This window comes from Cetorhinus maximus, chromosome 10, assembly GCF_964194155.1.
Source record: "Cetorhinus maximus chromosome 10, sCetMax3.hap1.1, whole genome shotgun sequence".
NCBI lineage: Eukaryota > Metazoa > Chordata > Chondrichthyes > Lamniformes > Cetorhinidae > Cetorhinus > Cetorhinus maximus.
The window spans coordinates 92,422,248-92,494,336 of NC_135888.1; positions in this window are offsets into that span (position 1 = coordinate 92,422,248).

Sequence of the window (72,089 nt, forward strand, 5' to 3'; positions counted from 1 at the left end):
TGACCTCTTGGAATATGACAAGACTCCACCCACAAATGCATCCATAAGGTCACGGGTGCCATCTTCACAAGGGCACACAAATAGTGCATTTCATCCGGGCCCAAGAAAGTCAGGATGCAAGATCGATTGGATTTGCCCAGATCTCGGGCAAGGGTGCGATCAACTGTACTCACATAGTGCTCAGATCTCCGTCGTAACAAGTGGTCAACTATGTCAACCGCAAGGGCTTCCATTCGCTAAATGTGCAGCTGGTGTGCGACCACCACAAGCATATCCTGCAGGTCTGTGCACGGTTTCCATGGAGTGTCCACGACTCCTACATTCTCAGTCGGTCACAGATCCCTGATATTTTCCAGGATCACAGAGGCTGCAGGAATGGCTTCTTGGAGACAAGGGCTACCAGCAGAGGATGTGGCTGATGGCACCCATGTGGCGGCATCAGAATGCAGCAGAGCGAAGGTATAATGAAGGTATAATGTGCTGCAACTCGCAACCTGGTAGAGCAAACCATTGGGATGCTGAAAACAAGGTACCGGTGCTTGGACCGGTCTGGTAGAACCCTCCAATACAGTCCGCAGAGGATGTCATGCATCATCGTCATTTGCTGTGCGCTGAAACGGGGAGAGGGGCTGGCTGAGAAGGAGATGGAGGAGCTGGAGGTCTCCCCTGATGAGGAGGACGTTGGCGGGAATGAGGGCGAGGGGGTCCTTGAAGACGATGAAGACGGCAATGAGGCCCTCGCTCTGGCCAGACGAGGCAGGTGCGCTCAGGAGGCCCTCAAAGCCATTAGATTTGTGGAGGATGGTGACGACATGCAGTGAGGTGACCCCATAGATCCTCACATTGCATCTGACAATGCTTGACTTCAGTCTGGCTTATGGAAATGCGAATACCCTCTGTGATAAGGCTCCTATCATGGAGGTGCAGTGCAGGCCCAAATAGTCACTTGATTGCAGGAAGATGACGTTGTCATGCAGTGAGGACACTCCATAGATCTTCACATAGCCTCTGAGAATGTCTGACTTCTGTCTGGCTGAGGGTAGCTCGCTTGCACTCCATGATCAGGGCCATATCATGGAGACACATCCATGAAACTTTAAATGCACCTGATCGTTTGTCCGCATTCAGCATCTGATCCCTTCAAGAGCACACCGTCACTGGTCACAGATACTGAAGAGATGGGGGCCAGCCCCACCTTAAAGGTGCTGAGAGCACAGAGAGAGAATGAGAGAACTCTGTGATGCCTGTCCACGACATTCTGGCAGCAATGACAACGACAAGGTGGATGCATCCGTAATGTGTCCAGGGCGTGTGAGGCCGGACTACCACTTTGTTCTGAAGGCTGCATAAAGCACAGGGAAGAGGCCCTGCACTGAGGCACCTACCTTTATCTTGTGCAGGAAGGTTTCATATCTGAGTGACATGAATACTATTCATCAGAACAAGGAACCATAGGCAGGGGGACATTTACAATAGTGAACATTATGTACAAGTGATTAACACTCACTACCAGGCTGTGCAACTACATCTTCTTGCACCCTCACCTTTGAGTCAGAAGGTTGTGGGTTCATGTCCCACTCCCGGAAAAAAAAAAGAACTGTGAAAGTACTCGAAAGAGTTACATCTTCTTGCACCCTCACCTTTGAGTCAGAAGGTTGTGGGTTCATGTCCCACTCCCGGAAAAAAAAAATCAAAGAACTGTGAATGTACTCGAAAGAGTTACATCTTCTTAACTTCCCTAACCATGCCGCTACTTCTTGGTGCTCTCCAGACATTCACAGTGGAGGTGGAGGTAGCCTGTTGACTGCTATATCCTGTCTGTGATGACTTTCGCGGGTGTCCACTGGAGGGCGGAGACCTGGAGGGCCCTGGCCTACTTTCAGGTTCTAGCTATATGGCACTGGCACTATCCTTGGCCTGTGGAGCTGGAGCTGCTGGCGTCACAGGAAGAGGGGGTTCGGATGGGCCAGACACTCTCAGTAGGTGGATAGCCCCGGAGTGTGCACCTGCTGATTCTCCTCCCTATGGGTGTCCAAGAGCCCCTGGCTGTCTCCTTGAGGAGAAGGGATAGCTGGAGTGAGATCGGGCTGCCCCGCATACCTTTCGTGTACACACTGTTGGGGGCCAACTATGACATCAGCGATGGAATTCAGCCTGTACAGCAGTGCAGGAGCGGCGTCCTGGACTAAGGTCTCTATAGTGGCCGCCATCCTACCAGTTTTGACCTCGGTACGTTGGCATGCCGGTGCTATATCGTCAGCCTGAGGCGGACGGACTCCTCTATCGTACCTTGCAACCTGAGGATTGCAGGGACATCCATTCCTGATGTTCCTGAGCTTGCCTTTGCAGCTCCAGTAACTGTGACCTGAATTGAGTCCAGAGGCTGGTCATCTGACTCGGACTCAGCGAATGTCTGGCCTCCAACAGTCCACCGAGTGCTGGGGACCTGGGAAGTCCCTGCCGCTGCCTGCTGTGGATCAGAAAGTGCGATGTGCTCACCAAATTGTGATCCTGAGGCTGCTATAAAGCTAGGTCCCACCCAGATGTGTGTTTCTGCGCTGGTGGAGTGTGGGTGAGCACTGTGATGGGTCTTCAATGAGGGTTTCAGCAGCTTCCTCTTCTGAGCTTCCCTTGGGGCTTGTTTGGAGGCCCTGGGTCATAGACTCTCTTGGCTGTTTGGCAGTTATGCCTGTGAAAACAGGGAGAGATAATAAGTGCATGGCAGTGGCCAGTGAAACAGGACACATCACTCGCAGCATGGTTGTCTGATGGATGTTGCACTGCTGGATCCTCATTTGGTAGATCACCGCCGACCTCACCATCAACACAGGACTAGTCCAGATCCTCATCAGCCAGCTGAATGGCTCTGTTTTCAAAGTCTGTGAGGACTTGGGTTTCAGGCATTCCTCCACCAGTCTTTGACATCTCCCTCTTGTTGTGTGCCAGCTTGTCCTGCATGAATACAGATGGAGAGAGTGTAAGCAGGGCACCTGCCAGGCCAGATGATAAGTATGTCTGGCATGTGTGGGTGGTGAGTGGTCCCATGGACTGGATAAGGACAATGAAGGTGTGTGTGATAAGAGTGAATGGTGATGTCCCTTCAGCTGGCAGTGAGAGATCCCGGTGGATGATGGGTTTGTGAGTGTGTGAGTTGAGAGCGATGAGAAGGGTGACTTTCCCTGGTGAAACGGAGGAGATTATTCATCCTCCTTCGGCATTGGGTGGCTGTCCTCTTTAGCAGGGCATTTGGAGCTGACCATCCCAGCCACCGCCTCCTGTGCTGGATTGGTGATGCTGCTGTGCCTCCTGCAGCCAGAGCGGGGGTAGAGGGCATCACGGCAGGTCTCCAGGGTGTCCAAAAGGCGCTTGAGGGATGCATCACTAAACCCATGGTGGGCGGGGGGGAGGGGGGCAGGTGTTGGTGGCAAGGTGGTGCAATCTTTTTGCCTTTCGGGGCAATCCTGTCTTCTGTGCAGCAGTCCTGGCTGGAAGCACTGAGATGTGTGTGCGTGGCTGCACTTTAATTGTGGCACCCGGCATGATGAAGTGGTGAGGTAATGACCTGGCGGGCGAATTGAAGGCCAGCCGCCATGGTTTCCCGGGAATGCATGATTAATATGGTGGGTTTGGGATGAAATAGCATGAGTAAAGCATCTTTTGCCTGACCTGCTACCACACTTAGTGCAAGCCTGGGATGATTCCGTCCCTGTTGTCGGATATAATGTTAAATGAGGTTTCAGAAGATGCCTCGCAATGAGAGGAGAGCCCTTCTGAAGTTAGAAAATCTGAAATTCTGCAATGCCCATCTAAATGAGCACTCCCTGCAGCCATAGGTTTCTGAACTGCAAAGCTGTGATTCTGCTGTCAGTTGCAGTTTAAAAACCCGACCTAACCAGCCTGCAAAATGGCTTTCACACCTGGCATGAATCTGACCTTTAAGGCGTTTTATTGCCTTCAGTCCGTATTATTGCAGTCTGAGTGCTTGCTAATTGCCTCAATAGGCATTTAAATTGGGAATTGAATAACGCGGCGGGTTTCCCGACCTAATACCAGCCTGTGCATGGTATTATGTGAAACCTGCGTGATGACTTCGGGAATGGCGCCCAATGTTGTAAGCCATATAATACGTTCCATGAAGCGGGAATGCTCTCATTCACAGAGCGTAAAATGCAGCCCCATGTCCTCCATTATACTTCTGATTTCCATGTCTGAAACATTTATGCAAATAATGAACAGCAATGGCACCGGCAATGATCCTGTGGAGAACACTTCCCACCTTCCGTCAGTCTGAGCAAATACCTTAACCCCTATCCTCTGGTTCATTGCCAGTTTGCTCTCCATTCCATGGCAATCTATGTTAACATATATGCTACAATCAATTTTCTGACAGAATGAATTTGCAAAGACTGAAGAAGGAAGCTTCGCCATATATAGTGCAAGTGCTTTCAGTGCCTCCCAGACAGGACTAATGTTTTTTAAAAGGTAAGTTATCATCTGTTATAAGCAACAAATAGCAGCTATTTTTACATTTGACTTTTTAAAAATTAACTTTTCGCAGAGATTTAGATTTTATCAAGTCATTGTACATTTCCAGTATACAATGTTTGCAGATGAAGTACAAGATTACAAAATATTTTGAGGGATGTTATTTCACAGAGACTTAGTAGAATGTGAAATATTTCACTATTCATAGCTATTGAGGCAGAACTGACATAACTTAAAAGGAAATTGAATAATTAGTTGAAAAGATAGAATAAAAAGGAAATGAGGGAAAAGACAGTGAAATGAGATTATGTTAGCGAGCTTCAACTGAAGAGCTCAAATAAAAATGATATAGCACATTTTGTTTCTTCATTTTAATTTCAGGTAAGTACATGTTACCAACTATGCCTACTTTTGATTTGCAGGCTGAATCCAGTAAAGAAAAGTGGCAAAAGAAGTAGAAACAACTGTAAGACAAGACAAAAGCTAATTCCACAGCACAAAGTAATTGTTTTATTGAGGTGTTTTTGGAAAGGTATGGGAGAAAGTAAATTTTCATCTAGAACTGTGGTGGAGTGGTTAGAACTACCACATTGCTTATCTGATGATGTCAGCACGAGGCAAAAGTCTCTTTAGATTCCAACTTCCCTTGCCACCCACCGTCCAGAGTTAGTTAGGGCCACATCCCATTGTTCCAATTTACCAAGGCAAAGTATTTTGTGCAGGGAACATAATGCTGATAAACTGCAGGTTGACATCAGATAGGCCATCATATGACTTCAAGAGGAGAAAAAAATCAGGAGCGATGTAAAAAAGGCCACTAACTTGTTGTCACTTTACACTATCGCACAAAGTCAAGATCTACCCCAAAAGTCTGCTTGGGGTAAAATGGGTGCTTTTGCCCTTTGTATAGTTTACATGGAGGTGCCACTCATATTCTTTATTTATTGCAAAGGCCCAGATCTTCCAGATTCCAGATCGTCCTATGACCCAAGATGTGTGTCAGGACCCTGCAAAAGTCCTGAAGCGCTGACCTCCATGGGGATTTCCCAGAATGTTTCAATCTGCTATGGGCAATTCCCCTGCTTCTGAGGCACTCTGCGAATATCTCCGGCTCTGAGTTAGAGTCGGAGACAGCGGACAGTTTCATGGGACTTATCTGTGTCACCCAGAAAATGTTAGAAAAGTTTTCATCAAACTTCCAGGTAACTACACAACTGAACATTCCCTCCATCCCCACCTCACCACCCGCACCACACACACCCGCCCCCCCACCCCCGACTGCTCCCAACCAGCCGACTACCACCCCAACCTGACCTGACTACTCCCCGAGCCACAAGCCACCCTACCAACCTACCACCTCACCAACCTACCACCTCACCAACCTACCACCTCACCCACCTGCGACATCACCCACCTGCCACCTTATCCTTGTGCCACCTCACCCACCTGCCACCTCACCCACCTGCCACCTTATCCTTGTGCCAGCTCACCCAACTGCCACTATAAGACATAGGAGCAGAAATTAGGCCATTCGGCCCATCGAGTCTGCTCCGCCATTCAATCATGGCTGATAAGTTTTTCAACCCCATTTTCCCGCCTTCGCCCCGTAACCTTTGATCCCCTTACCAATCAAGAACCTATCTATCTCGGTCTTAAATACACTAAATGACCTGGCCTCCACAGCCTTCTGTGGCAATGAATTCCATAGATTCACCACTCTCTGGCTAAAGAAGTTTCTTCCCCTACCATTTCATCCACCTGCCACCTCTATCATCCTCCAAAGTATCTCCTCTTTCTATAGCTACGTTGTGGAGGACACACCCTCCATTGTTTCTGGGCTGGTAAAAAGAGCCAAAATTTGCAAGTTCCTGAGGATATGTGTCATGGCTGCTGCCTGGATATCTGGCCCACACCTGCATGTCCTGCCATTTATGTTCACAGACCAGCTGCACATTAATTGAGTGGAACCCCTTTCTGCTTATGAATGCACAGGGCTGTCCCACAGGAGCCTTCATGGCCACATGCCACCAGCCGCCCTACCCAACTGTCACCTCACCCAATGCTACCTCACCCACCTACCAACTCACCCACCTGCCACCTCACCCAAGTGACACCTCACCCACCTACCACTGCACCCACATGCCACCTCACTTACCATCCTACACACCTGCCCACCAACATTTCACCCCCTGCCACCCGACCCACCTGCCACCTCACCCACCTGCCAACCAACCCACATGCCACCCTATTCACCTGCCACCCTACTCACCTTCCATTTCACCTAACTACCACCTCACCTAATGCTACCTCACCCACCCACCACCTCACCCACCTGTCACTCTACCCACTTGACACACTATCCACCGGCCACCCTACTCACCTACCATCTCACCCACATGCTACCTCACCTACCTGCCAATTCAGCCACCTAGCACCTCACCCACCTGCCACCGTACCAACCTATCACCTCACCCTCCTGCCACCCTACCTGCCTACCCCCCCTACCCACCTACCTGCTATCTCACTCAGCTGCTATCACATCCACCTACCACCGCATCCAGCTCCCACCCTACTCAACTACCACCTCACCTACATGCCACCCTACCCAGCTGTCACTCTATCCAGATACCATCTCATCCACCTGCCACGCTACCCACTTACCAATTTACCTCACCCATCTACCAATCTTACCTCCCTACCTATTCACTCATTCATCCACTCACCTGTTCATTCATTCACTAACATTAACCCATTCACCTATTCATACTGGACATTTAAAGTCACCATATGGCAGCTAGTGCTATAAAAAGGGAGCGTGTCCTGTCTTCCCCCTAATGCTAAGGCGTTACAATGGATTTCTCCGCTGGACACGGCGCTCTGCATTTCTGGAGAAGCCAGGCTCAGAAGATCCAGCAAGAAATGCGGAGTGGAGTCGAGACATGGAGAATTTCAAGCATATTCGAGCAAATGATGATTGCCGCTCCACGGAAGATCCGGGTCAATATGTTTTCATTTATTTTCCCCTTCTTCAAAAACACTGCGCCGTGCGTTATTCAGGCAGGCCAGGAAAATGCACTCCTGCTTCTAGTTCTGTTCTTACACCAGCAACTTGGAGAAATCTTGGTGTTTTGCACGTCTCTGACTTTGTCTTTCTTTTTCCAGCCACATGTCTGTCAACATTTCATCAAATGTTCCAATTAAAATTGGGAGCTATCATGTGAGAAATTTTGGGGATGAACTCGTGTACAAGTGCATGTTGCAAGGTGCTAATACTGCACCACAAATCTGTCAAAACAAACATAAATGCAATTGTCTTCAATAGAATATAATTGGAATAAATGAGTTGGTCTTTTTTTTAATCTGCTTACAAATTCTACAATAAAATTGCAATACACTCAAGCCAGAGCACATTAGTGATGATTAATGACTTAAGTGTTTGGATCCCCAAATACAGGTTACAGTTCTGAGCTTGAATAAAATTTAATTATCTTAAATAATCTTATAATTTTAATTAGGTTTTCTTTGACAGCTTTCAGAGATAATTTAAAGATATAATCAATCAAACTTACACAAATTTAGCTTTTACTTCTCACTACATCACTCAGTCTCAATTATGTTAGGCTTCTGAAGTTAGTTTGTAGGATCACATCAGAGTCTAGAATGTATGGAAGAAATAATACCTCATGATAAACTTTTCCTGTAATATCCTGTAGGATTTATTTCCAACATGATTACACTTCAAAAGTACTTCACTGTTTGTAAAGTGCCTTGTGTTAGCCTGAAATTGTGAAAAATGCTGTGAAAATACAATCACAGTATTTGTCAGATCAATAAGTAAAAGCAGTTGTTTGGTGAAAAATACACTAAACTCAGGGAGAAATTGGTTTTGGCTTATTATTAACCAGAAAACGTGCAGAGCACTTACTCCACATACTTGATCATGTAGGTGAAAGACACGAGTGATTTTCATGCTTGGGCCATATTTGGTTAAAATGGGTCAAACTCCCAGCACTACTCAAACTGCTCATTGACAGTTCACCTAATCGCGGACAGAAATTTTGGGCTTCCTGGTTGAGATTTTAAAACAATTTAGTCTCTTATCAGGGAGGTGATCTTTGACCACAAGAAACTTGAATTCTCTTTACAACAGTCAAAATAACATTTACAGCTGGTGCTGCAAAAGCCCTCAGATTCTCAGATGGCTCATTAGAGGTCCTGCAGGTGCAAGGTGTCATTGGAGGAGGGAGGTGATCTTTCATTTGTGGGGAACCCAAGTTCTCCAGAGAAGTGATGCAGTACCAGTAGCAAATGGTGACAGAAGAGGTCAATGCCAGGAGCAATGACACCACGACCTAGCTGAGATTTAGCATGAAGTTTAATGACCTGGCCAGAGTTGGTAAAATAGGACTCCTAACTCTCAGCTCTGTTTAGCTCTGCACCACCTGCCTTCCCTCCCCTTCGCTCTTCTCCATTCACACCAATTCACTTCACTCCATCTCCTATGGCTGCTGCACACTGTGCTGCTGCTAATGTTCTCACACCTCTGACGCATTTTACACACCTTCCACGTTTTTGACACATGCTCAAACCATCTCGCTCGGCAACCACTAACATACTCCTTTATGAAAAAGAATCTGGTGCCTAATACCCATGAGTAGTCATGCAAAAAAAATAGTATATGTTCATATCCAGTTCATTCTGGAGGAGAAGGTTTTCAATAGTGGGCATATCAATACTTTTTACCCTCTTTTCCTCTTCTCACTGCAATCTCACCTTGTTTCCTGCTCCAACTGCTAGATTTACTCCTTTCAAGGTGATTCTAAGCGTTGGCCTAAGCAGCAGGGTAAGATCACAGAAACAGAAAAAGACAAATCCGGAAACTATGTCAGGCTGTACCACAGAGCATCTCCAGCATGGTCCAGATAGTGGAACTTCTGATTCACTGAACTGTATGGCCAATGATTTGTACGATGAGAGCTCTGGTGTAGGCATGAAGAGATTGTGGGATAAATGGGAAGTGGAATGTGAATAGGATGATTAGATATGAGCATGCCTTCACCTCCGATCCTTCTTGTCCCATTGCTGGCCACGGCCTCAGTCATGGTATCTACAAAAATGTTAAGCACCTTTTCCTGCCTTGAGGTAAGGACACGCAGCCGTGGCTATCCCCTGTGGCTTAGGAGCCACTGCAGCCACTTGTGAACCATGTTGTCCTGAAAAATAGAGAAAATTGTGATAATGGGCATAATTTTGAGGTCAGTGGGTGGGTGCGGGACCGGGACTGGGAGTGGCTGGGAAATGGCCCGCCACCCATGATCATCCCCTGACCATGATATCATGCTGGCGGGCCAATTAAAGCCTGCCCAGCGGGAAATGCAGCTCTTTAATGGTCAGGAAGGTCCATGCAGGGGCGAGGGCCTGTCGGCGGCCGAGTCCAATGGCGACCCATCAGCCGGTTTAAAAATGGGCCAAGGCAGCCCCAGAAAGGCGGTGTTGTTCTGCGTTGTCTTGATGGAGTCGAGTGGGGCTAGTGATGCCAGGCTGGAGGGCAGGCCGGGTGAGCAATTGGCCCCCCTGCTTTCTGGATGAGTGCCTCGCAGTCCTGCTGGAGGAGGTGGCTGCCAGGTGGATCACCCTTGTCCCCAGAGATGGGAAGAGGAGGCCACCGCATGTCATGAAGCTATTAATGTATATAATATTATTGATAAATATTTTTCTTTTAAAATAGAGGTTTAGCCTGTGGGTGTATCTCAATAGGATTAAAACCAACTAGCCTGGGTGCTTTGACGTGTACTAGTTTTGAGATGTAAGAGAGGTAGAGTGTATTTGCAATTTTTTGAATAGAGCATTTAAGAAGTGGGGTGAAATCTAGCAACTAGCTAGCAGAGACCAAGCAATATATTTATGTTACTAATAAAATTGGGACTATGAAAGGGGTTTTATTGTTAGAAGAGGTGGGGTTCAAAGAGGCTAATGATACAATGAGAATTTACATTCAATGAGATGTGCTGGATATAACTGATGGCAGTTTTGTGTGTGCAGGGCAGAGGCAATGTAAGGTCAAAGCAGCTGTAAGCCTACAAATGTCTCCACAGGAACTAAAGCAAAAAGAACCTCATTATGAATTTGTAAGGTGAAAATGCTTTGCCTGGTGCCTGGTTAAGTCTATGAGCTGCTGTTGCCTTATTGCAGATTACTTTGGGAATTTGTTAAAAGTTATGATAGTAGTGATTTATAGCCATATGTATATATTTAACTTGTGTAAATTAATAAAATGTTTCATTTAGTTTAATACAAAACCTCTCAAGAACTGGTGGTCTGATGCCTGAACTTAGAGTTGCATCTCAAACGTACCACTTAAAAATATAGGTTATGACAGTTGTTTAAATCTTCACCCTGGGATTTTTAAATAACTCAGCTGTACCAACTGCTGGGTCATAACAATTGGGGGCTCATCCAAGATCCAAGACAAAAATATTTCTAATTCATTGATTGGTTTGGAATTGGTGAATTTTAAGGTTACAAGTACGAAAAACACTTTGAATTCAGGAGTTGGTGAGGTATTTTAGAAGTGGTGAGGCTTCAGGGTGGCTTTAGCAATTGCTAAGACTTGTTGGGGAAGAGAAGAGATAACGCTGATTGGGTTGAGAAAATAACCAAAAGGAAGTTAACAGAGTTGACAGATAAATTAAAATTGGGGTTACCTGAGGGTGCTAGGAAATCAGATATGGTTAAAGGTATGGCACAGCATCTACAGTTGGAAGTAAAACCTGACACTAGCGAGTCACAGCTGGAAGTAGTGAGCCTTCAGTTGCAAATGAAAAAGCTTGAATTAGAAGGAAATGACATAGAAATGGCTTTTAAAAGGGAATTAGAAATTGGGAAGATAGAGAAGTAGGAAAGATAAAGAGAGAGAGAAAGAGAATTTCAACTGAAAATGTTGGCAGTTAAAAAGGAGATGCCTGTAGGTGAGGAAAGATTTATCTCTGGAGTAGAACCCAGTGGTGAGATATTTAAATTCATACAAGCTCTTCCAAAGTTTGAGGGAAAAGATATTGAAACATTCTTTACTTCATTTGAGAAGCTAGCTAAACAGATGAAATGGTCACAGAAACATTGGATGTCATTATTAGAGTCTAAGTTGTTAGGTAGGGCACTTGAAGTATATGCTTCACCATCAGAAGAAATGTCAGTGAATTATGAAGTGGTGAACAAGGCTATTTTGAGTACATATGAGTTGGTTCCTGAAGCATACAGGCAGAAATTTAGACATATGAGAAAACAGCCTGGGCAAACTTATATTGAGTTTGAAAGAGTAAAACTAAGTAATTTTAACCGGTGGATACAGACGTTAAAAATGTAAACAATGTATGCGGTTCTTAGGGAAGTAATTCTTTTGGAAGAATTTAAAGATTCAATCTCTTTGGGAGTGAGAACTCATGTGGAGGAACAGAGGGTTGATTCTGTAAGACAAGCAGCAGAGAAAGGTGATGATTATGAGTTAGTTTATAGAACTAACCCTTTTTTTCGTCATCCTTTCAAATTGGAAAAGGATAAAAAGTGGGAAGGTGAAAGGAAGGCAGGCAGTCAAGGAAGAGAAGGATTAGCTGGAAGTTCCCAGGAAATTTTTTCTCAGAATGAAAAGGAAGGTGCTGAAGGTAGAAGTGACATTCGAAAATTGAAGTGTTTTCATTGTAATAAAGTGGGGCACACAAAGTCAGTGTGTTGGAAATTGCAGGAAAAATCTGTGGGAATTGTTGGGGTACAGAAAAGCTCTGTAAGTAAAAGTACTGTGGGTTCTGAGATTCAGGCACAGGAGAAACCAATGGTTTGTGTACAGGTGAAACAGGGACAATCAGTGAAAGGTAAGGAAATGGGAATGTGTTCACAATTTACCCAAGGGAGTTCTGAGGAGCAGGTTGCAGAAATATTTAAATACTTTGTATGTGAAGGGGAAGTCTTTCCCTGTGTACAGGATGGAGTAGGTAAAGATTAAAATTTTAAGAGACACAGAGGCTAGTTAATTCTTAATGTTGTGGGAAAATTATATTTGTTGTTCATAGGGAGTATTGCAGGCGCAGGTAATAACAAGTGGAGTTCATGGAGATGCTAAATCTATTCCGTTGTGGAAGGTAAATTTAAAGAGCAAACGGAAGGCAGATGAATTTATAGTTGGAGTGGTGGAAAAATTGCCCATTTCAGCGGTTCAATTTATTCTGGGTAATGGTATAGCTGGATCGCAAATGTGTGTGATGCCTATAGTAGTTTGGCAGCCTGCAGAAGTGTTTGCAACAGAAGTGTTACAGAAGGAACATCCTGGATTGTTTCCTGATTGTGTTGTGATGAGATCATCAGGAAGAACAAGACAAACGAGATAAACAGGCACTTCAAAGGCAAGAAGTAGGTGTCAGAATCCAATTAGCTGCCATTGCATTTGATAACATTGTTCAAGAGGAAGGAATACAGGACAATTCAGCTGAAATGTTTAACTCAAAGAGGTTAGTGGAATTACAAAAAAATTATTTGTAATTAAAACAGTTATATCAGAAAGCTTATTCAGAAAAAGAAGCAAAATGTATTCCAGTATGTTATTATCTTTGGGAAGGTATTTTGATGAGAAAGTGGAGGTCGGATCATGTCTCAGCAAATGAAAGCTGGAGAGAGGTGCATCAGATTGTTATCCTATTAGGGTATAGAAGTGAGATTATGAAGATTGCTCATGAAATTCCAATGGGGGAACATTTAGGGATTAGGAAAACACAGGAAAAGATACAGAGGGTTTTATTTTGGCCAGGATTGCATTGGGATGCAGTCAAATTCTGTAGAACCTGTCACACATGTCAAATAACAGGAAAACCACAAGCAGTGATTAAGCGAACGCCTTTAATCCTAAAACCAACATTTGAAGAACCTTTTAACACGGTCATGATTGGTTGTGTAGGACCCCTCCCTAAGACTAAAAGTGGAAATCAGTAATTATTGACAATAATGGATTTGTCTACCAGGTTCCCTGAATCGATGCCTTTAAGAAATATTACAATTAAGAAGATTGTGGGGGAGTTGATTAAATTGTTTTTACAAGATGTGGTTTATCTAAGGAAATACAATCAGATCAAAGGTCAAATTTCATGTCACAGCTGTTTAAAGAAGTAATGAGCAGTTTGGGGATAAAACGGTTTAACTCAACGGCTTATCATCCGGAGTCACAAGGAGCTTTTGAAAGGTGGCATCAAACTTAAAAACTATGATAAGAGGATTAGGATACAGGAATTCCATTTTTGTTTTTTGGTATTCGAGACGCTCCTAATGCATCGACTGGTTTTAGCCCTTTTGAACTAGTTTATGGTCATGAGGTAAGGGGACCACTGAAATTGATTCATGAGAAATTACTGGGTCAAAATTCAGAAAATACTTTCTTGGATTACGTATCAAATTTCAGGGAAAGATTGAACAAAGCACATGAGCTGGCTTGGGAACATTTAAAGATCTCACAGCAAGTGATGAAAGTGAAAGCAGATAAGTCGGCTAAAATTCAGTTTTATCTCTAGAGAGAAAGTGCTAATTTTGTTACCAGTTCTAGATGATTCATTAAATGCAAGATTTAGTGGGTCTTACAGGATTGAAAATAAATAAAGTGAAGTAAATTATTTAATAACTACTCCAGATAGAAGAAAGAAGCAGAGGGTATGTCACATAAATATGCTTAAAAAGTACGTTGACAGGGAAAGGGAACAAAAAAGGGTATTAGTGATGGTAGATGATGAGAAAGAGGTAGAATTGCAGGACTCTGAAATTAATCTTCCTCTAATCAAATTGGATAATGAGGGAGTGCTTGAAAATTTATGGGCCCCGCATGCCAAATAGAAGATTCTGGCCATAGAACTCACAAGTGTAAATTTAGGGCACCATCAGCATGAGAGGGACAGCTCATGGGTGAATTTTTGTTCATTTATGTTTCACTTATATGTCCACTGGTGTGAACATCAACACCAGTAATTGTAATGCCATAATGATTTCAATGTGATAACATTAAATTTGCTTTGATTCCGATGTCCTGAGTATGCTTCACATTTTTTCTTTTCAGTGCAGGGTATGCCATGGGCGTAAGTGGATGGATATTTTATTGCACAGGCATTGAGTGGACTTTGGGTGAAAATTAAAGGGTAATTTCAGACACCCAGGATGGAGGCGGCAGCCCTGGCATGTAGTTAAAGCTGATCTCAGGTAGCCTTGCAGAAGGAGCATTAGATCAAGACATCTCCGGTGTCCCTGCCTCCCTGGAGGTTACCAAGGTCTGCTCCATGCCCTCAGTGTTCTCCACACCGTGCTCCTCTTCTGACTGACTACTGGATTCATCATCTGTGACCTGTGCAGCTGCGTTAAGATCCTCTTTCTCCAGTGGGTCCCCCCTTGCCAGTACAGATTATGGAGAGTGTAGCATGCAATTATTATCAGTGACGCCCGCTCTGGGGGGTATTATAATGCACCCCCTGAATGGTCCAGGCATCAGAAGAGCATCTTGAGAAGACCAATGGTCCTCTCTATCACTGCCCTTGTGGAGGCATGACTTGTATCGTAAGGCTGCTCTGCCTCTGTTCTTGGGTGGCAGAGAGGCGTCATGAGCCACCTTTTCAATGGATAGCCCTTGTCACCCAGCAGCCATCTATCCAGTTGGGCTGGAGCACTGAAGAGCCTTGGTACCTGGGAGTGTCTCAGGGTATAAGCATCATGGGAGCTGCTAGGGTACCTTGCACAGACCTGCAGAATCTGTATCCTGTGATCACACACTATCTGCATGTTCATGGAGTGGAAGCCCTTCCTGTTGATGGAGGCACCCAGCTGACCTGCTGGCACCTTGATGGCCACATGTGTGCAGTCGATTGTGGGGGAACCCAGCAATCATTGCAAAGCCTCTAGCTCACTCAGCCTAGCTGGCCTCATTCATACGGTAAAGAATAAAGGTCAGTACTCACCTAAACAGAGCTTCTGTCACCAGCTGGACACAACTGTGGACAGCTGATTGGGAGACTCCACACAGACCCATGAGAGATCCCTGCAAAGAGCCGGAGGCATAGAAGTTGAGGGCCACTGTGACCTTCAGAGCCACTGGCATGGGGTTTCCATCCATACAGTCGGAGCTGATCTCATGCCCAATCATCTGACAAATGACTCCTGTGAGAGATGGAGCCTCCTCCGGCATTGCACCTCAGACATATTGAGGTAGTTGTATTGCCACCTGTAAACTCTGACAGCAGGATAGTGCATCTTCTGTGGCCCCTTACACCTTGGACTACCTGCTGGTCCTGCGCCCCTTGTGCCTGTGCCTGTCCTCCTGCAGGTCCCTCCCTTGGAAGCTGCATTGGGACACCTGGCCTCCTCTCTCTTCTTCCTCAGAGGAAATGCCACCAGCGGAGACCACAATCCCCATTACCGGGGTAACAGAAGGCTGTCTAATACCTGGAAGTGTCCACACAGTCTGAATCCTCCAGGGGCCTTGGAGACACCAAGGAGACCTGAAATGAAGCCTGGAAATGCTAAGAATGAAGCCTGAACAGAGATGAAACTGCCCTAGGACATAAAACCACCTCAAGTTTGCAAATGTTAGTAAATTGATCAAAAAGTCACCAGCAACAAACTATGTATCAAACTCCCCACTACACAATGTTGCTGACCCCTTTTATCCAACCCCGGATATGGTTTTCAAAATTGTTGTCTGGCCGCCTGCCTGTTTTGCCCTTGCGGCAAATGCAAAATTGCATGGGCAATGAAAAATCAACAGCAATTGGCTTTTTAATGGTTTTGAGTGGCCTCTTAATTAATGGTGGGTGTGGCTCCAGCACCTGCTCAAACCTGCCAACCAAGTTATCGCTTGAATGCGTGGTGCCATTGGGATGCTCACCCGACGTCATCGTGTGCTATTTTATGCTCGTGCATGTCAGACACGTGCCCACACTCCAAGCGAAAATTTCTGCCCAGTGAGTGTAGTGCAATGTGTTTAGGTGATGCATTTTTCATGGTTGAATAGCTGGAAGTTTAGCTTGCTATGAGTTGTGGGTGTGAGGCTTGCAGCAGTGCTAAGTTTTTGATGGTGAGGTGGAGCAATGAATGTTAGGTATAGGTCTTGATTGGTGGAGTGTAGGATTGGAATCCCCTCCACTGGGAAATTTTTGGAACATAATTTCAAACCCATGGACATGTTTTGACCTCATGATTGGAGCTATAATTACAAAAGATAAGCTGCAGTCAGCAATACAGGGTTGGACAGCAAGGGGTTAATTCAGACATTTAGTAAAAACACAGTGACTCATGAAATGGGCTTGGACATTGAGTGACAGCTGTCAGGGAACAATGGTACCAGGGAAATGCCATTACCTGTCATCAACTAATGCAATCAAGAAGTCTGATTACCCAATTCAATGGCACAAAGGACATATCATCAATACAATACACTTAAGGAATTATGCAACTAAGGTCTGCACCACAGACAATAGTACTGGAATCGGGTCATTCAAACCTTCATTAACTTTGGAGCCAGGTGCTGTTACTGTGCTGTTAATATGCCACCTCAAATAGCAGGAGAATTGCTCATACAGCGAGAAGTGATAATATTTGTCAGGATACATCTTCCATGGAAAATCCCATGTTGTTTCAACCAGCAGGAGCTGATGACATTTGTCTGGACTTTGCGTGTAATCAACTGAATGGACATTGGAACAACAGGAATAGTGTTTTGACATGTCTGAGTTAAATTATTATAAAAGGAGAGCAGGTCTGAGTATCTGGGCTACAGTTGGGAGGAGGGTCGTGCTGGTCACCTTGACTCAGGCATACATTCTACACCATCCGTGTTGGGGATTGTAAGTGTTTTCAGCCGTATTGTGGTGATATTGGGATGAAGGTTTTGGACTGCAGTTGGAAGAAGGGTCAAGTTTGGTCATCTTGACTCAGGAGCTTTGAGCTCACAATTTTTAATGTTATGTCATTCTTATGTCTTTCCTAGGTCAAAGCCACTTTTTGAATGAATTCCAATACCTATTCAAGCCAAACTGCTTCTTTAGGGGCCACAGGCTTGTTTTATATAGTGCAGGCTAGCTTGAATTACTGCTAGCCTCTCATGATGTTACGCCTTCTACTCAGTTTGCAGTTATTCAACAGCATGAGTGCTGACTGCATGTCACATAGAAATAAGCAAGCAGCATGATTGTTGCAAGCTGCCTGCATCAGAATGAGCAGTGTGGGTTTATTTTGTTTTGTAATCCCTGTTCACATTCTGTGCCCTTATCCAGCTTTTCACATAGGGTATATTACAAACACAGGAGAAAGGTATCATAACTATTGCCAGGTAACCTGGTGCAGCCCTGCACAATTTGTTGCCTGTTGTCACGCGGGACTAGAAATTCAGGGGGGAAAGAAGAAAGATTTGTGTTTATTTAGCACCTTTCATAACCTCAGGACATCCCAAAGCACCTTACAGCTAATGAAGTACTTTTGAAGTGAAGTCACTATTTTAAAGGTAGGGAATTGTCCTGTTCAAGTATATCCCTGGATCATCATGTGAAGCATGCAAGGCAATATTCATGCGGTTTATAATGTGTCATGAGAAGCCTGCTATTCTGTCAAAATACCTTTCTTCTTGCCTCGCTGTCTCCATGGAGAAGATGATGAATTGAATTCCCTTGGAGCACAGCACTTATGCTATAAACCTGATGCAGCAGTACACTACAAACTGGGATGCTCCTTATGACAATTGTTATAGCTGGTAATATCGTTGTTGCATAGAAATTGAAGGTCATCATCACCTTGGCCATCGTAGGAAGTGCTGTACATGCCTTGGTGTGGGCTAAAATTAGTGATGCAGCTCAGTGATAACTTCCTTCATGAAGCAGAGGTGCTTCATGTGCTTTTTTTAAATCAGTTTGAGGTAATAAATGAATTCCTAAATTAACACCTTCTCCCTCACCCTTGTCAGGAGCGATCCAGGCCTGTGCACTCTTAGTTGCTGGTGCTGCTGCTCCTCATCATTCATCCCCAAATAATAACGCTCAATACAAAGTACAAAAACACTCCTGCAGCTCCAAAAGGTCTCTCTGAAAAAGTGTAAACACCACCACTGCAGCAAAAACAGCCAAAAAAACAAATCCAAGTGCCCCCTAACAGCCTAAAACAATTAATAAGAGACTGATCTGATGAAGGTCATTGCCCTGAAATGTTGGGCGGAATCTTCTGCTCCTGCTGGTGGTGAGCTTGGAGGCAGGTAGGGCATGTAATTGGATGGGATGGGGGCGTGTCAGAACCCCGCTCCCTTCTCGCCTCCGTCAGAATTAAGCTTTGGGCAGGAATTAATTAATGACCACTTAAGGGCCTCTTCCCAGTGCTGCTGGTATTACCACAGCTGTAGGCAGGCCTATCACCATGTGACGTGCACAGCAGCTAAAACTGTGTGGCCAACTTGTCACCTCACGGTGGAGTGGGGGCTGGTTGGTGTCCCTTCACCAAAGGCACTCAATGCCTGATCGAGAAACTGAATATCAGGAAGCACCCATTGAGAGACAACTCCCTGCCCTTGCTGCCAACCCTCCTGCATCCCTTTCCCTGCTACCCCATTTTGTGAAAACCCCCACATTACTTACCTGTGGTCTGTGTCGCTTTGCAATCCTGGGACTCCGGTGCCTGCCCTTCTGGCAGCAGCCACAGCCTCCTCAGTGGCGCTGCTGAGCATAAGAGCTGCTGGCTTCTGATTGGTCAGCAGCTCTCAGTAGACAAGACTTCTGCCCCGAGGTCTTGATTCCCACCATTGGCCTTGCCACTTCCTGATTGGCTTGTAGTTTGGCGGGCCTTCCCGAAAAGAGGCAACACGCGTCTCTCACTGACTCTCCAGCTGGCAGGCAAGACCCCTGATGCTACAACAAGATTCCGTCCATTAACTTTGTTTTTCCCTCCACGGATGCTGGTAGTCCTGCTGAACATTTCCAGTATTTTCTATTTGCATTTACCAAGAGACTTATCTGAATGGGGGCGAGAATTCCTTTAGATAGTGTTTCTGCAGCTTTCTTCTTTACTGTTCCCATCTTTTAAAGACCTTTAGAATTAATGAATCAGATGCAGGCAAAGACCAATCTCCTAATTCAGTCAAAGGACTCTAATGTAAATATCTTATTTGATTGGATGCTCATTTTTATCAGCATTCCTGGACCAATCGGTTGACCCACAATGATTTGTATTGTACTTCCTCCAGTTTTTAAGGACATAAGAACAGAAGGAAAAGCTGTAGGAGAGACCATAAGGCCTGTCAAGCCTTCTCCACCATTTATTACGATTGTGACTGAGCTTCAACCAGAACTCCACTTTCCTGCCTGACCTTATATTTCTTAATTCCCTTACAGTCTAAAAATTTATCAATGATAACCTTGAATAAACTCAATGACTCAGCATCCACAGATCTTTGGGGAAGAGAATTGCAAAATTCACAACCCGCTGAGTGAAGAAATTTCTTCTGATCTCAGTTTTAAATGGCCTACCCTTTATCCTGACCGCATGCTGTCTAATTCTAAACTATCCAGCCTGAGGAAACAGCCTCTCAGCATCTACCCTGGCAGAATCATATGTTTTTCAATCAGATCACCGCACATACCTCTAAAAACACTAGAGAGTATAGGTCTATTCTAATCAATCCCTTTTCATAGGGCAACCCTCTCATCCCAGGATCCAATCTAGTGAACCTTTGTTGCACCCCCTCACAGCTTGATTTCCCACCTAATTTTGTTTCTTCAGCAAACATTAATAAATTATGTCTTGTCCCTCATCTAAGCCATTAATATAGATTGCTAAGAGGCCCAGCACTCATCCTTGCAGCACCATCCTTTCTTGAATACCGGTGTAATATTTACTACCTTCCAATTCACTGAGGCTGCTTCAGGATCTAGGGAAGTTTGGAAGGTTACAAACTGTGCATTCATTATCTCTGCAGCCACCTCTTTTAGAACTTTAAGGTGTAGGCCATCAGGTCGAGGAAATTGTTTAAGTCTCTTTAAATTCCTCACTCTCATTGGTTTCTGATTATTTCTACTCCTCCTGTGGAGACAGAGACATGTTTAATCTCAGCCATTTTCCATACCCATTATAATTTTTGCTCTCTCAGCTTCTAAAGGAATCATGTTTACATTTGCTACTCACTTCCTTTTTACATTGTTGTAGAAGTTCTTACAATCTGTTTTTTATATTCCTTGTGAGTTTATTCTCATATTCTATTTTCTCCCTCTTCCATTTTGGTAAGTTTTTTTAAAACTCTCCCAATCCTCAGGCTTATTAATTTTCTTGGCAATATTATAAGTCTTTCCTTTTAATTCACTTTAATGCTCCTTGGCAGCACTGTCAAAAACACCTTCCATCACCTTCCTTATGACCAAGAGTAGACTGATGGGGCATTAATTGGCAGGTTTGGATTTATCCTGCTTTTAGTAGACAGGGCTTGCCTGGGCAATTTTTTACAATGTTGGGTAGAAGCCAGTGTTGTAGCTATACTGGAACAGTTTGGCTAAGGGCATGGCTAGTTCCGGAGCACAAACTTTCAGCGCTACTGCTGGGACATTGTCAGGGCCTTTAGCTTTTGCAGTGCACAATGCATTCAGCCATTTTTTGATATAGCATAGAGTGAATCAAATTGGCTGGAGGCCGGTCTCTGTGATGTGAGGAGCTCAGGAGGGAGCAGAGATGGGTCCTCCACCTGGCACTTCTGGCTGAAGATGTTTACAAATGCTTCAGCCCAGTCTTTTGCACTGATGTGCTGGGCTCCCCCATCATTGAGGATGGGGATATTTGAGGAGCCTCCTCCTCCAGTGATTTGTTTAGTTGCCTATCACAATTCATGACTGGATGTGGCAGGGCTGCAGAGCTTTGATCTGATCCATTGGTTGTGGGATCACTTAGCTCTGTCTATCGCATGCTGCTTCCGCTGTTTAACATGCAAGTAGTCAGTGTTGTAGTTTTACCAGGTTGACAGCTTATTTTTAGGTGTGGATGTTGCTTCTTGCATGCTCATCTGCTTTCCTCATTGAACCAGGGTTGATTCCTTGGCGTGATGCTAATAGTAGAGTGAGGGCCACACAAAGCTACAGATTGTGGTTGAATACAAGCCTGCTGCTCCTGATGGCTGACAATGCCTCGTGGAAGCCCAGTTTTGAGTTGCTAGATCGTGCTGAATCTATTGCATTTAGCACTGTGCTCATGCTCCATAACACGATGGAGAGTAGGGTCAGTATGAAGACAGAACTTTGTCCCACAAGGCCAGTGTGGTGGTCACTCCTACCAATACTGTCATGGACTCCCGAATAGCACTGTGGCTGCACCTGCATCACATGACTGCAGCAGTTCAAGAAGGTGGCACCACCACCTTCTCAAGGCAAATTAGGCTTGGCAAACAAATGTTGGCCATGCCAGCAACACCTACATCCTATAAAAGAATTTAAAAAATAATACTATCCTTAACCTCTTCAGTTATCTATGGATGATTCACTATACCCATAGAGATTTTATTTCTCAGTGGAATGTATATTCTTTGAGAATTATGAATTTTTAAAAAAATGTTCCTTATTGCTCAGTTACTGATATATCTTTTAATCTATTTTCCCAATTTACAATAGCCAACTTGCCCTACATGGCTATGTAATTGGCTTTATTCAAATTTAATTATCTAGTTTTGATACTAAAATGAAGCCAATTATTTAAATTGAAGTACGTATTTTAAATAACTATTACAACAAGAAATAAAGTGGTTGCAAAAGTTTTGAAATAAATGGACTGAAACCTGTGGAGTCACTTCTAATTATAATTGAAATGATTTTTGGTTGCAAGTATTATCTTTAGATCCAAATTATTATTCTGTGTAAGTTAAACGACATAAGTATAATGCTATTTCCAAAACAGTGTTGCAAAATGAAGCAATTTTTAACTCTAAGTGCTGTACTAAAGGTGCCCCAGAGACAAATTAGAAAATAAATAGCACCAATGTGGCTTTAAAGTTAATTTTGAAACCAAAACTATACCTCCATTGCTCCAATCCTATTTGCACATCACAGTTTTCCAAAAGTTGTTTAAATTAATCTTTGAACATTGTAATTTGATCTGGAGTAGCTCCAAATGTGTTTTTTGCTTATTAGTGCCTAACACCATTTTCTAGGGCAGATAATTCAGTTATTATATTGAACACACACAAAAGTATTTTGTGGTAAAGTGAAGGTTTAATTCCCATCAACTTCTGGTGAGAATCAGTAGTCAACCATTAAATTAGCTAATTGAAACAACCACATAATTAGGTGAAATGGACAACTGATGCCTTATTCTGTGCTGTTGCACAAGTCAGTTCCTTAGACCAACATGTTATAAAATGTTTACACCTCATCTCAAAAGATACACAAGAGTACAACTATGTATAACCATGCCAGAACAAACGTTTAAGGCATGCATAGTGGTCAGATCTGAAGCTTTCTGAAGTGCCAGGCAAGCAAATGAATATCGGAATGATTAATGAGAAGGACAGTAAAATATGCAGGGAATGAAAATGATCACATATTTCGCATGATGCCCAACTGCAGGTTGAATCCGTTTGGGACACATGCAAGGGAGACAAAAGTCAATACATAAAGACTTCAAAAAATCAATACAACTACATGCTGGGAATACACAGCAGGGCAATATAAACTTTTAAGATTACAAGCTCAACTCTTACGTTGTTTGCTTATCTCAGCCAACCCAGCAGTGCCCAAACTCACAATTGAAGAATGGCCAAATGGAAGAAGTCCCAGAGGGCTTTCACTGCCTGAGAGAATTAACCTGCCCTCATGATAAGTGGAATAAGGGGAGAAAATCGCAAGAGAAAAATAATTAATGATTTCAGAAAAGATACACAGTACTACAGGTGAATTGGCATCTCAATGTAGGGTGGTCCGGTGTGCCTGGAGCTTAGAAAAACCCACTGAAATTAAAATCTGGATGCATAACCAAGATCATTAATATAAACATTCATGTGCTGGGAAAAAAACAAAATCACCGAAAATAATTTTAGATTAACAGGCCCCTTTACTCAAGTCAAAAAATCCACTAGTACTGCATTAAACAGCAACAATTGAAAAAAATGTAATTCCTTGTAAAGAAAAATATCTTGAAAAGCTTTCTTTTATGACAAACATTTCTCCACTTGTATCCGAGACAATTTTCTCTAATCTTCCTTGTTTTGTATGTAAAAGGGTGATAAACTTGAAAGTGACAAATGGATGTACTTTTGTCCCATGATGTTTAAGGAAGTTTGAACATTGATCAGACTTTAGTACCAGCTTCACAAAATTCATTGGCCAGGATTTCCCGTTCAGCGAGCGGGGGCGGGGCCCAATCGCCGACATGTAAAATGATGCGGGAAGACATCAGGCGGAACTCCTGACATCACCCAGCCCCATTTCAATTTTCAGGTCGGCGGGGGTTCAGCCGAATCAGCTGTGCACCCGCCAACCTGTCAATGGTCAACTGAGGCCATTGACAAAGTAATTATTGTAATTAATGGACCTGCCCTTCCAATCTTAAGGTTGGCGGGCAGGCCGGGAGCCCTGGCGGGCATTGGTAAAAGCATGAAACCTCATCCACGGGCGGGATGAGGTTTCATGTAGGTTTTTAAAAATGTAATTAAAATGTATTTCAAAGTTATGAACATGTTCCAACTCATGTGACAGTGTCACATGAGGTGACACGTCAGGGAATTTTTTTTCTCTATTTTTCAGGTTTTTTATTGTACAGCCGATCTCCCTGAGGCAGCACTTAGCCTCAGGGAGATGAGTGCGCTCGTTCATGCGCATGCGCAAAGAGCGCACTCTCGGCTCAGGGAATACCCCCTGCTCGCTCAGGGAGCGCATAGCGCTTCTTTGCGGATGTCACGCTGGGCGGACCTTATTTGGCCTGCCCACATAAAATGGCAGCGCGCTCCCGATTGGGGGCGCCGATCAGAGGTGCGCCTCCAAGCGCCCGCTCCTGAACTCCCCCTCCAACCCCCTAATGGGGGGAAAATTCTGCCCATTGAATTTTCAGGCCCCTCAAACAGAAGCTAAATCTCCAAGCTGTAAATGATCATCCCCACTGTTGAATCACATGAAATTATTATTCTGCTTCAGAAAACATCTGAATAACTGCCAGACTCTGATCTACCATGATCCTAGCCATGACAGTATATTTTTATTGAAAAATGATCAGTTATCTGAATTCAGAAGATACCCATAAATCATTTCAGTTGCATGCTCAGATTATAGATAGCATCAAATCCTTTGATTAAATAATTAGCTTTTTTTACTAACTTTATAATTTATTAGGATTTCTAGGCTGATCATAACTCACCTGTTACTTTGATTTGGAAGTTGTGTGGCCATTTCATTTGTGGAAATTAAATCATTTATACAGGGGTTCCTGTGAATTATCCTCTTTTTTAAAAAAAAGGACAATTTCTTTCTCCCCTCCCATTCATATGTAAGTTCAACACACATTGGATGAATTATTCCTGCAATTGGTGAGTTTGCAGTGTGGTGGATGACTGCCTGCCCATGTAACTTCACACTAAGCCAGAGGGTTTTCCTCTTGGATTCTTTGTTAACTATGCAAAGAGGGTTTGGTGTGATAATACTCATAGGTTTACTGCTGTAAGGAGGAAGGAAATTCTTTGTTTACTGGGGGATTTGTGAATGTAGAGTTTGAGATGGCTGGTATTTGTGCTGGATGCGGGGGTGTGGTTGTTGGTGGTTTTGGGGAAGCGGAGGGATGTCTCTGGTCAGTGGAATGATGAGGTTGGAAGAGATCTCTGTTCATTGGGGGGTGGCAGGAAATGTGTGTAATGTGCTCATCTGCTTTGATTCAGTTCTGGAGTGCCATCATTGAACATGTACTGTTATCATCAGCTCTGATTCCAGTGTGCGCATATCTTTGGCCCTTAACATTTATTGTGGGAGCAAGCCGGAACTGTTCCTATCATTTCTTTAGCCTCCTGCTATGTTGTTCATTCTTGTCTCTTTGATTGTCATCAAGTAGTGAGAGGCCTCACTAATTTCAGTGATGTGGGCTGGGAATGCAAAACTTCTACTCAGAGAGGATAGAAATTGCTAGCTTGCAATTGTTTTTGCCTCTTTGCCTCTTTTATTCTATTGCAATACAGCATTCCACAACTTTTTGATGCTTCATTGATAAAGCTGGCATACTGCTGCTTTGCTTTGCGCTCCAATAAACAAACTGCTCCTTCCGCGCAATCGACCCTTTTGGTTTTCACCCAGTTCAATTTTGGAGCGTGCTATTTGGATTCACATTCTTATTCATTTGCATTCATGTATTTATAACATTCCCAGGTGTGCTTCTACTTTCATTATTTTTTCTAATGTACTTTTTGGTTTTTGTTTAATGATTTGAAAGAGCACAGATTTTTTCACTATTCTGCTTGGAAAACTTTATGGCTTTTGTGAGACTGCTGCTGTGAAATATTTGAGAAAATAATAACTAAAGATGGTTGATGGTTCAGTTTCGGACTGCTATATAATATTTAGTCCTGCTCAATTATTTTTGAATAGTCATACAATGTTAGATTCTTAATACCCACTGAAAGCAACAATACTGTTCGAGTTCTGAGACGACTCACTATTTTTAATATATCGATATTATATCGATAATATATCAATATGCAAAAACCTGAAAGTTGTATAAACTATGGAAAGAAATTTCCCCCCGTTGGGGGGGTTGTGTGGGGGCGGCCAGGAGCAGGCGTAAACCCAATTGTCGCCCCTGATCGGATCCACGCCGCCATTTTATGTGGGTGGGCTAATTAAGGGCCGCCCAGTGTGACGCACACCCGGAAGCGCTGTGCACTCCCTGGGCAGAATTCTCTGCCTGACATGCTGGGAACGGGCCCCGCACATCAGTGCGTAAAATGATGCGCGGTGATGTCAGGCGAGGGTCCCGACGTCACCGCGCGCCATCGCGATATTTTGCTGGGCGTACACGCGAGGAAGTTCAACGCGTGCCCGCCATTAATTAACGGGCTAGTTAAGGCCCTTAATTTGTCAATCGACGGCGATTTTCAGGCGGGCGCATGTGCGCAATTGACAGGCGGGTAAGCGACTTTTTAATGAACCTCATCCACAGGTGGGATAAGAGGGCTCATTGAGGTTGTGCATCTCATCTGTGAAGTATTTATTGCAGAAAGCTTTTTAAACTTGCCTGTGTGATCTGCAGCAGTTCAGAACGAATTCCAGCAGCTTCTGTGTACATTGAACATTCAGGTCAGCACTATGCATTCAGTAATCTTTATCGGGCCTGCAGCTTCCCAGAGGCCTCCCCTTAGCCTGGGTATGGGTTCTGACATGTCCACTGGATGCAGCTCCTCTGAGGAGGAAGGGAGGGCTAGAATAAGGGGGAGGCCAGGAGTGGACAATCAGCATCCAGGGGAGCCACCTTTGGGAGGCCTGCATTGGCAGGCACGAGATTCATAAGTACCTAATCGGGCCAACACCAAAAGCACCAGTGAGAAACCCATGGTGTACCTAAGGTGCCTTATGCTTTCATTTACGGGTGCTACGTTTTGGTGCCGCCCCATTGCTCGGAGTGGCATCTGAGACAGCCTACTGACTCTGCTGTCCTGTTGGCCTCAATGACCTTGGCGGTCGTCCTCTGGCCCTTGGAGCTTGTGCTGGGCCTGCATGAGAGGGATCTGCCAGTTTCACAGCTGGCATCTACCTAGTCGCCGCAACCTCACCCGATGAAGCGGTCACTGGGAGAGGGGCGAAGCAGCTGGAGCCCTCATCTGGGAGCGCCGTGAGAGGAGCCCGCAGATACGACAGGCAACTGCTGTGCCAACATAAGGTTGCCCCGGACCTCCCTGCTCACCATCGATTGATGGGCAACGAGCTGGGAAGCTTGAAGCCCACACCATCTCCCACATTGGCAATGACTAACTGTGGCCAATGCCGCTGTGAGGGCTGGCAGGTCCGAGCGTAACCCCAGGAGAACCTAATTGTTCCCCTGGAGTTGCCTCTCCACGAGAGTCGCCACTCTCTCCATGGAGGAAGCAAGACGGTCTGCCTGAGGCTCATTGCATCAGTGATGCTCCGCATGGACTCCTCCACCACGGACGCCAAGCGAAGCATCGTCTCATGCAACACTCCAAGGTGTTCCCGCACACCCGGCTGCATTTCCTGCAGCTGCTGCATCGCGGACGACTCCAGAAGCACATCATCGGGCACTGACTGAGCATGTGCTTGGTCCCCTGCAGTCCTCCGACTGCTGGCACCATGGGCACTCTCTGTCTCTGCCTGCTCCTCCAGCAACTGTGAGGTGCCCTCTCCACTGTGCCCCGGGACACTAGCCGAAATTCCAATGCCCACCGAGATGCTAGTATCTGCGCTGGTGCCTGCCTCACAGAAATAGTGTGACGCAGGTGACACTTGAGGGCCCTCAGGTGTGAGAGGGGGCACCTGCAGCTCCTCCTGCTGGCCATGCCCCGTTGATGCTGAAATGAACAACAAGGACGGTGGATCAGTTAGCGTGCACACACTGACACACTTCATCCCTTTCTACCTGGCTCATTATGCACTCAACCTTCCAGAGCCGATGGACACGAATATTGGTGGGGTAGCAAATAGTGAGGAGGATAGCCTTACATTACAGGTGGATATAGACGGGCTGGTCAGATGGCCTAAGGAATGCCAAATGGAATGTTATGTGGATAAGTGTGAGGTGATGCACTTGGACAGGACAAACAAGGCATGGGAATACACAATGAATGGTAGGACCGTGGAATGTAAGGAGGATCAGAGGGACCTTGCTGTGCATGACGACAGGCCTCATAAGGTAGTGGGACAGGTACATAAGGTGTTTAAGAAGGTAAATGCCATACTTGCCTTTATTAGTCGAGGAAAAGGTTATAGGAGGTTATATATATGGTAATGTTCCAAAACGTTACTTAGGCCACAGCTATAGTTCTGCGTGCTGTTGTGAAATGCGCTTCACGGGAGGGATGTGATTGGAGTGGAGAGAGTGCAGAGGTTGTTCACCAGGATGCTGGCTGGGCTGGAGAGTTTAACTTATGAGGAGACATAGCATAGACTGGGGTTATTTCCCCTGGAGCAGAGGAGATTGAGGGGTGACATTATTGAGGTTTATAACATTATGAGGGGCATAGATAGGGTCGACAGAAAGGAACTTTACCCCTTTGCGGTCAGATCAGTAACCAGGTGGCATTGATTTAAGGTAAGGGGCATGAGGTTGACAGGTGATGTGATGAGCAGCTTTTGCACACAGAGTGTGTAGGGAAAGAGGAACGCACTGCCTGAAAGGGTGGTGGACGCAGAAACCCTCCACACATGTAATAAGTATTTGGATGTGCAGTTGTGATGCCATGGCATACAAGGCCATGGGGATAGTGGTCGGAAATGGGATTAGGAGACTTTGGAAGGTGTTAGACGCGCGCATCTTTGAAGGGCCGAAGGACCTTTTTCTATGATCCACACCTCTGACTCTATCACTCTGTGACCGAGCAATGTTGCAACAATAACAAATTAAACAATCACCAGTGCTATGGATGTTGGGAGGACATAGCGGATCTCACTGTTGGCCTCAAATACCTAGCCCTTCCACCCCAGACTTACCGACGCCAGTTGACCTGGGCGCATGGCGCCTCTCAAGCTCCAGGGCCTCCTGTTCGAAGCGGCTTAACATCATCAGGCCGCCTCCAATCCTCGATCACTCAAATGCATTATGAGCATTCTTCTCCTAAAAAACAGAGAAGATCATTCATTGCGGCAATTTGCACATGGACTCTGCACGCGCACACCGCAACCCAACCACAGTGGCACACATCAGGCCTCCAGTGCCTCCTCTCTACGCTACTGCTGATCAGTCACACAAAGATAGTACACCTGCTCCCAAACCCCCAACGGCCACCTTGGACATATTCTGCATACGTCACTTTATGAAACACACGGTCTTTGCTCCCATAGCAAGGAGGCGCAACTACGTGCAGTGTCAAGGGCAGCAGATGGTTCTTGGCCACGACACCTTGAGGCTCCCCTTCCACAATCTCATCACCCTGAATAGGGCATGTGCTGGAGTTCTGAGTATGCGCCTAGCTGCATCTCCTGCGGGTTGCCCCCAGACTAGTCATGTGTGACTAACAGCAATACATGGTGCGGGGGAGAACTCATCTCCTCATGAACCACTCAGGTTGCTGTAAGCATGGGCACTATCTGCTTGCTCACCCAGTGTATGAGAAATGCTCTACATGATTCAATGCAGTCACGACAGTAAGACTTGGGTGGGGTCGGGGGGGCCTCAAAGGCTAACGCTACCTGCTGGGTTAAATGCCCAGTGCCAACATGGTACTCACCTTTCCAAAGCGCAACAAATCGTTGAAGTGCTTTCGGCACTGGATCCAGGTGTGCTACACCACGTCGCAGGAGCTCACCACCTCCGCAACCTCCTCCCAGGCATGGTTGGTCATGTGGGGGGGGCCTCCTCCTACCATCCTGGGGGACCAACACCTCCCGCCGTGCTGCCACCTCCTCGAGGAGGGCAGCAAGGCAGTCATCAGAAAAGCGAGGGGCACATTAGCCCATCCCGCAGCCTGCCCTGCTCCTGTGGCAAACCCCGCAGCCTGCCCTGCTCCTCTGCCCTTCCCTCCAGGGTGCCCTGCTTAGCCGACCCCCTGCGGTGCGTCCTAGAAGTGGCCATTGTGAACAGCCTACAGGCTGCTAGGCCTTCCTTTGAACAGACTGCCGGGTCGCCATTGGACATGGCCATCTGTGCACGCCCGCCGCAGTCTGTACACTCCCACTATCCATGGTAGTCGGCAAATATGTTGGGCGTGCCTTAATTGGGCGCAGAATGGCGGCCCGGACCCGATTGCGGGCACCGATTGGGTCTGCACCTGCACCCACCCACGGCTGCTCCAGCTTCGCCTGCCCGACAGGCAGAAAATCTGCCTCCTGTGCGTGTTGGGGGGGACAAATTCCCTGAGCTGGGGCATGCGCACAAAAGGGCGCCGAAATCTCCCTGAGGCATGGAAGTGCCTCAGGGAAATCAGTTCAAGTTCAGAAAAATTTAATAAAGGAAAAGAAAAATTAAGGACATTTCCCCTCATGTGAAACTGTCACATGAGCTGGGACATGTCCATTAATTTTTCCAAAAATTATTATTTAATTAATAAACCCTTCATGAAACCTCATCCCGCCCGTGGATGAGGTTTCATGAAAGATGTGAAGGCCGCCTGGGCTCTTTGCCTGCCCGTCAACCTTAAGGCTGGACGGGCAGCATTCTTAACAACTTTAATTACTTTCTTAATGGCCTTAATAGGCCTTTGAGAGTTCGGTGGGCGTGCAGCCAAGTCGGCTGCGCGCCTGCCGAACTGACAATCTAAGTGACGCGTGGTGACGTCGGGACACACGCCCGCCATCACCGTGCATCATTTTACACGTCGGCGAGCAAGCCCCGCCCCCACTCACCAACCGGAAAATTCTCCCGTATGAATTTCTGAATGTTATATGAAATACTTCATGTTTTTTGTGGGAATTATGCTTATCAAAGACTGTTAAAGTCAGTAAACATACTGATGATATCTAAAACTTGTTTTCATTTTATTTTACTCGGTTTTCTATTTGTATTGAAACATATCAAACCAAAATTTTAAAAAAGACAATTACTGGGATCATCGCAACAATTTTACCAAATAACACCATCCCAAGTTTGCTTATCTTGTGCTTCCAGCAATGAGTGGTACTTGAAGGAACCATGGAACAGCTCTAGGCTGCAAAACTGTGCTGTCAATTCTCTGGGGAATTTACCCCAATATATCTACAATTAAGATGTGCAGCATGCTATTTTAAATTCTTTATAAAGAGATCAAGGGTTACAAGTGATAAAAGAGCAAGATATGGCGGTACCCTGATGTGTTACTATCAGCATGAAAGATAAATTAGTATTTCATTATATTGCATGAATACTGTAATATTTTTAAAACTACAATTTGCTAAAGAGGCAATAGTTGTGATAAATTCTCAGGCAGCCCATTGTGTAAATGTATAAATGACTGCAGGGTAAAATAAAATATATTCCAAATAATATGTATAACCCCTCAATTCAAAATCAAATATGAATGCTGCTTTGAACTATAAAAATCTGCTTCATAATTCTTTCACAGACGTTCTGAACATTCCTCCAATTTTCCCAGTGAGTAGCATACCAAATGGCGATTAAATAAATTCAGTGACATAGGCCTGGATTTTCAGCAAGTTGGGAGGACTCGGGAACCCTTCAAAAATGGGACGTGGGTCCCGATTCCGGGATTCCTGAACCCATTCCTGCGCTGTGAGAATTTCGGGAGTGAAAGGATGTGGGCTGGTTCCTTTTAAAAGCCCGTATTCAGCACTCCCGACTTGGCTGGATCCATTGCCAAGATAGGCATGTCCTACTCCTCCGCAACTCTCATGGAATCGGGCCAGGTTTTTGAACAGCCGTGGTTCCTAGCCCCTCAGAGGAGTTGTGAACCCTAGTCTGAATGAGGGGATCTTTTAAAAGTTAAGTTCAAAAGGTCCTCCTCATGCCTCCTCTACCAAGTTATGTCCCCCCACCCACCCCATACGACACTCACGCCCCCTGTGCCAATCTCTGCCCATCTTCCGACCCCCTATGTCCCTCCATGTCCTTTGTGCCAAGCTCTGCCCTTCCACCCAGGCCAGTACACTTGGCTGAGAGCCCAGTCAGTGATTGTACTCTAAGAACATCTGCCACCCAGAGGAAACATTGTTTAATTGACAGCTCAGACGCTCTGATCTCTGCAGTCAATTTCACAATGTTTGGATGGGGCACGCGGTGTGGTGGAGGGTGAAGGGGGGTGTGAGGGTTGAGGGCTGGAGGGCCTTTGTGTTTTTTCTTTCACTGGGTGAAGTCTTACAGCACCGAGGCAAGCCTTTAAACAGCCTGCCTCTGTACCTGGTAGCCCCTGTGGCTGCCTCTGCATGCCTTCCTAGGTCAAGTGGCCCAACTCCAGCCCACACCCAGCCCCCAGCAAAGAAGATCCCGCCTTTTCAGGCACTTTCTTCCCAGGCGGTTGGGCTGGGAATTTTCCCAACTCCCCCTACCCACTTTGAGGATGAAAATCTAGGCCATAATCATCATTCTGCATTTCAGCAAGATCCTTTAAACATTTCACATAGAGGTGAGAGAGAGTTTGTCCGAGTTTATTTTTCAATAAAATGCTCATTATTCATGCTGTCTTGCTAATTAGCAAATATTTCTGTCATATTAATCTATGTCTGCCACAATTACTGTCACTGGCATCAGTCACTTCTGTGAGCAATATGAAGCCTAGGAATTGGTTTGCAGGTGCAAACTGATTGTATGAAATTTTCCCCATGCTGGAATGGGTTAAGCTCAAGGCCCACCCAAAATTGCATCTCGGGCCTCATTTACATTGGGCTGAAATTTCCCCCCATCGGTTGGGTTGTGTGGGGGTGGGCGGGCAGCCAATCGGTGTCCCCGATCAGCTGGGTGCCGCCATTTTACATGGGCGGGCCAATTAAGGCCCAGCCAGCATGACGCGCACCCAGAAGCGCTGAGCGCTCCCTGTGCGGCTGGGGGGGATTGCCTGAGTTGGGGAGTGAGCTTTTTCGCACGCATGTGCGTGAAAGAGCGCAGAAATCTCCCTGAGGCACAGAGCTGCCTCAAGGAGATTACTTTCACTGATGAAACATTGAAGAAAAGTAGAAAAAAAAATTCAACGACATGTCCCCTCATGTGAAACTGTCACATGAGCTGGGACATGTCCATTAATTTGATTTAAAAATTTTCAAACACTTTAAAAACGTTCATGAAACCTCATTACACCTGTGGATGAGCTTCCATGAAAAATGCAAAGGCCGCCTGGGCTCTTCGCCTGCCCGCCAACCTTAAGGTTGGACGGGCAGCTCAGCTAATTGCTTTATTGGCTTTTTAAATGGCCTTAATAGGCCTTTGAAAGTTTGGCGGGTGCACAGCCAAGTTGGCTGCATGCCTGCCGAACTGAAAATCTAAATGATGCGTGGTGATGTCGGGACGCACCGCTGATGTCACCACGCCCTGCCCCCGCTCGCCGAGCTGAAGATTCTGCCCCAGGAGATGGGTAGAAGAGGAAGGAAACCCACTCCAGGAAAGACCCAGGTTTACTAGGTGGGGCAAAAGAAGCACTCTTGACTTGCCTGTCTACAAGGAAACAAAAATAATTATAAATGTCTAACTTTTCCAGATCTCTTCTGGCTCTGAATCTGCTTATTGTCGGGTTGGCCGAAGGAGAAGTTTACAAAGTCTACTTCTAGGACTCGGGTTAGACTTGCCATTGATACGTGATTTGGGTATTTCAAGAAATACCCAACTCACTCTCATTGGTATCCCACTTGCTTGCTCAAAAGAGCAGTTTAAAATTTCAACCTAGGAAGAAACAATGGGATCGAGGGGGTAAATTGCTGTGGTCACTGGTATTCACTAGACGCACAAGGTATTTTATTTTAAAATTATATTCCTTTGGTGCAAACACTCCACCAATCTCTCTGAAGGTAGAGAGCTATGATTAAGTGATGCAAGGCTTAAAATAAAGCATTAAGCTTTTATTTCACAGTAAGGTGAACATGCAGAGCAACAGTTACAATAAGATGCATTTAGTCCAACTGGAACGTAAAAGGTGGCAGTTAAATGCATGAACCCAGAAAAGTTTCCTAAGATATGCAAAACTAAAAGCAATTGAAGCCTAACTAGAGAGACACGCACTTAAGAAGAAAAATTGAAAAAACAATTGAAAAAATCTAAGCATAGCCTTTGAAGTTGAGGAATCCCCCAAGTTCATTGCAAAACCCCTGAGTGAGAGTCCACAATATGGGTGAGCAAAAATACAAAAAGCAGCTGTTACAGTTTAGAATAGATGACGATCCTAAGAAGTTCAGCAGATTGTAGAAGATGGAAGATGGCTGCAGTAAAAAAAATGTTTAAAATGCTGGCAGAGTTAAATAGAGAAACCTGCAGTGCACAGCAAGAAAAATAAGAAAAAAAATTGCAGAGTTTGAAAAATACGCATTAATGCAGGGTCAACAGCTCACAAGTTTAAAAAAAAAGTGCGCCCACGGGAAGTTGTGAAGTGCAGGACATTTAAACAAAAGAGGCATGTTCCTGCAGAGCTAAAAAAAAAGGAAGAATTTTCAGGTCGGCGAGTGGGATCGGGGCCCGCTTGCTGACGCGTAAAATGACACATGGTGATGTCACCATGGTGATATCACCATGGGTCATTTAGATTTTCAGTTTGGCAGGCATGCAGCCAAGTCGGCTGCGCACTAGCCAAACTGCCAAAGGCCTATTAAGGCCATTTAAATAGTCATTAAACCAACTAACAGGGCTGCCCATCCAAACTGAAGGTTGGCGGGCAGGAGAAAAGCCCAGGTGGCCTTCACATTTTCCATGAAACCTCATCCATGGGCGGGATGAGGTTTCATGAAGGGTTTATTAATTAAATAAAAAATCTTGAAAAAATTCACTGACATGTCCCAGCTCATTTGACACTGTCACGGGACGTCTTAAAATATTTTTTTCCTTTATTTAAATGTTTAAACCTTAAACAAATCTGCCTGAGACACATCTGTGCCTCAGGGAGATTTCTGCGATGTGCGCGGAAGAGAACAGGCCCCGACTCATGGAATCCCCCCCCCACCCGCACAGGGAGCACACAGCGCTTCCGGGTGCACGTCAAGCTGGGTGGGCCTTAATTGGCAAGGTACTAGAAGAAGAAAAAGTTGAGTTGAATGAAAAGGTCCCTAAGCTTGTAAAATGATTTGAAAATAAAACAGCAAACAATTGTTTGGCTGAAATTGTGAGACAAGTATACAAGGTTCCATTTATGAAATGTATATACCCAGCAAGAACATGGCCAACACCATGGAAAATGAAAATTTGAGTCCACTCTACGAATGAATGGAGTGCACATTCCCCTCAGAAGGAATGGGACAAACCTACATTGTCCGAAAATAACAGGTGCAGTTGTCACTAAATAGGAATGCAACTTGAAGGAGCGCAAAAAACGAATCAAATGGAGATATCCAAGTACCAGAAACACAGTACTGCTACCATTCCTCCAAATACGATAGACAGATGTGGAAAAACTGTCAAGCCTCAAGACTGTCTGAATTTACAAAGTCGGAGACTTGAGATGGGGGAGTAGGGATAGAAAGTAAAGATTGTATTACAAAAGTTATACTCCGTTGCAAGGGAAAATTTTCTTTGGAGAAGAATGGGGAATGTTGTCTTATGTGCCTGCATGCCACTATAATATAAAGGTACTCAACAGAGCAAGGGTTAATGTGGGACTGGAGAATAGCACCACCCACGGTATAACATATAGGGTCACATGATAAATGACTCAGATAACGGTCTAGAGAGAACAATCTGCAGCCAACCTGCATGGAGACCAGAGTTCCATGCAGGACCATACCTTGGATCTGTAAATAGTTAAATTCTACCAATTAAAGGTTCATGTTTAAATATACAACTCTGCAGGATCTCACCGTTGAGCTACCACATTGCACCAAATTACAACAGGCAGGTCTTGGTCTGGTCCCATTTTCCAACAGCAAAAGCTTATATTTACATAGCACCTTTAATGTATTAAAAATCTCAAGGCTCCTCACAGAAGAACAAAAGATAAAGTAAAGTTAGACACTAAGCTACATAATGTGATATTAGGACAGATGACCAAAAGCTAGGTCAAAGATAAAGTTTTTAAGGAGTTTTTCAAAGGACAGGAGAGAGATAGAGAGTTGGAGAGATGAGGCAATTCCAGAGCTTAGGGCCTTGGAAGCTGAATTGCCACCAATGATGGAGCGATTAAAATCAGGAATGTTCAAGAGAAACCCAGACAATATTGTTTGATATGTGCATGCTTGAACCGAGGGGGCCAATAGAAATTGGCCCTCAAACCCCATCAGTATACCCAGCACAAACTGCCAGTGCTGGCTGCTCCCCCATAGGTAGTTCATTTGAGTGAAGAGATCAATGTGAGATCCATCTGCTTCACCAACAGCTGCCCTCTGGTAACTCCTGAGATAGGGGACTGTAGCATGCTATGTGAGGAGGGGGATATCACAAACTCTTGTCGAATCAGAGGAGCATGACTAGTCCTCCTTGTTCCACAGACAAAATTAGTTAACTTACCTTTTGTTGGAGGAAGGAAGCTGACTAATTTCTGCAGGGTTCCTTCACCAGGAGGTAGGCCCCGATTTACATTAGACCCAGGATCAATGCTCCCTCAAAGCTGCATAGTGGGGCTGTTGCACAACAATTGGGAATAAACAGGCCGCGCACAAGCAATGTTCCATGTGAGGTGCAGGCATGAACGATGGTGCATCAGTTTTAAAGAGACTGCACATTGCAACAAGGCAGCTAGGCACAACAGTCAGGAATGAGAGGGAACATTGGCCAGGACGCTGAATAAAAGGGGCCAATTCATTTCTCAGCGGGACCAACACCTGTGCAAATCTGTGCAGACTGCTAGAAAGACTGCTCAAATTATATGCTACGTGCTCATTTTATACACTCATAACAACTACAGCATTTAATAATTTCTTTTTTTAATTCATTCATGGGATGTGGGCTTCGCTGGCTGGGCCAGCAGTTATTGCCCATCCCTAGTTTCTATGCCCTTTTTACCTTGAACAAAGCACATTTGCTGTTTATGAATTCAGAAATATTTTATATAACCTGATGGATAAATAAGTAAAATATTCAATCAGCACATTTGACCACCATTTAAAAATTAAAATAAAGAAAAAAAAATTCGAAGTCCAAAGATGCATTGAGGATCCTAATAATTTCTGCTGATGCTAATTTTCAGTTTGGACACAATATAAGTACATACCCAGGCTGAATTCCAAAACTACAGAGATGAATGCAATACATAGGTGTAAGACTGAAAGAAAACAATTTCCTGAGTACGACAAACAATGATAATTCTCTACAAAAGATTTATGTTGTCCAAACAAACTCCTTTTGGTCTCTTTCAGGAGATCCAAACTGATTTAGAAACATATTTTGCAGTAAAGACAGCTTCGATTTTCATAGATATATCTAAGAAAAATTCAGCTTCACTCAACAAAGTGACCATTATTCCAACTGTTATTTTTGAAGGGACCAATTAAATTGATACAGAATCTTGAAAGCAGGAGTAAAAAACAAATATAACTCTTGAATACCAGAAACAAAGAGCAGAAGATCCTTTTAAAGGCAGTTGAAAAATTGAAATATATTGCAGAAGCTGAACCATTCCGAGTGCCTTTGTTTAAAGAGATTTTGGAGATTATTTTGGCCAATAGGTGAAAACAGGGGCCAAAGAGGTGAAGTCCTAATAAGATTAGCCTATTTGAAAGTGTGGATTTAACACACAATTTTGGTTCTAATTGCTGCTTACCTTAATATGAACTTGCTTAGAGATAGTAACTAGAAACCTGGGGCTAAAAGTTTGATAGCGTCCCTTTTCAGTCATGATAATGATGATAAAAACAAAAAGCTACTGCGGATGCTGGAAATCCAAAACAAAAACAGAATTACCTGGAAAAACTCAGCAGGTCTGGCAGCATCGGCGGAGAAGAAAAGAGTTGACGTTTCAAGTGTTCTGCTGAAGGGTAATGAGGACTCGAAACATCAACTCTTTTCTTCTCCGCCGATGCTGCCAGACCCGATGATAATGATGATGCCTGATTACCCTGTGCCCACTTGAGGTGTTCAAGACTGCAAGCCAACTTTGCATTGCCTGCTCATCACCATGGTTGTGGCATGCAGCCTAGCATTAATCACACTGTTGACTGGTTGTACATTCAACAGGAGGCCCAGGTGTGTGCATGGCTAGCGCAACTTAAAGCCAGCCTGTACTACATAAAACCAGTCTGCACCTCTTAAAGGGGCAGTGTATTCTGGCTGTGGCAGTTGTGGAACTGTCTTATATAGCATTTTTCACAAGAAAGAAAGTGTAACAATGGACCAGCAGGCCAAAGGGAGGACTCTCATGTTCTTTGATGCGGTGCTGGAGGTCTTAGATGAGAAGGTGGAACTGAAGAGAGATGTGATGTTTCCCCAGGGGGACAGGAGACCCTAAAGGCATCCATTGTGAAGGCAGGTAGAGCAGGTAGCCACAAAAGTCAATTCAAGGAGTGTGGCCTGACCAGTGACACAAAAAGTTCAATGATCTCACATAAATGGTCAAGGTCAGTGAGTGCATATTCGAATGCTATCTCCTACCTACTGGATCAATAACACTACTCAATGTGCCACAACCCTATCACTCTCCCAATGCAATCTCTAGCAATAAGAATTCATGCCTAACATTCATAAGCTCCACTTTCCCTCACACAATTACCACTTCTTCAAGCCTCATTCCCACATCTCACAGCTTCCACATGCTTCCAGCTATTCAGCTATGACAGACTCACCATCCAACACATTGCAACACACTCAATCACACCCTTTCCACTTTCTTGCAGGACAAGGTGGTACGTAGGGAGCAGCAATTGAGCCCCTTGGAGATGTTTGTGCTGCAAATTATTGGGCTGGCCTTGACAAACGCTGTTGCAACCAGAGTTGCCGAGAACATCCAGGATGGCTTTGTTCCTACCTTATGCACCTTCTCAAATCCCCTCATCCTGTAGTCTGACACAAATTGCAGACGGTGTGGACATGACCTCTTACTTTCAACCCAATCTTTCCCTGCTGTATCTATGCTTTCAGATACCCAAAAACCTGGCCAGCCATGCAGTCTTCAAATGAAGGGTATAAGTGAGAATAACATTACAGAACTGAAGTATAGTCACTTGATCTGAAACTCATAGGCACCAGCTCAGATATTGGCACTCCAGGTACCTTAGAGGGTAGTTTAGACATAAAAACAGCATGTGGTGAGACACTGAGCATGACTAGGCTGCAGCCAGGGTAGGTAAAAAGGAAGTGTCTGTGTCAGAGGCAAGATTGCAAAAGAGTTCTGTTGCAGAGGGCTCAGAGGCGGTCTGCCATAAGGTAGTGTACAGGAAAAGGCTGATGGGAATGCACACAGAGGTGCCTGATGCACTGACAGGCTTGCGAAAGAGCCCACTGTCACTCTGAAAGAGCATGGAGGAGTCTGGCTCCATATTGGCACAGGGCTTTGCACAGACTTGCAAGCCCATCCTTTCCAGAGTGGAAGTGGTTGACAACACCATGAGAACACTTGCAGACCCAGTATCTGTTGGCCGATATCTCAGCTTCCATTGCAGCACAGGCAGAAGCCAGCCCAACACCTCAGTGCTGCTGTGGAAGCTCAAATTGAGGCATAAAATCCATTCTTGTTATCTTGCACACCCAGCATGGCCCCATGCAGGCTCAGATTCCTGTCATCATGGCTGTGGGTACCAGTGCTGAAAGGGGGATGCACGGTCTCACAACAGTCCAGCAATCTGTACTCCAACAGGTGACTAAGATTGCTGAGGTACTGTCATGGGGGGTGGGGGGTGGGGGGTGGTGGGGGGCTGGTGACAGTGGCTCTATGGTGCAAGAAGTTGCTGTCCTCTCTCAGGAGGTCAGCTTTTATGCTCCCACCAATGCCAGTCTGTCAGCACCTCGGCTGATGCCACTCAGCCGGCCAGCTCAGATTGCTGCCACCCTTGCCTGAGGTGGCACAGTCTGAAACCAGGCATTATAGGTCCAGAGCTGCTCAAGGGGTGTCCTGCAAGGCCATCTGCAGTCTCTTCTACTGAAAGTCAGCAACCTTCCACCAACCATGCTCCATGTATAGCTTAGGCCAGGTAAAGACACTTGCAAGACAGACATTAAGGGAAATTGCAATGAATAGTTCAGTTTAGTATGGAAGAGCTGTTGGATGAAGCTATTATGGAATGGTCCCTTTCTGGTGCATTTTATTTCAGATTTTTGGCAAAGAAGACACTGTGATGAGCTGTAGCAAAGGGTTGGAAATGTGCCAATTTGTGGAGCAATAGAAACCTGGAAACATAGAGCAGAATTATTCCCTCGGATGGTGTGCGGGTCCCACCGGCTTGGCGGCGGGCGGACAGCCGACCCCTGCCACTGAAACGGGGCCCGTCACCATTTTAAGGTCAGCCCAGCGGCATCCCCAATGGGAAGCGCTTCCTGTGCAGGGAGGGTGGGATTCCCCAGCTGTAAAAGTGCACTCTTCCGCGCATGTGTGCGAAAGAGCGCACTTCTCCCTGAAGCAAAGTCCTGTCTCAGGGAGAATAATGACAGTGGAAAAAACTTTAAAAATACAAACATTAAAAAATTATTACATGTCCCCCTCATGTGACAATGTCACACGAGATGGGACATGTTAATAAAGAACACATAAACTTTATTAATTTTGTATAAAATGGACATGAAACTTCATCCCGCCAGTGGATGAAGTTTCATGAATAATCAGAAGCCCGCTGGGGCTCCTGGCCTGCCCACCAGCCTTAAGGTTAGACGGGCATTTCACTGTCCACCCGCCTTCCTACAAATTTAAATGGACCAGGATGACGTTGGGGATTCTTCCCAACGTCATCCCGTGTCATTTTCCCCTCGGCGACTGGGCCTCGCCCCCAAATCGCTGAGGAGAAAATCCTGGACATAGAAAATAGGAGCAGGAGTAGGCCATTCAGTCTTTCGAGCCTGCTCCACCATTCAATATGACCATGGCTGATCCTCTATCTCAAAGCCTCACTCCCGCTCTCTCCCCGTAGCCCTTGACTCCTTTAGTGGCTAGAAATCTATTTCCTTCTTAAATATATTCAGTGACGTGGCCTCTACAGCCTTCTGTGTTAGAGAATTCCACAGGTTCATCACCCTCTGAGTGAAGAAGTTTCTCCTCATCTCAGTCCTAAATGGCCTACCCCATATCTTGAGACTTTGACTCCTTGTTCTACAACACCATCCAAAAGAAACATCATCCCTGCATCCAGTTTGTCCAGCCCTGTCAGAGTTTTATGTTTCAATAAGATTAGATTGGTGATGGTGAGATGCTGATGTTCTCAGGAGAGCCAGAGTCTGATCAGCTGCTCAGCGACAACTAGTCTGGTGTTCTGGATGCCTTCTTCCATCCTCTGTCCCCTCTACCTCCTACCAAAGAGCATACTGAAGGCCTGGTAACATGAGCTGTGGCCTCATAAGGCATAGGTTGCATGGAATGCAACAGACCATCAAGAATTTGGAGACGCACTCCACTAATTACTGGAAGTCTCCTCACCAAACTGACCAGGCAGCAGAACCATTTATTTGGAATGTTAATGGTCTGTTCCCCGACATTTTTTGGTTGCAGAATGGTTCTCATTGTATGTGCATTTTCCATATGTAGTTGGACAGCAGAGACATGTGTGGAAGAGAATAGCCATTGTCACCAAGCAGCCATCTTCTATTTCTTCATGGTGGCTTAAATACCGTGGGAACGGTTGGCTGGCACAGAATAAAAACATTGTGGCTGCTTCCAGGAGAGCAGGCAATCACCAACATGATGTTTTGTGTATGGTTGCCCACCACCTACTCATTTAGGGATGTGTAAATCCTTTACAGATCTGATGCATCGTCCCATTGAAATGTGGTGCACGCAGAACCATATGGGTGAGATCCATGGCTCCTTGTAACATTGGGAATCCCACTATCCTGGCAAAGCCACAGGCTGATTCATCCCATTTCTCTCTGCTTAAAGAAGAGACATTGAAGCGTACAGGGCCTCTCTAATTTCCCTGATGCATTGATGTATGGTGAACGGTGAGTTGCTGGTGATGTCAGCTGCTCCTACCTGGAAGGATCCTGAGGAGCAGAAATTGATAGCCATAGTGATCTTGATGGCAGTACTGGCCTCACCCTGCTCTGTGACTATAGGTTCAATTGAAGGAAAGGACAAAATTTAGTGACCCCCCTCTTTGGTAATTCATAGCTACCTCAGGCACTGCTCCTGACTGAGCTGGAGGCAGAAAATGTGCTTTTAGTAGACCCTAGGTGGGTACAGCCTCCAGTTGAGATGTCCCTTCCTCCTCCCTCTGCTGCCTGGGCTCTATCTTCCTGGAATGCTGTAGCCTAAAATGGACAGTAACTGTAGCCCCCATAGTGATAGCAGGCTTTCTGTTTCAAACTCTACTGAACTCTTTGGAAAATTCCAGTACCACTCACTCCTGGCTCCAACTTATGATGGCTCTTCCAACAAGACAATGTACTGGACTTCAACTAACTCTGCAGCAGCAGAAGGAAGTCAAAAGCACCTCGCCTGAAAGGTCTATGCTGATCCCTTTAGAGCTAGTGGGGCTTTCCACATGCAACTCAGTGCATGGTCAGCTATGAATGTTTAAGAGAGGCCATGAACAAGACCTCAAAGGTCCTAAATAGCAAATAGGGCACAAAATCACAGTTAGACCCCTAGTGTGTCAAGATCTGACATTTTGCATGCATTTGGAGCACATTTTCATGCTATCACTCCTTCCAATATAGAGTTTGGTGTAGCTGCAGTGAGAGTGGCCAAAAGTGGATGGGCTGCCATTTATTGGCCCTCCATGCTCCATTAGTAGCCTTTATATCATTGTAAAGACATGACATGGTGTTTAGCAGTGGTCAAACAGCGTGATAGAGGTATGACATGGTGAACAGCCTTAGATCATGCTACATGGCATGAGACATCCATTGACACTTTGGTCAGACTGCAGCAAAGCCACAGTGTCGCAGTGTGTCAAATCCACAGCATGGTGACTGCATAGAAAAACGTGGAAGGCACAGTGCAGAGATAGTGCTCAAATAAAGAGCTGGTAAGCAGATGGATCTCTCCTGGTGAGATTGCAGCATATAGTCTGTCAGTTCCATGAGTGGAACAGCATGTCGAGAGGACCAGCACCGGGTTAGACCAGTTGGGAAAGGTGAGTGACCAGGGTGTGGGCCGGACTGATAGTGATTGAGGGAGTGTCATGAAAAAAAAAAGACCATCATAAAATTAGGCCAGAAAATGTTGCAATTGTAATGGGTGGCTGGTGGCTGTGGGAGTTGCTTAACAATAAATTAAATAAAACAATGGGAAAGGTCAAAGGGATATTGTTAGAATGACCACAAAGTTCCCCAGTTTGAATTGGGATGTAGCTGACCTACTATCTGAATTCAAAATGTTTAAATCGCGTACAAAGCTATGGTTTCTTCATTCAGGTTTGTCTGAATCAAACAAGCAAGCCATAAAAATTCACCTTGCAATAAGGAATGCAGGTCCACACAGGCTGAACACGTCAGGATTAACAGAAGAAGAGCTGAAGGATCCCCAGAATATATGGACTACATTGGAAGACCGATTCAGAATCAGGTTAAATTTCCATACTCATTGACTTGAATTCATGTCACTTCGACAACAACCAATAGAATCCATAGACCACTTTGTCAGCTGATGAAGAGAAAAGGTTACGTACTGTGATTTTTCAGACACAGAACTAGCAGACAGAATTGTTGAGTTGGTGTTCGCATCCACTCCCATGGAAGAATTCCAGCAATATCTGCTAGACAAGGCCAGAGCTGGTCAAGGATAGACGTAAGTATGAAGAAATCCTCACAGGTTGATGAAGCTTACAGGTCCTAAGCACATCCCTGGTTATTGATGCACTCAGTAACACTCCCAAACCTAGCACAACATGTAGAAGGTATGGCCTTCTGCATGCACTAAGAAAATGCCCATATTTCCAACAATGCTGCAAGGCATGTGGCAGAAAAGACCATTGGCACTGGCAGTGCGCTAGAGCAAAGGCTGATGCAGCTTCAAAGAGCCCTACACTGATCCAAAGAGACCGTTCACAATGGATACCTTCAAGCAATACAAATGACCATCCATATCCCATTAAAAACATATACATGAGGGGATTGACAAACCAGAAAATGATGACGATTTGCACAAGACTAAGAATGGCGAACACAGGTTTCACACCATCAGTCTCATGAAAAACATAAATACCGTCATGCTGTCTGAAATCTTGGCCAAGATCAAATTTTCTGCCCTAAAAAAATTGGCAACTACTCATTATTGGCCAAGTTTGACACAGGATCAATGCCAATATACTATCCCTGTGAATTCCACAAGATCCACAGACTGTATCCACAGACATGGAAGGCTGTAACGAAACCCAATACTGTACAACTTTAAGTGTACAATGGTTCACTAATTCCATGCACAGGATCCAAAGTACTGGAGTGCAAATACAATCAATCCCCCTGGGTGTCACAGATGCTCTACATTGTGCAGACTAAAGGCTCAGCGATTGTTGGTTTACCAGCATGCCATGACATCACCAGTGGCAATCCATGGAATCAGTCAGACCTCACAAGGCAGATCAACCTCAGAAATACTTCTATAACCTCAGTTCATGGCCTAACATTGAAATACCCAGAATGTCTCGACAAAGGGAGCCTGAACATTACGTTCGCAGGAGAATGCAAGTCCATCAATTTATCTATGACATTTTTTGCATCGCAAATGCCAGCAGCTACAAGAAGAAACTGCAAAAGATTCTACACTACAGAAATTGTGGAAAACCATCATTGAAGGTTGGCCTGATATAATCCAGCATGTCCACGAACATGTGAGACTATTTTGACCTTATCGGGACGAGCTAGGCATTTCTCTGGGAGTCATTTTAAAAGGCCTATACCACATGGACTGCAGCAGTTCAAGAAGGCAGCTCACCACCACCTTCTCAAGGGCAATTAGGGATGGGCAACAAATGCTGGCCTTGCCAGCGATGCCACATCCCATGAATGAATTAAAAAAGTTAGGAATCTTTGTGACCTGCTATCCTTCAATAACTTAAGCACTCACACATGGGCATAGATTGGAAGAGAAGACTCGCAAGAAAGACATTCTATTCGGGTATGCACAATTACATTGAAGTTGCCATTCAAGAAGCGTGAGGCATGTCAAGAGCATATGTCAAGCCAGCACAAAGAACCATTGACTCCACATGAAGTTCCTACTCATCCTTGGTCCAAAATTGCAACTGGCCTCTTTCATGGCTAATCTCTTTCATGTGACTTCATCATCATCATCTACTACTTTACCAAATACCCCATTATTCGACAACTGCACAAAATGTCAAGTACAACTGTCACTCACACTCTAAGTGCTATTTTCAGTTTATTTGGTGTGCCTAGAGAGACCATTATAGATAATGGTCAACAATTTATTGGTAAACCAGTTCAGAATATGTGTGAGAAGTGGAATATCGATCACACAACTTCTTCTCCTCATTACCCTAGATCTAGTGGCCTAGCCGAATGAATGATTCATACACTGAAATCCTTAATTCTCAAATGTAGACAGACCAACTAAGGTCTACACATTGCACTGTTACACCTAACAATGACACCTTTAAATGCAACTATTCCACCGTCAGCAGATGTCATGTTTGACAGACCAGTAAGTATCAATTTGCCTACTCTTACCCATTCTACACTTTCAGACAGCAGCTTTTAAAACTGCAAGAGAAGATGACCAATGTACACAATAAAAATGCAGGTATAGACTTTCCAAGTTTACAGTTGGGACAACAAGGATTCAGGATCCCACAGGAGGTATGTTGCAACCAGCCAAGGTGACAAGGATTTGTTCGGAACCAAGGCATTATGAAGTCACGAATCAGATCCACTCCAGCTTCTCAGGATCCTACATACAACCAGGAACAACATCTAAATGACAATCTCACAGGTCACTGTGAGCAATTAAAGACACTTCCGGACAAGGTTACCATGAAAAGATCTGGGTATACCAGCAGGTTACCTCCATGATTCAGAGGCTCATAGATTCATCAGTTCTATACACTTATGTAATGGTAACTAAACATGAATGTGCATTATAAATAGTTAAACATATTTGCAATGGGAGAGAATATCTTTAAAAACAAAGGGGGGAATGTTGTAATATAACGTTAAGGGATAGCGGCATGCCAATATTAGAAGGGAAGTGTGTCATACGGTCTAGTTTTAGTTTCAATTTTGCCTGTGAGCAGAAAACAACATAGCTAGGAGCCTACCTTGGTCTGGATGGGGAATGGGGGCAGGCCATGAGACCACACAGAGCAGCATCAGCCTTTACAGGAGATGGAGTCAGGAGGGCAAGGTGGTATCCTTCCTCTGGTGAGAAAGTGACATTTCTCTGCCCCTGGACTTCCTCCACCAGGACCTCCAGTGGGGGTTCTGAGAACATGTGCAAAATTTCCCTTGTTCCCTGAGCAATCCTGCAACATGCTGTCCTGTGTTTCGTTGCCTCAACACACCTTCAAATAACACTGAAACAGTGCTTGATTGCTAAATCAAAGGTACTGTGATAGTACTTTGTTACTGTGATCAACACCCCATCCCCCAATTTAAACATTCACTGTTTCCACCACCAGTGCACAGTGGCAGCAGTGTGTACTATATATAATGTGTACTATATAACATTGAGTTCAATAACTTCAGACCATGAAACCTCTCCTCCATTGTGACCCCTTTTTAAATCAATTTTTAAAAAAAAATTATTCTTTTATTTATTTGTTCATCTTCTTAATCCTTTCTCCCCACCCCACCCCCACCCCTCCTCCCCAGGGCCAGCTGTCATTCTTTTCTATAATATGCTTTCACAGTGCACTGACCCTTTTTCTGCTATTAAAACCTTCTGCTATCTTACTTTTATGCCACTTTCAGCACCTTTTTTTACTCTTTATCACTGCCATTAACATTCCCTTTGCTTTGTGTCCATGAGATCTTTGTCAACCTTTCCTTAGCTGTTACCAATCCTTGACCTTCTATCTTGCTCCAACTTTTAAACAATATAAAATCCATCGCATTACATTTCTACTTCTCTTTAGCTCTGAAGAAGTCATATGGACTTGGAATGTTAACTCTGTTTCTCTCTCCACAGATGCTGCCAGACTTACTGAGTTTTACCAGCAATTACTGTTTTTATGTACTATATACGAGATGCATTACAGCAACTCACCAAGGCTCCTTCAACAACACCTTAAACCCTCTACCACTGAGAATACCTCCACCACTGAAAAGGACAAGGGCGACAGACTCTTGGGAGCACTACTACCTGCAAGTTCCTCTCCAAGCCACACACCATCCAGACTTCGAACTATATTGCTGTTCCTTTATTGTCACTGGGTCAAAATCCTGGAACTCTCTTCCTAACAGCACTGTGGGTGTTTCTGCACCACATGGACTGCAGCAGTTCAAAAAGCTGGCTCGCCACCACCTTCTCAAGGGCAATTAGGGATGGGAAACAAATGTCAGCCTTGCTAGTGACATCCACATCCCATGAAAGAATAAAAAAAAGACCAAGGCAATATAAAGCAACCTAAAGGGGGTTGTAGGAACAGAGAGGTCTCAGGGTATATGTGCACAAATCGTTGTAGGTGGCAGGCCTTAACTGGAGCATTAAGTCCAATTCTGGCCACCGATCCTTATGGATGTAATAAGTGTTCAACACCTATACATGTGTTTACAGTTGATTTCTATAATATTCAAGAGGCAGGCTTTTGTAATGTTTCCCAGAGGTAGTGCCTCCACAAGAAGGGCCTTGGTTCTTGGAAAGCACTAATTTCTCACTGTGACTGTAAACAGTTGTTAGAGTGTGGCAATGCTCATACACTTGGAAAGCATCATAGGTGAGGAGTTAAACCAAGTGAGGTTGCTGTTGCTGCTTTTATTGATATGGCACACTTCAGGCATGCTCGCATGCATTGTAGGCTTCCCCAGGATCCAAAGGCTATTAACATGCACCCACATTGTCCTACATGCTATTCCCACCAATCTGGCACTTTCATAAATGGAAAGGCATAATATTTCCTGAACATCCAGCTTTCTGTGACCTTAAGCAATGCATTATCTGGGTGGATGTCTGGTTTCCTGGCAGCAGTCATGGTTTATTCCTAGACCATCAGGTCAGGGGCTACTTGGTTACAAAAGAATATCTCCTTCTAAATTTGGCTTAAGCCTCCTGTTGAGAACCCAAGCATAGACACAGAGCACACCAACAATAAGAGCCATGCTGCCACCAGAAATCTCATTGAGCAATTTTCTGTGTGAAATGGATTGCACAATGATGGAAAGGTTTGTTTTTAAATATGCTATTGAATTATCAGTGATCTGCACCTGATTTTTCCCATTTGGGGCGAAGTTATTGTAATAAGCATTCAAATACCTAATGGTATAGTGGATATTACACAGAATGTAGAAACAATTTATAATAGCACCAATGATTTTTGACTTAACCTCTTTTTTGTACTGACCAGTGTTAAATTGATAATAACTAAGTTGATAAACCTAATGCCATCAGGAAAATGCAATTTTGTTTAGCCCCTAAGTGCCTGATTAAAAACAGTGGGCAGAATTTTCCATCCCCATTGGTGTCAGGTGACATGGCGGGCATGAGCGCATAATATGGTGAGAAGGCCAAAAATCAGTATCACGCCATTGTGAAACCAGTTTGCGATCATCTGCTCCACCCGTCAATGGCAAGCTATCTTTCCCACTGCCGCATGTCGGGAACATTATTTTAATACATCTACATTTCATTATAAGCCCTGTTCACTGGAATTATCCTGCACGTCAAATTTACCGCCCACGTCGGTGGGAAAACACGCCGGTGCAGAACACATCTTGACAAGTGAGACGTGCAGAATTTGAGACTTACCATCACGGCCTTGCTCACATCGTTGACATCTGAGGAGCAGAAAATGCTGGAGTTTTACAGCAACTGGACTCTGGAGGGACACGTTCATCGGAAACTGGGTGGATTCTGATGGACATGGCTCCGCTGTGAAGCAGCTCACGGAAGGTGGAAGGTCATCGTTGAGGGTCTGCTTCGGGACATCATTATCCTGGCCATGGTCTGCTATGGATGATTGTCTTGGGGGTGGAGAGGAAGGTTCAGCTGTGAGTGGGAGTGGAAGGTGTACCGGGGGTAGGAGAGGTTTGACTGGAAGAGGAAGGTGGGGTGGGGGGGTTGAGGTTGGGAGGGGGGGAAACAATTGTGCAGGAGGGTTGAGGCTGGGGGTGGTGAGGGAGTATGGGGGGGGAGGGTGTAACATGGGAGAATGTGGCAAATAAGGAGGTAGATTTAAGGGGAGTGGAAGGTGCAAGGGAAGGAGTTCAGTGGGGGGAAGGACTGCAGGGGGAAGTAGGACTGCGGAAGGAGTTCGGAGGGATGCAGGACTTCAGTGGGAGGAAGGAGTTCAGATGGGGGAAGGAATCCGGTGGAGAAAGAAGTCCATGAAGAAGAAGGAGTAAGGGTAGTGGAAGGAGTAAGTGGCAGAGGATATCCAGGTGAACGTGCAAAGGAGGAGTCTGTGGAGTCGATCACTGCCTCCTGGTGAGTGAAATGAGGGTGGGTGTGGTAGGAGGGAATAATGAGAATGAGCGAGGGCAGAGTGAGCCAGTAGAATGGGAGGCTAAGGGTGCAATGGTAGCGGTAGAAGGAACGGCGAGGGTGGGGACATGGAGGTAGAGACGGAACCTGGAGTTCGCAAGGAGAAGGTCATAGAGGTCAATGTGGATGGGGGTGGGATTCTCAGGAAGACAGGAAACATGCAAATTCACCTGGACATCCGGGAAAGAAACTGGTTCTGGCTGGTAGGTGACGGTGAGAGTGGAAAGCGATGCCAGGGGGTGTCAAAAATGATTGGGTAAGGACATGAGCGACGGTGGTGGGGGTGGTGGGGGGAGGATGGAAAAGGATGGGGGAGCTGAAGACATACTTTACTACAGTCATCTTGCAAAATCTAAAGTTAAAGGAGCCTTGTGTTGTGCGGGAACAGGTGGTGTTTGGGAATGCAATCAGTGGTTGGGCGGAGATACAGGTCAACTCAGGTGGAAAACTGGAAGAGAACCTCAGCAGGCAGCATTGAAAGAGCTCAGAACAGTGAGATGAGTGTGTATCATGAAAGTATAATAATTTTCATAATATTTTTATGGTTTATTGTGAAATAAGTTTATGGGGGTAAGTATAGCTGGGTCTGCCTGTGTGTTACGTAATTACATTTGGATTCAAGTAGACTGCAAGTTTAAATAATCAAAAAAAGGCAGGTGTTTGATATGCTAATGAGTAAACATGGATGCTGGCTTAGCATGTAAGGTGTGAAGGGGATTTGCATTTTTATATAAATGAAGGGAGATTTGGATTTCAAAGGGATCTCAGTCTGTTTACAAATAGCCAGACAAGCAAGGCTAGGGTTTATTTTTCCCTAATGGTTACTGGCAATATATGTGTTTATTTATCCCAAAGGCTACTAGAAATAGTGGCAACATGCAAGTTTTTATATTATGAGGGAGATACAGTTTCAAAGGTGTATGGAACAATAGAATTTACAAACTAAAAAGAGGGAAACATATATAAAGGAGAATGAAAGGCTATGTGTCAGAAGAAGGCCATGTAAGATCTAACAGGAGTGTGTGAAAAGCCTTAATGAAGCCTCTAGGATTTTGCATAAGTCTGCTGTCTAACAGAACTGAAGCTGAAGAAAAGCCATTTGGAATTCCACTGTCAAGTTTGTATTGTGTTAACTTGCTGAGTCTGTTTTAAATCTAAAATCTATTTCGGACCGTTGCCTTAAAGGGAGTATAACTGAGGGTCAGTTTAAATAGGAAGTTTAGGAGTTATTATAGTAGTAATTGTAGTCTTATGTATGTGCTTGACATCTTTTGTATTGTAAATAAATACTTTAATGTAATTTTAAAAATCTCTAAAGGTCTTGGTGGACTTATTACTTCTGAATTCAGTGCACACATATCATAATAAATACAAATTGCAAAACTGTTGTGATAGCATGACCAAGTTTCCCATGTGGATTTGGTCCACCTGGCACACATCAATTGCCACATTATAACAGTGATGGAGAAAGGATCTGTGAATGTAGGAGAGTGCTTGCACAAGGCTCCGAAAGGCCCTGGCACACGCATACTTTTCCTTCCAGAATCACTCGAGGGCCACATGAGGATCCTGCACCAAAACATTGTGCTCTCAATGTAACTGTGAGTGTTCTCTCTCCTGCTTTTGACTCTGCTGCCATGCACCAATCATCTCTACTGCAGCTGAACTGTGAATGGTGGAGGGCGGGGTTGGGGGGGTGGGGGGGTTGTTGGGAATGCACAGGGAGGACTTGCGAAGCCTGTAAATGAAGCTGAAAGACATAATTACACATTATTCAGTAAAGTGAATATATTTTCTGATTGTCAAGTGGCAAAATATGTTCCCCCGGAGAGCCATGTGATCAGAAATTCTTAACTTTTCTAGGCCTACCACTTCTTCTAGGTGCTTCCCTGACATCTGCAGCAAGGGTGGAGGCAGCCTGTGCAATGATTGGCCTTATTGCCTCTGATGACTTTGGTATCGGTCCTCTGGAGAGCCAGGGCCCCCGTTTGGCTGTCCTCCTGTGGGCCAGCTGCGTTGACAGAGGATGAGGCAAAGGGGCCTCAGAGGAAGAGGACAGCCTCTGAGATTCCTGAATGGATGATCCAGGGGTGACCAGCTGCCACTCCTCCTCCCTTCAGATGCCCGAAAGCCCCGGCCTGACTCCTTAAGGGGAAAGAGCACCGAGAGGGACTTTGAGGTGCCCTGTTTCCCTTTCACATTGCCACCACAGGAACTCACCCATGGCTACTGTGATGGATGCAGGTCTGTGCACATCTTCGAGTTTTGCTGGACCAGGGTTTCAATGTGTTCTGCCATCCTTCCCATGGAGACCTCTGTACACGCACATGTGGGCACAACTTCATCAGACAGCAGGCGGCCACACTCTGCTGACTTGCTTGCCACTCTTTTGAGGGCTTCCATCAGCTCTGCGTGACGTTCCCCTGCTGCTTGCTAACTCTCCATGATGAGTTGGAAGGCAAAATCCAGAGGCTCTTCATCTGACTCAGACCTCATAGGTTCAGTCCTCCGAGTTTCGGGGAGCTCGGCTAAGCCTGCTTTCTCCTCTTGCAGACACGTGTCTGTGCGGTGACCACCAGAATGCGAACCCGAGCCTGCTCTAGACTTAGGTCCCATCGAGGTGTGTGTCTCTGTGCTGGTGGAGTGTGTGTGAGTAAATAATGTGGTGGGCCTTCCAGGCTGCTTATTTCCAGCTCTTCAATAGAGGAGGTGTCCTCTTGGCTGGAGATGAGGACCTGGATGGAGTTGAGGGACTGGCTGGCTAAGGGTGTCTGTCGCTTGGCAGAGCTCCCTTTCAACCAAAGTAGAGATGATTGGTGCATGGCAGCAGAGTCAAAAGCAGGAGAGAGAACACTCACGGTTAAGTTGAGAGCGCAATGTTTTGGTGCAGGATCCTCATGTGGGTGTTCGCTGCCACAAGCACAGTCCACGTCCTCACCAGTCAGCGCGACGGCATGCTCTTCTAAAGTGAGTGTGGGGCCTAATGTGGGCCACTCCACCCCAAGTCTGGGACCTCTCCCAGCTGCTATGAGCCAGCTTCTCCTGCATAAAAACAGATGGAGAGAGTGTGAGCAGGACACATGGCACCTCATGGAATGTTCCTGTGGTTTGAGGAGCCATGGACGGGATGAGGATGCGAGTACCAGAGGTTATGAGCCTGATGGAGATGTGAGGGTGTGTGTAAGAGTTAGTGGTGTTTTCACTTGAGGTGTGAGATCCCTGTGGATGTGTGATGGGTTTGTGAGTGTCTGAGATGAGTGATGAGAAGAGTGACTTATCCTGGTGGAACGGATGAGACCATTCATCCTCTTTCTGCCCTCAGTTGGCACTGACCTCCATTGCCACCGCCTCCCATGCTGGATTGGTGACCTTGCTTGCTGGCCTTTGCCCAGACTGGGGATAGAGGGCATTGCAGCAGGCTTCCACTGCGCCCAATAGGCACTTAACGGAGGCGTCACCAAATCTGGGGGCAGCATGTGTCCTTCCTTTGGCAGCCATCAGTTCGCAGCAGCTTCCTTTTGACTATGTGATGCCCCCTACCAATTTTGAATATAATTCGTCAATCTTCGGTATCGGGTGTCTATCAAGTTTGGTCTAGTGGTGTGCTATGTACCTTTAAGAGAATGTAGTTAGTTGACCATGTGACTGTATTGACCAATCGCTACACAGCGCGGGCTTCTTGGGTAACTTGAAGCCTAGAGCTGGAGGTGATTGGAGAAGATCACATGGTGTTAGTGCTCCGTTCTTAGTTCTAATAAACTATCAGTGTTTGATCAGTTAATCGGTCTCTCCGCCTATATTGCTTCAAGCACCAACTAATATGTTAATATCAAAGGCACAGCTAGTGTTCGCCAGACAAAGCGATAACCAAAAACATAAAACTGGCGACGAGGATAAACCGGATCAATTGACGGCAATCAAGAAAGCCGCGGTAAGCCAACTACGTTACTTCGCCACTACCTTGAAAGCTGTTTGAAAGCACAGTCTCCTTAGTTATCAAGTATGCCATGGTTTGGACATCTTGAGCCATTCGACCGCATTTCCGATGACTGGTCTCATTACGTCGAAGGCGTTCTTCTTTACCACTAACAACATCGTTTGGTGGGAGAAGAAGGGGGCAATTCTTTTGTCCACATGCAGGAGCAAAATGTACGGGCTGATCCGCAGCCAGTCACCTAACACACCTGATATGAAGACTTTCGACGAGTTAGTAAACATTGTAAAAAACCACCTGAAGCCAAAGTCCTCAGTCACTGCAGTGTTTTAAATTCAATTTGAGGAGTAGGCTTTCAGGAGAGACAATCCCTGGTTATATAGCTGCTTTAAAGGAATTAATGGAATATTGTGAGTTCAGAACTTCAATTAATGGCATGTTGAGAGACTGATTGATATGCAGAATAGGGGACGATGCTATTCAAAAGCGATTGCGATCTGAAACTAACCTAGACTTCAGTAAGGCATTAGAATTGGCAACAGCACTGGAGAGCGCTGTTAGAGACTCAGAGGCAATAAAAGATACATAAAATGGTGCCGTTCATCTTGTAGGGCGGATATGGCCGGTAACAAAAGGCGCAAAAACGTCAGACTCTGCAGAAAATCGGGGAGTGCCCACTATGTACAGACAAGTGAAGAACAACAGTACTACAGTGAAAACCCACAACATTCGTTAGAGAAATGCATCCAGGCAGCCTGCAGGCAATCGACAGTTCCGAAATATCGAATGCTTTTTGTGCCACCACAACGGTCACATAATGCGGCACTGTCAAGATAGATTGAGACAGCATTTTAAAAACAAAGATAGAAATCAGGAAATCTGTCTTGTTGAAGAACCGGAGAAAGCAGAATCTGATATCTATTCATTATACAACCTGAAGGTGGGTAGAACTGAGCCAATCCAGGTAGTCATTAGAGTCAATGAAAAACCCATCAAGATGGAGGTGGATACTGGGGCATCAATGTCTGTCATAGGAAAACATACGTTCAGGCACTTGAATAAAGGAGTCCATCCTTTAAGTTTGGAAGATTCAGACACTAAATTAAAAACATATACGGGCAAAGAAGTAAGAGTGAAAGGGCTATGTCAAGTCCTGGTGCAATACAGGCATCAGTCTGCAAATTTACCCCTTATAGTTGTAGCTGGGATGGGTCCCAGTTTAATTGGTCACAGCTGGCTCAAAAAGATTAAATTGCAATGGGCTGAGGTTTTTCAAATCAAAACGAGAAACTTACAGGAATTGTTACAAAAGTATGCTTCCATTTTCAGTGACGAGCTAGGAAGGATGCGTGGGCTACAAGCCAAAATCCACATAGACCATAACGCAACCACCAGGTTTATCAGAGCCAGACCAGTCCCTTATGCTCTACAGGACAAGGCCGAGACTGAGATTAGCAGGCTGGAAAAGTTGGTCTTACCATCAGTGCAATTTTCTGAACGGGCAGCACCCATGGTACCCATGCTGAAGCCAGACCAAAGTGTTTGCTTATGCGGTGACTATGAGTTCACTGTAAACAGAGTGGCCAAACTTGATAGCTACCCGATAACGAAGATTGACGAATTATATTTGAAATTGACAGGGGCATCACATATTCAAAACTCGACATGATCCACGCCTACTAGCAGGTTGAGTTGGAAGAAGGCTCTGGGGAATTCTTGACATCAATACATATCAAGGATTGTATCAATATACTCGACTACCCTTTGGAGCCTCATTGGCGTGTGCTATTTTCCAGCATACCATGGAAAATCTGCTTCAGGAACTTCCCCATGTCATTGTTTATATGGATGATATCTTAGTCACTGGGTGAACTGACGAAGAGCACTTAGCTGATTTGGAGGAGGTGCTAAAACGCTTCTCACAAGTGTACTTGAAGTGGAAAAAATGTATTTTCCAAGCCAAAGAGGTAGTTTACCTGGACAATAAGGTCGACGCGCAGAAGAAAAGGTCAAAACTATTCGCGAGGCACCTACACTGAGAAACACTGCAGAACTAAAGGTCTTCTTAGGCATGATAAACTACTATGGGCGATTTCTCCTAAATCTATCAATCATACTGGCTCCATTATAAGCATTGCTTAAGAGAAACTACAAATGGATTTGGCAAGCTCTACAGGATGGGTTTCTGAAGGTAAAAAGGCCAGATCATCTGCTCTGCTGGTCCACTTTGACCCAAAGAAAGAATTGGTTTTAACTTGCAACGCATCCCCTTATAAAGTAGGGGCTGTACTTTCACATCGGATGGCAGATGGCTCCGAACGACCCATTGGCTATACATCTCGCACACTCAGTGCTGCAGAGCGACGATATTCTCAGATTGAGAATGAGGGCTTGTCTGTTGTGTTTGGTGTTCGGAAATTCTGTCAAAACCCCCACTGTCACCATTTTCACATTATATCCAACCACAAGCCTCTGCTGGGATTATTTGCAGAGGATAAGGCAATACCCCCCATCCCAACTGCTCGCATCCAGAGGTGGGCACTGATATCGGCTGCTTATGAGTACACTCTTATTCACCAATCGGGAAGCCAGATCACACATGCTGAAACACTGAGATACCCTTGCCAGATAACAACATGAAGCTTCCAATTCCCCAGGAACTTGTCTTAGTATTAATTTTTTTGGATTCCTCCCTGCCCAGGCCAAACAAATCCATGAGTGGACAAGCTGAGATCCACTTTTATCTCACGTCCAGGGGCAAGTCTTGAATGGATGGTCAGGCGAGGCATGAAGTCCTATTTCAATCGCAGATATGAGCTCACCTGCCAGGACAGCATATTGCTCTGGGGAGCAAGGGTTATCATACCCCTGGGAGGATGAAGCCCATTATTGGCCGAATTACATAGCGCTCACCCTGGCATTAGTAGTGCGCAGCTACTTGTGGTGGCCAGGGATGGACGCGGACATCGAAACGCTAGTCAAAAGTTGTCTTCAATGCCAGCAGGCACAAAAGCTACCCCCCTTAGCTCCATTGCACCCCTGGGAATGGCTGGGGCGGCCATGGGCATGCCTCCACGTCGACTACGTGGGGCTCTTCTTGGGCACAATGTTCCTTTTACTAATAGATGCCCACTCCAAGTGGGTGTCTACGAAGTCTGGTCACCCACGTCTGCTGCCACCATAGACATAAGTTTGCGACAGAGTTCTGCAGTGCACAGGTTACCAGAGGTGCTCGTGTCAGACAATGGGACTGCATTTACCAGGCCTGGACATTCAGAGGCTACAGAGCTAACTGTAGTAGTTGCAAATTAAACAAATGAAAATATAAAGTCTAATACTAACCTAGGTTTTTGCAATTCTGGTGCATTTTGATGTTGTTAGTGTTTTTTTAAAAAACTTTAAATGACAGGGAGACAAACAGTTCCACTGTAATGAGTTCTGCAAGCTTAATTTTCTGTGTAGAGTGTGCTGTAGTAGAGGAAGCAGAGCTTGTGATTATACCCAAAGGCAACACAGTAAAATCCCGATGAGTCGAATCCCAGGGGATCCGCCTACAAATTTGTGTTCAGCAGAGCTTTGTGGTAGCCAAGGAGGCCCCATTCCCACAAGAGTGTGTCTCAATAGGGTTGCCAACTGTGATTACATGTAATCCTGGAGGTTTCATCATTTGACTTGCCCCCGGGATCCAGCTTTTCAGAGACCAACACACCCATTCTTGTGACGTATTGCCTTCCTACACCAATTGGAAAGCAAGAAGACTCATTACCCAATTGGATGATTGGAAAACCCCATTTTCAATATTTTTATATCTGGTAAAGAGAAATGTTCAAAGAAAATGACAAAAAAAAACTTTTTTAATGTCCTGATGATTATGATTTTTCTCCAGGATTGCACACACAAGTGTTCTGGAGATTGATTTTCAATTCCTGGAAACTGCAGGACAACCCTGGAGTGTTGGAATACCTAATATGTAACCTGATATGCCTACAAATATGTCAAAAATAACAGACTCAAATGCCAAATGAAAACAAAGTAAAGCAGTGAATGTGTGAAAAAGTGTTTATTCAATTTGTCCACATTTTGCAATGGCCTGACCTTGTAAAAGGCCAGAGCTTTGCAGTGAAAACTGCTTGGAGTTAGTGCTGGGAAAACTCCGTAATCTTTTACTGCTAAGCGTGCTGACATAAGTGATACAGTCCACCATGTTGTCAATGCAGTTAAACATGTTTTCAGTGTTTTTGTGCTGCAGTGCAAAATCCCAGAGCATCTTTAAAGCCTTTGCAGCATCAGCTGAGGAAATAGGTTTATGAGCAGGTGCGCATTCATCGGACTCTTCAGGGTCATCGGCCTCCTCAGGCACCATGATTTCACCCCCTTGTGTGGTCTAACTCCTCTCTGGTTGGTGACGTCATATGACAAGCTTAGACAAGTTCGGCTAATCTGGAGTTACCAGTGTGAAATTTCGGCTCATCACAGGCATCGTTCTATGTGATTTGTTATTCTGTTGGTGGAAAGATTGACAATTTTGACATAACCAGAATTTCGTGTCACCTGAGTTTGACTCGTTGAAATTTGAATGTATGCTGCATTGTTCCATAGGTTACATAAACGTTGATAATGGGTACAATCCAATCCTCTATCATTAGCCAATTCTACCATTGCTTACTTGTGTTATGTTCATATTGCTGGTTATAATGAGTGAAACGATGTTCAGTATGTACTCAGTTTGCACCTAATGTGTTAAGTTTTCCAGATGACAAACGTAACAAACCAGCCAATTCAAAGCAATTTTTATCTCTAAATACCAGAATGGAGGGAGCTATAAATAACGAATCATTATATAATGGCAAAACATTTAGTACATGGCCCTGTACATTGTGAACTGGAAGACTATTTTATGTTACTTACCTCTACTGCTTTGTCTCCTCTACTTTTCTGCATTATTTTCATTTTGCTTCTTTCCGTCTCAACATTTTTCTTCATGCTTCCTTTCTCTTCTGCTGAGCTTTTTGCTCTTCAGTCTTTTAAAAAAAAAATTATGTTATTTGCTTCTTCCTTCATCTTGGGTAGAGGTTGACAGTAGAGAAAACCAGAGGCAGCATAGGAATCAATCCATGGCTACAGTTCAGTGGCAGCTCAAGGGTTAGGCTGGAGACCTGGCCAGAGCTGCAGTATTTCATGAAAATGAATTAACGTGTCATGAGCTTTGACATGTTGGTGAGACGGGGTGGGGTGGGGCGGTGGAAGGTTGCCGGGGGAGTCTTTCCAGCCGTCCCAATTCAATTCCCTGTCCTTGTGGCCTAGGGTGAAGCTATATAATAGTGCCCAAGAAGCTTCATCAATCTCTCTGAGCAACCACTTCATTGAATTGATAAGCTGCTTTATCTCACTGTAAAGAGAACAGTAGAGTAGTCAGGATCAGAATCACTTAATCCGATGGCTCAAATCTTCTGGTATCCATATCGTGGGAGATTTGACGTAAGTTGGGAGCCTGCTGAAGTCCTGACATACATGCATGTTTGGAAATTGCCCGGGAAGCTTAAACTTCTGATGGACTAATGCTTTTGTGCAGCAGTGAATAGTCAGCGTAACTGAGCTGAGCACTACAACTGATACCACCACCTCCCCCCCTACCAATCACCTGTGACATAACTGCCCCTCACCCTGTGGTAATTTGAGGTTCAATACGCCTTTTAAAAGAATGTGAGCAGATCGACCACGTGGCTGTTTTACCCAGTTGCTGTGTAGCGTGGGCTACAATGTTAATCAGTAGTTTAGAGTACGGTCTGGTTGGAGAAGCGCACACGTGTTAGTGCTCTGTTACTTGTGTTAATAAACAGCATGTGCTTCATCTTACATTGGTCTCTGCGTCTGCAGTATATTGTTTACCAACTCACTCACCAATAGATAGGCGGGCAACCGTGTTTGCTGAGCAAAGCAGCCTGACAGAAGGAACATAAAACACCCAATTAACCCCTACCCAACGATCCCTTCACCTGACCTGACTATTCCCCCTCCCACCTGACAACCCCCTCAACCCAACCTGACTATGCCCTTCCCGCCGAGCTGACTGTCCCCTCCATCAATGGCCCAGATCCTCTGATCAGCAACCAGTCCAACTCCTTTTCATGCAATAATAGAAAATGAATAAGCATACCTCTGTTCTTTATTTAAGCATCATCATATTGAACTACCCTCGAACATTTTCAATGCTTGGTCTTAGCCTTTGTTGGGCCTGACTGCTTCACAGCTTTAAAAGCCTGACCAATCTTTGCGAGGCCTGACTGCTTGTGTCTGTCTCATTCCCACATATTTATCACTGGACGGGTAGGCTTGGCAGACCTTTGCCAAGTGCTCTGGACCAGAGCATTTCTAGCACAGTGGGTATGAGCTAACCTATTGGGCTGCATTTTATGAGCGACCTGAATTATGGTGCCCCTGAATTATGGTGCCAAGCCTTCTGCAGCATATTCACTACTAGCTGGTCCACTCTGCCTCAATTTTACGATTGGCGAGGGAGACATCAAGAGTGCCCAACCATAGCCAAATTGAGGCCCTTAATTGGGAAATTAATGCCAAATTAAGTGACTCATTCAGGTTTAATGGGTGGCAGAAAAGGCAAATGCTCAATGTACAGCCCAGCAGGTTTAACCCTGTGGGCTGCTGCCCAGTTAAAGGCGGATGCCTCTTGCTGGGCCCTTAGTGCCCATCAGAAACCCCTCCCCACAGTTTTTCCCACAGTTACTGGAATTTTGTGAACAAAAGGTTTTTAAAAAATGTATTGTCAGGACGTCAGTGCTACTTGCAAGCTCACCATTTATTCCTCATCCCTAGTTGTTCCAAGATGGTGTGATCTGAATGCTGAATGACACAGCTAGGTAATTTGCTAGGCCACTTCAGAGGGCAGTCAAGAATCATCCACATTCACATCGGACTGGAGTTACATAAAGATCAGACCCGATAAGGGCAGCAAATTTTCTTTGCTAAAAGATATTGGTGAATCAGTTGGATTTTTACAACAATTTAACAGCATCATGCCAACGTTTTCTTTTTAAGTGGTGCCAGCTTTGTTACTTCCAGAACTTTAAAACTGAACTAAATTCTCCAACTGCCATGGTAGTATTTGAACTCTCAGATTAATAGTCCAGTGACATAACCACTACAGCATGTAGAAAAGAACATGTGTACATTACCAACCAGGCACTAAAACACACACAATAGTAGTTTAACTTGACAGCGTAAAAGAAATGTTGGCCCGGATCTTCCATGAAGAGGCAATCACCTTCGGATTGCCGCTCTGACTGCCCTTATCTGCACCCCAATGCAGATCCGCATCTCTGACCAGATAAGGTCCATCAGAGAGCTCCAACATAGCATAGTACCGTCAATGAGAAGACTGAACATGTCAGCTTTTCGCAATATTATCATCCATAAGGTAAGTTTAAATGACAAGTGTGAATGTTATTGAATGGGTGGATGGGTGAGTGGATGAATGAGTTAATGGGCGTGTGGTAGGGTGGGTAGGTGGATGGGGTAAGTGGGTAGGTGAAATAAGTGGGTAAGTGAATAGAGTGGCACCTGGGTGAGGTGGCAGGTGGGTAGGGTGGCAGGTAGGTGAGGTGCATGATGTTGGTTGGTGGATGAGGCGGTAGTTGGGCTCGGGGGATAGCTGGGTTGGAAGAGGTAGTCAGGTTGAGAGCTAGTCGGGTTGAGTCAGGTGGGGTAGTCAGTTGGTCAGGGGTTAGTGTCGGCGGGAAAGGTATTCTGGTTGGATTTGAGGGTTGCAGGTATAGTAGGGGGTCAGAGGGGTAGCCAGTTCTGTAGTTATCCAGGAGTTAGACTAGGTTTCAATTTGTCTAACATTTCCTGGTTAACTATCCAGGTAAGTACTCTAAAGCTCTAACTCAGAGTCAGAGACATTGCGTAAGATATCAGGGAGCAAGGGAACTGCCCGTCAGAGGTTAAAACTTCCCAGGCAATTCCCACAGAGTCAGTGCGTCAGGACTTCCGCAAAGTCCTGATGCGCATCTTGGGTCGTATGTCCAGCTCCAGCAATCCAGACACACAAAGATATGGGCTATTATCTTTGTATTTATGCACATGTGAGTCCATTGTATAAAATTTTCCACTTGTTGCTCTGATGCAAAACTAGCATTGTGGATCAGCCACCCATTATAGAAACTGCCTGAATTCCACAGAATAAAATTGTTCCCTGTTTGTCATATTTTGGCAACATTATTCAAGGAGACCATAAGAATAAATGGCATAACAAATGAGTTATTACATTGGTATGGAAGAAGCTTTTTTCTAAATTTCAGGTACAGTACATTGGGAACAATATTGATGCAGGTTTATTTGGCATCCTTAGCCATGTCGATTCTAATACAATTAGTATACTGGTGCCAAACGTGGAAAACTGCTACATTTCTCACTTTTGGCATCTTTCTCCAGCATGAGCACAAATTGCATACCACAATAAATGAAAATTCCATCCAAATTACTGTAAGTTTTGATCCTTAAAAATTATTCAGAAGTTACAAATCAGAATGAGGTCCCTTTAAAGTCACAGTTGGTATCATCAATACGATTATAGGTGCATAGGAACAGAAGTAAGCCATTCAGCCCTTTGAGTCTATTCCATCGTTTAATGGCTGAACCGTAACCTAACTCTGTCGACCACCTCAGCTCTATAACCCTTAATACCCTTGACCAGCAAAAATCTATCTACTTCAGGTTTAAAATTATGAATTGAGCTAGAAGCTATTGCTTTTTATGGGAGAGATTTCCATATGACCCTTTCTACTACGCTTTTCATGAAGACATATTTCCTAGCTTCTCCCATGAACAGCCTGACTCTGATTTTAAGGTTCTATACCCGTGTTCTAGACTCCCCCATCTGAGGAAAAAATTCCTTCTACCTCTTCAATTCCTTTCCAAAGCCTAAAAAAGCTCAATCTAATTACACATTAACCTTTATATGCCAGGATATACAAGTCTATTCATGTCACAACAGACATAATTGCAAGAGAGAGATATTGTATGTTCAATTTATTGTCTTGGCTGGCTGTTAAAAATCATTGTTTCAAACAAATAATCTTAATCAACCATTAGTAATTGATTTTGATTCCCCGTTTAATCCCAACAACAAAATATATGCGTCATTGTTCCTGGCAGCCAACTTTTGGTGATGAATGTCCAGTTCATGAAATTATACTCCTGAGATTTTGCCTGAATTTTCATCCTCGAGGGGAGTAGTGGGAGTTGGGAAAATTTCCGGCTCAGCCTGCCCACTTTAGGAGAAAGTGCCCACAAAGGCAGGATCTTCATTGTTGAGGTGCGTATGCGGGTGCAGGATGGAGTCAGGGAAGAAGTATAGAGGCACTTACTGGAGCTACTAGGTGACGAGGCGGGCTTTTTAAAAGGCCCGCCTTAGTGCTCTGGAAATGAATGAATTACTATTTTAAAGCTATATTTTTTTACTATTCCTGCTGTCACTGTAGGATTCATTGGTTCGATGCAGTATATCATGGGTCATGGAAGTGCCGTTGTTTGGCACATGGGACATGAAAGGCCATGGGATTCAGAGTGCTATAGCCTGGCATAGGAGCTATGAGGGGCTTTGGAAGTAGGTGGAGTGCCATAGCTTGGCATTTTTTTTTTATTTGTTCACGGGACATGGGTGCATTTTTATTGCCCAGCCCTAATTACCCTTGAGAAGGTGGTAGCGAGCTGCCTTCTTGAACTGCTGCAGTCCATGTGGTATAGGTACACCCACAGTGCTGTTAGGGAGGGAGTTCCAGAACTTTGACCCAGCGACAGTGAAGGAACGGCGATATATTCCCAAGTCAGGGTGGTGTGTGACTTGGAGGGGAACTTCCAGGTGGTGGAGAGCCAATGTATCTGCTGCCCCTGTCCTTCTAGGTCACGGGTTTCAAAGTTGCTGCCGAAGAAACCTTGGTGAGCTGCTGCAGTGCATCTTGTAAATGGTACACATGCTGCCACTGTGGTTGGTGGTGGAGGGAATGGTTGTTAAAGGTGATGCATATGATGCCAATCAAGTGGGCTGCTTCATGCTGGACAGTATCAAGCTTATTGAGTGTTGTTGGAGCTGCATTCATCCAGGCAAGTCGAGAGTATTCCACCAAATTCCTGACTTGTGGCTTGCAGATAGTGGACAGGCTTTGGGGGGGTCAGGAGGCAAGTTACTATAAGAATTCTTACTACAAGAATTCCCAGCCTCTGACTTGTTCTTGTAGCCACAGTATTTATCTGGCTGATCCAGTTCAGTTTCTGGTCAATGGTAAACCCCAGGATGTTGATAGTGGGGGATTCAGTGATGGTAACGCCATTGAATGTCAAGGTACCATGGTTAGATTTTCTTTTGTTGGAAATGGGACTTCTGGGACGCCTGGGACTTGCATGGCATGAAGGTTAATTGCCATTTGTCATCACAAGCCTGAATGCTGTCCAGGTCATGCTGTATATGGACAGCTTCAGGATCTGGGGAGTCATGCATAGGGCATATGAGGGGACATGGGGGAGTGAAGGGGTATAGCTTGGCATTGGGGGCATGAAGGACCATGTGGGGTAGGTGGGGAGCCTTCTTTTGAAATAAGGGGCATGAACTCACCTTTTAAAAAGTCCACTCATGCAGACTCGGGTTCACAACTCCTCTGAGGGGCCATGAGCCACGACTCTTTAAAAACCTGCCCCAACTCCATGAAGATTACAGAGGAGTAGGACATGCCTGTCCCCACAGTGGAGCCAGCTAGGTCGGCTGTGCTGGGTGCAGGCTTTTGACAGGAACCAGCACCCTTTAAAAGCACTCCAGAAGAACAGACAGCCCAGAAATGGGGTTGGAAATCCTAGGATCAAGACCTGCCTGCCATTTTTAAAGGGCTCCCGAGTCATCCCAATTCGGTAAAAATTCTGCCCTTTAATTTCACAATTTAACCTTGTGGAGAAGCTGCTCTTTTCTCTACACCATCATCATAAAATCTCGAAATGTTTAATCCAGCAAATATATTTTCCAATTTGACTTGTTAAAGGAGGTTGTTATAGATTTATGGAAGACTTCAGAGTCTTTAATTCAGAACTGAAGCATTTTGGCTCCCACAAGCAAAATTCAACAACCAAACTGGTAAGAATCTCTATTTATATACGTTCTCTTCCTGAAGAGGGTTGCTTTAAGCACCTTTGTTTGGCAGACAGTGTGGTTTAGTCAAAAGTGTTGTATTGAAGATTCAAAGTGATTAAATCTTTTGGTGTAAGGCTGTCAGCCTTGAGGAGCTTTGTTTGCTACTTTATGATTCCAAAACTAATTCTGATCCATGCTACACTGGTAAATAACTAATATTAGGAAAAGATGCGAGTATTTTTCAAAACATGCAATCTAAGAATAAAGAAAAATACATTGGAATGCCAATTGTCAGTCCAAAACATCAAGGATATTCTAGCACAAGTGACTTATGAGGCTGAATTTTGTCTTGGCGGTGAAGGTCACAGTGGCGGCGCTGGAAGTGGGTACCATTCCCGTTAAGTGGCTGGCTGCGTGGGATCTCAAGGTGACCAGACAATTAAATAACATTAGGTCCGGGCATGGGGGTGGGCATCCATTCCAGGGCCCCGAGCTGGAAACAAAGGTGATGACATCACAGTTAGCTAACACCACGGCAGACGCTGGTGCCATATTTAAAGGGCTGCCAACCCTGCATTCATTGGTATCTGGATAGAGAACTCCTTCTTGTTGCTAATGCCATGAGCCATTGTGCTCCTGCTGCTGCTCCCTTCACTGAAGACTCAAGCCAACCAAGGAGCCCATTGCAAGGCAACACTAACAATTGCAGGGCGGGATGGAAAATTTGAAGGGACCAGAAAATACCGGCCCACATTTTCACCTGTATGCAATTTGTGTGTTCCTTCATGAGCTGCTGGGCTGCCTTCAGCATAGGCTTTGTGCTTGTCAGAAACTAACAGTCTTCCTCCTTGCGCTTGCAGGAGAAGATAACACAGATCAGAGAAACTACATTCTTATCTGAGATTTCAATTTAAACAAAATAATAAATAAAATCATGGTGATATGCAGCAGGCATCGCATAGTGTTAACAAAAATTCGAAAATCCATCAGAACTAGGCTCTACTCAGCTACAGGGTCAACCCAGAAGTCAACAGGACTTGCCTATCATCAGGACTTCTTCATTGTATGGGCTGAACAACAACATCTATGTCCATTCACTATCTCCTCTGTCTGGGTGCATACCACATACAGAACCCCCATACATACAAATCCCACCCCAGATATGTATATATATATTTTTAAAAGCACGTGGTACAGATTCAGAAATGAGCTGGGATTTTCTGGTGCTGCCTATGGCAGGAATCATCGTGGGCGGGACAGAAAATTTGACGGGACCGGAAAATACCAGCCAACATTTTCACCTGTATGCAATTTGATATCAAGTTATTGGACATAAAATTAATAACCTGACAACAGGAAATAATCAACCAAGGCCGGCAGTAGGGTGCTGTGCCTCCACTGTTTCACTCCCATGGAGGATAAGGCCTTCGAGTTTTGCGAGGCACCAGATTGACCATACAATTTTTGATGGCGAGATAGGTGTGCCAACCCTAGAGGGTGAGAGAATGAGTCCGAGAGCACACGGGTGCATCTGGCACATAGAAGACATAGTGCCCATGAGACCAATATTGGAGACAAGGAGCTCCACAGCAGATATAGTTGGAATGTGGGAACGGTAAGTCTTTAACTTTTCCACTTTTATATTGTCCCATACAGGTTAGGGTCATGCCGAGCAAGAGCAGCTTGAGAGACCGGGAGCCAGCCAGCCACCTCTGGGGTGGAGGATGGATCTTTAGAAAGTACAGAGTCATGCCATTCCCCCACACATTCCACCAGCACAGATACTCTCACATCGGTGGTATGCGTTCAAGATTAGATTCAGAGTCACACCCGAGCAGATGATGGAGGCTTTGACAGCCAAGGCCAGTGACAGTCAGAGGACTGTGGGAGGCCAGCTCCTGCCAAGCCCTGCCTGCTGACAATGGAAGAATCTGTCCAAGCCATGAGTGTTGTCATACCTCCAATGGGTGCCTGTTTGTCTTCCTCCATTGAAAGGGGAGACGGTTGCGTAGTGGTAGTTTTCATAGAACCAGAGAAAAGTTACGGTGCAGAAGGAGGCCATTCAGCCCACCGTGTCTGCACTGGCCAAGAAGAGAAAAAAAAAAACTAGCTGCTCATTTTAATCCCACTTTCCAGCACCTGGTCCATAGCCTTGTAGGTTACAGCACTTCAGGTGCAGATCCAGGTGCCTTTTAAATGAGTTGAGCGTTTCAGCCTCAACCATCAAATTAGGCAGTGAATTCCAGACACCGACCACCCTCTGGGTGAAAAGTTTTTCCTCATGTCCCCTCTACTCCTTCCACCAATCTATGGCCCCTGGTAACTGACCCTTCAGCTAGCGGAAACAAGTCTTTCCTGTCTACCCTATCTAGGCCCCTCATAATTTAGTACACCTCAATTAGGTCACCCCTTAGCCTCCTCTGTTTTAAGGAAAACAACCCCAGCCTATCCAATCTCTCCTCATACTGCAATTTTCAAGCCCTGGCAGCAGTCTTGTATATCTTCTCTGCACTCTCTCCAGAGCAATTCTGTCCTTCCTGGTATGTGGTGACCAGAACTGTCCACAAAATTCCAGCTGTGGCCTAACCAGCATTTTATACAGTTCCATCATTACACCCCTGTTTTTGTATTCAATATCTCACCTAATAAAAGAAAGTATGCCATATGCTTTCTTGACCACCTTGTCCACCTGTCCTATCAACTTCAAGGACCTATGGACATGCACTCCAAGGTCTCTCATTTCCTCAACCCCTCTCAATACCATCCCATTTACGAGCATTCCCTTGCTTGGTTTGCCCTCCCCATATGCATTACCTCACACTTTTCTGGATTGAATTTCATTTGCCACTTCCCCACCCACTCAACCAAACCCTTAATATCATTCTGGAGTCGACAGTTATCCTCTTCACTATCAACTACATAGCCAATTTTTGTGTCATCTGCAAATTTGCCAAACATGCCTCCCAAATTTAAGTCTAAAGCATTAATATATGCAACAAACAGCAAGGGACCCAACACTGAGCCCTGTGGAACATCACTGGAAACTATTTTCCATTCGCAAAGACATCCATCGACCATTACCCTTTGTTTCCTGTCACTGAGCCAATTTTGGATCCAACCTGCCACCTTCCCCTGTATTCCATGGGATCTCACTTTCCTGACCAGTCTGCCATGTGGGACCTTGTCAAATGCCTTATTGAAATCTATGTAGACAACATCCACTGCACTACCCTCATCAATCCTCCTTGTTACTTCCTCAAAAAATTATATTATGGTAGTAAGCTACAATCTTCCCCTAACAAAACCATGCTGACTATCCCTGATCAATCCATGCTTTTCTAAGTGACAGTTTATCTTGCCTCTCAGAATTGTTTCTCATAATTTGCCCACAACCAAAGTCAGACTGACCAGCCTATAATTTTCTGACCTATTCCTTGCACCCTTTTTAAATAATGGTACAATGTTTGCAGACCTCATATCCTCTGGGACCTCACCTGTACCTAGTGAGGATTGGAAAATTATCTTCAGAGCATTCTTTATTTCCTCCCTGCCTTCCTTCAACAGCCTGGGATACAATCCATCTGGCCCTAGTGATTTACCCGCCTTCAAAGATACCAGTCCCTCCAGTACTTCCTCTCTCACTATACTCATTGTATCTAAAATTTCACACTCCTCCTCTTTAACTAGAATGTCTGCATCACCCGTCTCCTTAGTGAAGACTGAGACAAAGTGCTCATTGAGAATCCTGCCCACATATTCTGCATCAACTCACAAGTTACCATGTACATCTCTGATAGGCCCTACAGTTTCCTTAGTTATTCTTCTGCTCTTTTAAAAAATCTGTTAATACTTTTATTTACAAGAACATCTTGCTGGAAAGATTGACAGCAAAGCCACTCATGAGGATTTAAGCTGCTCAGCAGACACTACCCTACAGTTGAGATGAAGTTCCATTGAATAACGTAGTCTCATTTCTTGAGCATTTGGTGCCAGACTAAAACAAATGGAGCAGAAAAGTCAGAGCCAAAGAATACTGCCATCATTTCCAACAATCTCCACTTGTTCTCCACAGAAAATAGCAAGTATTCTTTCCCAGGCCTTCCTCATAGTGTGATCTGCGGATCAGTGAGGTATTGAAGTTATAGACAATGCGTGCCCACGACATGTACTGAAATAGTATTCCAGAGGCCCAGGCTAATACTCAGGGGACATGGGTTTGAATTGCACCATGGCAGCTGGTGGAATTTAAATTCAATTAATAAAATCTGGAATTGAAAGCTAGTCTCTGTATTAGTGACCAGGAAGCTGCCCTTTCGGGAAGGAAATCTGCCATCCTTACTTGGCAGATAAATGCGAATCCAGACCTACAGCAATGTGGTAGACTTTTAGCTGCCCTCTGAAATAGCCTAGCAAGTCACTCGTTTCAAGGGCAATTGGGATGGGCAACAATTGCTGGCCTTGCCAGCGACATCCACATCCCATGAAACAATAAATTTAAAAAGACATTCATGGAGACCCCGATCCAGCACACCACTCAGGGGATGTCAGAAATGTGCACGTTTCAGCATGCCATCACCTTGTCCATGAGCTCTACGCATCAGTGCCAAAGCGAGAGGAGGACCTGGAGTCTCCACCAGGCCCTCGTCCTTCTCAGGTTAGCAGGGAGGTATGTGTGCCTTTCATGGGGACCAAGAGTAGCTGACCTTGGCAGCAAGGTCACAAGCCTACCTCCACCTCAGCTACAGGTGCATAAGTGGTATCTCAAAAGGAGCACCCATAAGAGAGCTGAGAAGAGCATCTGGCTGCACTTGAGGTTCACAGACGATCACTATGTTTATTTGTTATGTTTTGTTTCTATTGTGCACCTCAATAAATCTTTCACTCACTCTTCCTGCTTCTCATTCTAATTTTTGCTGCCCTGTGCGATCTCATTTACAGCATGATTCCCTCAATGGGCTTGAACAGTGCCGTGGCACCTGGGACTGCTGAAGTATGTAGGCATTATGGCTGCTTCCTGCAAACCATGCACACTGCTTTCAGTTGTCACAAGCCGGTTGAACATTGATAGAAATGAAGCACTTTCTGGTGATAAAGGCTGTTGGGAGGCTTGATGGGCACGTATATGCAGTTGATGTCACTTTGCACCTGGGGAATCATAAGGGCCCCAAAGCTGATGAAACTCTCCACCTGACTTTCTGGATTGGTCAGGTAGTGCATATAGTCACCGGTCCTCTGAACAGGACATTGGTCGCTTCCTTGATGCACCGATGGGCTGCAGACTGGGAGATCCCACACATGTTCCCCATGAATCTCTGGAAAGAGCCGAGGTATAGAAGTTGAGAGACACAGTGATTTTCAGAGCCATTTACATTGAGTGTCCACCAACCCCCATGAGTCTCAGCTCATCCTGCAGCATGGCGTTACCCCCTTCACCATGGGAAGAATTTTCCTCCATCGGGGGGGAAATGCAGGAGCAGGCGCGTGCAGGTGTGCCTCCGACCGGCACCCCCAATCTGGAGCACGCCACCATTTTACATGACGTCCGCCAGGAAGCGCTATGTGCTCCCTGTGTGGGCGGGGTGGGGGGGGGGGGGGGGTGAACCCCTCAGCCGAGAGTGCGCTCTTTCACGCATGCACACAATAGAGCGCACTGATCTCCCGGAGGCTAAGTGCTGCCTCAGGGAGATTGGCGCCAAATGTAAAAATGGTCAAAGAGCATAAACAAAATTTCCCTGACATGTCCCCTCATGTGACACTGTCACATGAGTTGGGACATGTCCATCACTTCAACCCTAACCTTTATTAAATTTTTAAAAATCCTCATAAAACTTCATCCCACCCATGGATGAGGTTTCATGCTTTTTCTGAAGCCCGCCAGGGCTCCCAGCCTGCCCGCCAACCTTAAGGTTGGAGGGGCAGGTCCATTAATTAAGTCAATTACTTTTTAAATGGCCTTAATAGGCCGTTGACAGGTCGGCGGGTGCACAGCTGATTCAGCTGCGCCCCCGCCGACCTGAAAATTGAAATGACATGGGGTGACGTCTGGAGTTGCGCCCAATCTCATTCCGCATCATTTTATGTGTCGGCGAGCGCCACACCCCCACCCCCCCATGAGCTCTTACCTTGCATAGTAACCTTTGATGTGGTACCTTATCAAATGCCTTCTGGGAATCTAAGTACAGCACATCCACAAGTTCCCCTTTATCCATGTTGCTTGTTATTTCCCCAAAGAACTCCAATTTATTAGTCAAACATGATTTCCCTTTCACAAAACCATGTTAACTCTGCCTGATTGCATTGAGATTTTCTGAGTGCCGTGCTATAACCTCCTTAATAGTAGATACCAGCAATTTCCCTATGACAGATGTTAATCTAACTGGCCTGTAGTTTTCTGCTTTCTGTTTCCTACTTTTCTTGAATAAAGGAGTCACATTCACTATTTTCCAATCTGAAGGGATTTGTACTGAATCTAGGGAATTTGGAAAATTATAACCAATACATCCACTATCTCAGCAGCCACTTCTTTTAAGACCCTAGAGTGAAATCCATCAGGACCTGGTGACTTGTCAGCTTTTAGTTCTACTAGTTTTCTCATTTCCATTCCCTGGTGATTATAATTGTTTTAAACTCCTTACTCTCTTTCACCTCCTCATTCACAATTATTTCTAGATTGTTATTTGAATCTAGTGAAAACAGACACAAAGTATCTGTTCAGTTCATCCACCATTTCCTTATTTTGCATTATTTTTCCCCAATCTCACTCTCTAGGTGACCAATGCTCACTTTACTTACTCTTTTCCTTTTTAAATACTCGTAGAAACTCATACTATCTGTTTTTATATTTCTTGCTAACTTTCTCTCATACTCTAATGTCCCTATCATTATTAATCTTTTAGTCATTCTTTGCTGTTCTTTATATTTCATTCAATCTTCTGACCTGCCACTCATCTTTGTGGAATTATACGCTTTTTCTTTCAATTTGATACTATCTTTAACTTCTTCAGTTGGCCATGGATGGTGTGTTCTTCCCTTAGAGTCTTTCTTTCTCACTGGAATGTATCTTTTTCTGAGTATAC